The sequence below is a fragment of the Triticum urartu genome, chromosome 3A (genome assembly GCF_056163025.1).
Source record: "Triticum urartu cultivar PI428250 chromosome 3A, HENAU_Tu73, whole genome shotgun sequence".
In the NCBI taxonomy this organism is placed as follows: domain Eukaryota; kingdom Viridiplantae; phylum Streptophyta; class Magnoliopsida; order Poales; family Poaceae; genus Triticum; species Triticum urartu.
In genome coordinates, this window is record NC_141875.1 from 722,841,894 (window position 1) to 722,913,982 (window position 72,089).

Sequence of the window (72,089 nt, forward strand, 5' to 3'; positions counted from 1 at the left end):
AGGTATCCATGGTTCTAAAAGACATATCTGATGGTCTTAAGTGTGTGCTTTATTCACACGAAACCATTGGTCATTATCCTGACATCGATTTTAAGAAAATTGAATGGATAACATTGCAGAATTCTCCTTGAGGGCCATCTCTATGGCTTTTGGATTGAAATTTAGCAATGTGTCCTAATGTCTAGACTCAAAATGGTTTGGTAGAATCATATCCAAAGAGTTAAGCTCATTGCATTATCTTTACTTTGGAATTGCAACTTACCAACTTTACGTTGGAGTCATGCAGTTTTACACGCTCATGACAGAACTGCATAATGTTAGTCCACACTATCTTTGATATGTGGATATCTACCAAGTATTTCCTATCTGCGGTAATTCGGTTGCATACCGATATCACCACCCGGCATACGTCATTGGCCCCTCAACATATAGTTGGGATCTATGTGAGGAATAACTGTATTTCCGTCAATACCTCAAGCCCCTCACATGTGAAGTTATTCAAGGCCAGTATGCTGATTCAATGAGGAACATTTCCAGGCATTAGGGGGAGATTTCAAGTACCATAAAGAATGCCAGGAAATTAGTGGAATGTTCAACACATTTTCTGCCTCAAATCCACATACTCAAAGATCTGAACCATGCGTTCAGAAGATTTGCATCACATTGCAAATAACATGCCAGATTCATTTACTGACTATAAAGGTGTCACACAATCCTACAATCCTACAAAAGTACGCCTGAAAGAGTGGAGGTACCAGCAAAATCCACTCCACTCTCCGTTCAACGTAACAGGGGGAGATGTATGGCAGAAATACATCAGGATTCAGCTTCTCGCAAGCAAGGATATCAAGGCCTGTGAATCAGTAAATGCAAGTCAACTTCACGTTGACAGACACCTAATGGATAGTATACACCCAGTGGACGAGAAACCTCCACCAACCAAGGTCATAGTGCACACAATGACCGGGTCATTGGAATACCCGACTCAGACACATTGGGAAATCGCGAGCAGACACCATGGGTGACGATATTGAAGGAAATATGCCCTAGAGGCAATAATAAAGTTATTATTTATTTCCTTATTTCATGATAAATGTTTATTATTCATGCTAGAATTGTATTAACCGGAAACATAATACATGTGTGAATACATAGACAAAAAGAGTGTCACTAGTATGCCTCTACTTGACTAGCTCGTTAATCAAAGATGGTTATGTTTCCTAACCATAGACAAAGAGTTGTCATTTGATTAACGGGATCACATCATTAGTTGAATGATCTGATTGACATGACCCATTTCATTAGCTTAGCACCCGATCGTTTAGTATGTTGCTATTGCTTTCTTCATGACTTATACATGTTCCTATGACTATGAGATTATGTAACTCCCGTGTGCCGGAGGAACACTTTGTGTGCTACCAAACGTCACAACGTAACTGGGTGATTATAAAGGTGCTCTACAGGTGTCTCCAAAGGTACATGTTGGGTTGACGTATTTCGAGATTAGGATTTGTCACTCCGATCGTCGGAGAGGTATCTCTGGGCCCTCTCGGTAATGCACATCACTTAAGCCTTGCAAGCATTGCAACTAATGAGTTAGTTGCGGGATGATGTATTACGGAACGAGTAAAGAGACTTGCCGGTAACGAGATTGAACTAGGTATTGGATGCCGACGATCGAATCTCGGGCAAGTAACATACCGATGACAAAGGGAACAACGTATGTTGTTATGCGGCCTGACCGATAAAGATCTTCATAGAATATGTAGGAGCCAATATGGGCATCCAGGTCCCGCTATTGGTTATTGACCGGAGACGTGTCTCGGTCATGTCTACATTGTTCTCGAACCCGTAGGGTCCACACGCTTAAGGTTTCAATGACAGTTATATTATGAGTTTATACGTTTTGATGTACCGAAGGTTGTTCGGAGTCCCGGATGTGATCACGGACATGACGAGGAGTCTCGAAATAGTCGAGACATAAAGATTGATATATTGGAAGCCTATGTCTGGATATCGGAAGTGTTCCGGGTGAAATCGGGATTTTACCAGAGTACCGGGAGGTTACCGGAACCCCCCGGGAGATATATGGGCCTTAGTGGGCCTTAGTGGAAAAGAGAAGAGGCAGCCAGAGATGGGCCGCGCGCCCCTCCTCTCCCTTGGTCCGGATAGGACAAGGAGAGGGGGCCGGCCCCCCTTCCTCTTTTCCCCCCTCCGCGAATCCTATTCCAACTAGGATTGGGGGGGGGGGAATCCTACTCCCAGAGGGAGTAGGACTCCTCCTGGCGCGCCTCTCATAGGCCGGCCGCACCCCCCCCCTTGAGCCTTTATATACGGAGGCAGGGGCACCCCAGAGGAACACAAGTTGATCCACGTGATCATATTCTTAGCCGTGTGCGGCGCCCCCTGCCACCATAGTCCTTGATAATATTGTAGCGGTGCTTAGGCGAAGCCCTGCGACAGTAGTACATCAAGATCGTCACCACGCCGTTGTGCTGACGGAACTCTTCGCCGACACTTTGCTGGATCGGAGTCCGAGGATCGTCATCGAGCTGAACGTGTGCTAGAACTCAGAGGTGCCGTAGTTTCAGTGCTTGATCGGTCGGGCCGTGGAGATGTACGACTGCATCAACCAAACGCTTCCGTTGTCGATCTACAAGGGTACGTAGATCACACTCTCCCCTCTCGTTGCTATGCATCACCATGATCTTGCGTGTGCGTAGGAATTTTTTTAAAATTACTACGTTCCCCAACAGTGGCATCCAAGCCTAGGTTTTATGTGTTGATGTTATATGCACGAGTAGAACACAAGTGAGTTGTGGGCGATATAAGTCATACTACTTACCAGCATGTCATACTTTGGTTCGGCGGTATTGTTGGATGAAGCGGACCGGACCGACATTACGCGTACGCTTACGCGAGACCGGTTCTCCCGACGTGCTTTGCACATAGGTGGCTTGCGGGTGACAGTTTCTCCAACTTTAGTTGAACCGAGTGTGGCTACGCCCGGTCCTTGCAAAGGTTAAAACAGCACCAACTTGACAAACTATCGTTGTGGTTTTGATGCGTAGGTAAGATTGGTTCTTGCTTAAGCCCGTAGCAGCCATGTAAAACTTGCAACAACAAAGTAGAGGACGTCTAACTTGTTTTTGCAGGGCATGTTGTGATGTGATATGGTCAAGACATGATGCTAAATTTTATTGTATGAGATGATCATGTTGTGTAACCGAGTTATCGGCAACTGGCAGGAGCCATATGGTTGTCGCTTTATTGTATGCAATGCAATCGCACTGTAATGCTTTACTTTATCACTAAGCGGTAGCGATAGTCGTGGAAGCATAAGATTGGCGAGACGACAACGATGCTATGATGGAGATCAAGGTGTCGCGCCGGTGACGATGGTGATCATGACGGTGCTTCGGAGATGGAGATCACAAGCACAAGATGATGATGGCCATATCATATCACTTATATTGATTGCATGCGATGTTTATCTTTTATGCATCTTATCTTGCTTTGATTGACGGTAGAATTATAAGATGATCTCTCACTAAATTATCAAGATAAAAGTGTTCTCCCTGAGTATGCACTGTTGCCAAAGTTCGTCGTGCCCAGACACCACGTGACGATCAGGTGTGATAAGCTCTACGTCCATCTACAACGGGTGCAAGCCAGTTTTGCACACGCAGAATACTCAGGTTAAACTTGACGAGCCTAGCATATGCAGATATGGCCTCGGAACACTGAGATCGAAAGATCGAGCGTGAATCATATAGTAGATATGATCAACATAGCGATGTTCACCATTGAAAACTACTCCATTTCACGTGATGATCGGTTATGGTTTAGTTGATTTGGATCACGTGATCACTTAGAGGATTAGAGGGATGTCTATCTAAGTGGGAGTTCTTTAAGTAATTTGATTAATTGAACTTAAATTTATTATGAACTTAGTCCTGGTAGTATTTTGCAAATTATGTTGTAGATCAATAGCTCGCGTTGTTGCTTCCCTGTGTTTATTTTGATATGTTCCTAGAGAAAATTGTGTTGAAAGATGTTAGTAGCAATGATGCGGATTGGATCCATGATCTGAGGTTTATCCTCATTGCTGCACAGAAGAATTATGTCCTTGATGCACCGCTAGGTGACAGACCTATTGCAGGAGCAGATGCAGACGTTATGAACGTTTGGCTAGCTCAATATGATGACTACTTGATAGTTTAGTGCACCATGCTTAATGGCTTAGAATCGGGACTTCAAAGATGTTTTGAACGTCATGGACCATATGAGATGTTCCAGGACTTGAAGTTAATATTTCAAGCAAATACCCGAGTTGAGAGATATGAAGTCTCCAACAAGTTCTATAGCTAAAAGATGGAGGAGAATCGCTCAACTAGTGAGCATGTGCTCAGATTGTCTGGGTACTACAATCACTTGAATCAAGTGGGAGTTAATCTTCCAGATAAGATAGTGATTGACAGAATTCTCTAGTCACCAACACCAAGTTAGTAGAACTTCGTGATGAACTATAATATGCAAGGGATAACGGAAACAACTCCCAAGCTCTTCATGATGCTGAAATCAACGAAGGTAGAAATCAAGAAAAACATCAAGTGTTGATGGTTGACAAGACCACTAGTTTCAAGAAAAAGGGCAAAGGGAAGAAGGGGAACTTAAAGAAGAACGGCAAGCAAGTTGCTGCTCAAGTGAAGAAGCCCAAGTCTGATCCTAAGCCTGGGACTAAGTGCTTCTACTGCAAAAGAACTGGTCACTGGAAGCGGAACTACCCCAAGTATTTGGCGGATAAGAAGGATGGCAAAGTAAACAAAGGTATATTTGATATACACATTATTGATGTGTATTTTACTAGTGTTCATAGCAGCCCCTCGGTATTTGATACTGGTTCAGTTGCTAAGAGTAATAACCCAAAACGGGAGTTGCAGAATGAACAGATACTAGTTAAGGGAGAAGTGACGATGTGTGTTGGAAATAATTCCAAGATTGATATGATCATCATCGCACACTCCCTATACTTTCGGGATTAGTGTTGAACCTAAATAAGTGTTATTTGGTTTTTGCGTTGAGCATGAATATGATTTGATCATGTTTATTGCAATACGGTTATTCATTAAAGTCAGAGAATAATTATTGTTCTGTTTACATGAATCAAACCTTCGATGGTCATACACCCAATGAAACAAGTTCATTGGATCTCGATCGTAGTGATACACATATTCATAATATTGAAACCAAAAGATGCAAAGTTAATAATGATAGTGCAACTTATCTGTGGCACTGCCGTTTAATTCATATTGGTGTAAAGCACATGAAGAAACTCCATGCTGATGGGCTTTTGGAATCACTTGATTATGAATCACTTGGTACTTGCGAACCGTGCCTCATGGGCAAGATGACTAAAACACTGTTCTCCGGTACTATGGAGAGAGCAACAGATTTGTTGGAAATCATACATACATATGTATGTGGTCCGATGAATATTGAGGCTCGTGGCGGATATCATTATTTTCTGACCTTCACAGATGATTTGAGCAGATATGGGGATATCTACTTGATGAAACATAAGTCTGAAACATTTTGAACAGTTCAAAGAATTTCAGAATGAAGTGGAAAATCATCGTGACAAGAAAATAAAAGTTTCTACGATATGATCGCAGAGGTAAAATATTTGAGTTACGAGTTTGGCCTTCAATTAAAACAATGTGAAATGGTTTCACTACTCACGCCACCTGGAACACCATAGTGTAATGGTGTGTCCGAACGTCATAACCGTACTTTATTAGATATAGTGCGATCTATGATGTCTCTTACCGATCTACCACTATCGTTTTTGGATTATGCATTAGAGACAGCTGCATTCACGTTAAATAGGGCACCATCTAAATCCGTTGAGACGACACCGTGTGAACTATGGTTTAGCAAGAAACCTAAGCTGTCGTTTCTTAAAGTTTGGAGTTGCGATGCTTATGTGAAAAAGTTTCATCTCAATAAGCTCAAACTTAAATCGGAGAAATATGTCTTCATAGGATACCCAAAGGGGACAGTTGGGTACACCTTCTATCACAGATCCGAAGGCAAGACATTCGTCGCTAAGAATGGATCCTTTCTAGAGAAGGAGTTTCTCTCGAAAGAAGTGAGTGGGAGGAAAGTAGAACTTGATGAGGTAACTGTACCTGCTCCCTTGTTGGAAAGTAGTACATCACAGAAACCAGTTTCTGTGACACCTACACCAATTAGTGAGGAAGCTAATTGTTGGGGAACGTAGTAATTTCAAAAAATTTCCTACGCACACGCAAGATCATGGTGATGCATAGCAACGAGAGGGGAGAGTATGATCTACGTACCCTTGTAGATCGCAACGGAAGCGTTGACACAACGTAGTGGAAGTAGTCGTACGTCTTCTTCCCGATCCGACCGATCCAAGCACCGTTACTCTGGCACCTCCGAGTTCTTAGCACACGTACAGCTCGATGACGTTCCCCGGGCTCCGATCCAGCAAAGCTTCGGGGATGAGTTCCGTCAGCACAACGGCGTGGTGACGATGATGATGTTCTACCGACGCAGGGCTTCGCCTAAGCACTACAACGATATGACCGAGGTGGAATATGGTGGCAGGGGGCACTGCACACGGCTAAGGAACGATCACGAGGATCAATTGTGTGCCCTAGGGTGCTCCCTTGCCTCCATATATAAAGGAGCCTAGGGGGAGGGGGTCGGCCGGCCAAGGAGGGCGCGCCAAGGGAGTCCTACTCCCTCTGGGAGTAGGATCCCCCCCAATCCTAGTTGGAATAGGATTCCTTGAGGGGGGAAGAGAGAGGGGGGACCGGCCACCTCTCCTAGTCCTAATAGGACTAGGAGAGGGGGGAGGCGCGCGGCCAACCTTGGGCTGCCCCTTTCTCCTTTCCACTAAAGCCCACTAAGGCCCATATAGCTCCCGGGGGGTTCCGGTAACCTCCCGGTACTCCGGTAAAATCCCGATTTCACCCGGAACACTTCCGATATCCAAACATAGGCTTCCAATATATCAATCTTTATGTCTCGACCATTTCGAGACTCCTCGTCATGTCCATGATCACATCCGGGACTCTGAACTAACTTCGATACATCAAAATGCATAAACTCATAATAACTGTCATCGTAACGTTAAGCGTGCGGACCCTACGGTTCGAGAACAATGTAGACATGACCGAGACATGTCTCCGGTCAATAACCAATAGCGGGACCTGGATTCCCATATTGGCTCCCACATATTCTACGAAGATCTTTATCGGTCAGACCGCATAACAACATACGTTGTTCCCTTTGTCATCGGTATGTTACTTGCCCGAGATTCGATCGTCGGTATCCAATACCTAGTTCAATCTCGTTACCGGCAAGTCTCTTTACTCGTTCCGTAATGCATCATCTCACAACTAACATTTTAGTTGTAATGCTTGCAAGGCTTATGTGATGTGCATTACCGAGAGGGCCCAGAGATACCTCTCCGACAATCGGAGTGACAAATCCTAATCTCGAAATACGCCAACCCAACATGTACCTTTGGAGACACCTGTAATGCTCCTTTATAATCACCCAGTTACGTTGTGACGTTTGGTAGCACCCAAAGTGTTCCTCTGGCAAACGGGAGTTGCATAATCTCATAGTCATAGGAACATGTATAAGTCATGAAGAAAGCAATAGCAACATACTAAACGATCGGGTGCTAAGCTAATGGAATGGGTCATGTCAATCAGATCATTCAACTAATGATGTGATCCCGTTAATTAAATAACAACTCTTTGTTCATGGTCAGGAAACATAACCATCTTTGATTAACGAGCTAGTCAAGTAGAGGCATACTAGTGACACTCTGTTTGTCTATGTATTCACACATGTATTATGTTTCCGGTTAATACAATTTTAGCATGAATAATAAACATTTATCATGAAATAAGGAAATAAATAATAACTTTATTATTGCCTCTAGGGCATATTTCCTTCAGCCTCCCACTTGCACTAGAGTCAATAATCTAGATTACACAGTAATGATTCTTACACCCATGGAGTCTTGGTGCTGATCATGTTTTGCTCGTGGAAGAGGCTTAGTCAACGGGTCTGCAACATTCAGATCCATATGTATATTGCAAATCTCTATGTCTCCCACCTGGACTAGATCCCGGATGGAATTGAAGCGTCTCTTGATGTGCTTGGTTCTCTTGTGAAATCTAGATTCCTTTGCCAAGGCAATTGCACCAGTATTGTCACAAAAGATTTTCATTGGACCCGATGCACCAGGTATGACACCTAGATCGGATATGAACTCCTTCATCCAGACTCCTTCATTTGCTGCTTCTGAAGCAGCTATGTACTCCGCTTCACATGTAGATCCCGCTACGACGCTTTGTTTAGAACTGCACCAACTGACAGCTCCACCGTTTAATGTAAACACGTATCCGGTTTGCGATTTAGAATCGTCCGGATCAGTGTCAAAGCTTGCATCAACGTAACCATTTACGATGAGCTCTTTGTCACCTCCATATACGAGAAACATATCCTTAGTCCTTTTCAGGTATTTCAGGATGTTCTTGACCGCTGTCCAGTGATCCACTCCTGGATTACTTTGGTACCTCCCTGCTAAGCTTATAGCAAGGCACACATCAGGTCTGGTACACAGCATTGCATACATGATAGAGCCTATGGCTGAAGCATAGGGAACATCTTTCATTTTCTCTCTATCTTCTGCAGTGGTCGGGATTTGAGTCTTACTCAATTTCACACCTTGTAACACAGGCAAGAACCCTTTCTTTGCTTGATCCATTTTGAACTTTTTCAAAACTTTGTCAAGGTATGTGCTTTGTGAAAGTCCAATTAGGCGTCTTGATCTATCTCTATAGATCTTAATGCCTAATATGTAAGCAGCTTCACCGAGGTCTTTCATTGAAAAACTCTTATTCAAGTATCCCTTTATGCTATCCAGAAATTCTATATCATTTCCAATCAGTAATATGTCATCTACATATAATATCAGAAATGCTACAGAGCTCCCACTCACTTTCTTGTAAATACAGGCTTCTCCAAAAGTCTGTATAAAACCAAATGCTTTGATCACACTATCAAAGCGTTTATTCCAACTCCGAGAGGCTTGCACCAGTCCATAAATGGATCGCTGGAGCTTGCACACTTTGTTAGCTCCCTTTGGATCGACAAAACCTTCCGGTTGCATCATATACAACTCTTCTTCCAGAAATCCATTCAGGAATGCAGTTTTGACATCCATCTGCCAAATTTCATAATCATAAAATGCGGCAATTGCTAACATGATTCGGACAGACTTAAGCATCGCTACGGGTGAGAAGGTCTCATCATAGTCAACCCCTTGAACTTGTCGAAAACCTTTTGCGACAAGTCGAGCTTTGTAGACAGTAATATTACCATCAGCGTCAGTCTTCTTCTTGAAGATCCATTTATTCTCAATTGCTTGCCGATCATCGGGTAAGTCAACCAAAGTCCATACTTTGTTCTCATACATGGATCCCATCTCAGATTTCATGGCTTCAAGCCATTTTGCGGAATCTGGGCTCACCATCGCTTCTTCATAGTTCGTAGGTTCATCATGATCTAGTAGCATGACTTCCAGAACAGGATTACCGTACCACTCTGGCATGGATATCACTCTGGTTGATCTACGAGGTTCAGTAGTATCTTGATCTAAAGTTTCATGATCATCATCATTAGCTTCCTCACTAACTGGTGTAGGTGTCACTGAAACAATTTTCTATGATGTACTACTTTCCAATAAGGGAGTAGGTACAGTTACCTCGTCAAGTTCTACTTTCCTCCCACTCACTTCTTTCGAGAGAAACTCCTTCTCTAGGAATGATCCATTCTTAGAAACAAATGTCTTGCCTTCGGATCTGTGATAGAAGGTGTACCCAACAGTTTCCTTTGGGTATCCTATGAAGACACATTTTTCCGAATTGGGTTCGAGCTTATCAGGTTGAAGCTTTTTCACATAAGCATCGCAGCCCCAAACTTTAAGAAACGACAACTTTGGTTTCTTGCCAAACCACAGTTCATAAGGCGTCGTCTCAACGGATTTTGATGGTGCCCTATTTAATGTGAATGCGGCTGTCTCCAGAGCATAACCCCAAAACGATAGCGGTAAATCTTTAAGAGACATCATAGATCGCACCATAACTAATAAAGTACGATTACGACGTTCGGACACACCATTACGCTGTGGTGTTCCGGCTGGCGTGAGTTGCGAAACTATTCCACAATTTTTCAAATGTACACCAAACTCGTAACTCAAATATTCTCCTCCACGATCAGATCGTAGAAACTTTATTTTCTTGTTACGATGATTTTCAACTTCACTCTGAAATTCTTTGAACTTTTCAAATGTTTCAGACTTATGTTTCATTAAGTAGATATACCCATATCTGCTCAAATCATCTGTGAAGGTGAGAAAATAACGATATCCGCCACGAGCCTCAATATTCATTGGACCACATACATCTGTATGTATGATTTCCAACAAATCTGTTGCTCTCTCCATAGTGCCGGAGAACGGTGTTTTAGTCATCTTGCCCATGAGGCACGGTTCGCAAGTACCAAGTGATTCATAATCAAGTGGTTCGAAAAGCCCATCAGTATGGAGTTTCTTCATGCGCTTTACACTGATATGACCTAAACGGCAGTGCCACAAATAAGTTGCACTATTATTATCAACTCTGCATCTTTTGGCTTCAACATTATGAATATGTGTATCACTACTATCGAGATTCATCAAAAATAGACCACTCTTCAAAGGTGCATGACCATAAAAGATATTACTCATATAAATAGAACAACCATTATTCTCTGATTTAAATGAATAACCTTCTCGCATTAAACAAGATCCAGATATAATGTTCATGCTCAACGCTGGCACCAAATAACAATTATTTAGGTCTAATATTAATCCCGAAGGTAGATGTAGAGGTAGTGTGCCGACCGCGATCACATCGACTTTGGAACCGTTTCCCACGCGCATCGTCACCTCGTCCTTTGCCAGTGTTCGCTTAATCCGTAGTCCCTGTTTTGAGTTGCAAATATTAGCAACAGAACCAGTATCAAATACCCAGGTGCTACTGCGAGCTCTAGTAAGGTACACATCAATAACATGTATATCACATATACCTTTGTTCACCTTGCCATCCTTCTTATCCGCCAAATACTTGGGGCAGTTCCGCTTCCAGTGACCAGTCTGCTTGCAGTAGAAGCACTCAGTTTCAGGCTTAGGTCCAGACTTGGGTTTCTTCTCTTGAGCAGCAACTTGCTTGCTGTTCTTCTTGAAGTTCCCCTTCTTCTTCCCTTTGCCCTTCTTGAAACTAGTGGTCTTGTTGACCATCAACACTTGATGCTCCTTCTTGATTTCTACCTCCGCAGCTTTTAGCATTGCGAAGAGCTCGGGAATAGTCTTGTTCATCCCTTGCATATTATAGTTCATCACGAAGCTTTTGTAGCTTTGTGGCAGTGATTAGAGAATTCTGTCAATGACGCAATCATCTGGAAGATTAACTCCCAATTGAATCAAGTGATTATTATACCCAGACATTTTGAGTATATGCTCACTGACAGAACTGTTCTCCTCCATCTTGCAGCTATAGAACTTATTGGAGACTTCATATCTCTCAATCCGGGTATTTGCTTGAAATATTAACTTCAACTCCTGGAACATCTCATATGCTCCATGACGTTCAAAACGTCGTTGAAGTCCCGATTCTAAGACGTAAAGCATGGCACACTAAACTATCGAGTAGTCATCAGCTTTGCTCTGCCAGACGTTCATAACATCTGGTGTTGCTCCAGCAGCAGGCCTGGCACCCAGCGGTGCTTCCAGGACGTAATTCTTCTGTGCAGCAATGAGGATAATCCTCAAGTTACGGACCCAGTCCGTGTAATTACTACCATCATCTTTCAACTTTGCTTTCTCAAGGAACGCATTAAAATTCAACGGAACAATAGCACGAGCCATCTATCTACAATCAACATAAACAAGCAAGATACTATCAGGGACTAAGTTCATGATAAATTTAAGTTCAATTAATCATATTACTTAGGAACTCCCACTTAGATAGACATCCCTCTAATCTTCTAAGTGATCACGTGATCCAAATCAACTAAACCATAACCGATCATCACGTGAGATGGAGTAGTTTTCAATGGTGAACATCGTTATGTTGATCATATCTACTATATGATTCACGCTCGACCTTTCGGTCTTCGTGTTTCGAGGCCATATCTGCATATGCCAGGCTCGTCAAGTTTAACCTGAGTATTCTGCGTGTGCAAAAACTGGCTTGCACCCGTTGTAGATGGACGTAGAGCTTATCACACCCGATCATCACGTGGTGTCTGGGCACGACGAACTTTGGCAACGGTGCATACTCAGGGAGAACACTTCCTGATAATTTAGTGAGAGATCATCTTATAATGCTACAGTCAATCAAAGAAAGATAAGATGCATAAAAGATAAACATCACATGCAATTAATATAAGTGATATGATATGGCCATCATCATCTTGTGCCTGTGATCTCCATCTCCGAAGCACCGTCATGATCACCATCGTCACCGGCGCGACACCTTGATCTCCATCGTAGCATCGTTGTCGTCTCGCCAATCTTATGCTTCCACGACTATCACTACCGCTTAGTAATAAAGTAAAGCATTACATCGCGATTGCATTGCATACAATAAAGCAACAACCATATGGCTCCTGCCAGTTGCCGATAACTCGGTTACAAAACATGATCATCTCATACAACAAAATTTAGCATCATGTCTTGACCATATCACATCACAACATGCCCTGCAAAAACAAGTTAGACGTCCTCTACTTTGTTGTTGCAAGTTTTACGTGGCTGCTACGGGCTTAAGCAAGAACCAATCTCACCTACGCATCAAAACCACAATGATAGTTTGTCAATTTGACTCTGTTTTAACCTTCGCAAGGACCGGGCGTAGCCACACTTGGTTCAACTAAAGTTGGAGAGACTGTCGCCCGCAAGCCACCTATGTGCAAAGCACGTCGGGGGAACTGGTCTCGCGTAAGCGTACGCGTAATGTTGGTCCGGGTCGTCTCGTCCAACAATACCGCCGAACCAAAGTATGACATGCTGGTAGGCAGTATGACTTATATCGCCCACAACTCACTTGTGTTCTACTCGTGCAAATAACATCAAACCATAAAACCTAGGCTCTGATACCACTCTTGGGGAACGTAGTAATTTCAAAAAATTTCCTACGCACACGCAAGATCATGGTGATGCATAGAAACGAGAGGGGAGAGTATGATCTACGTACCCTTGTAGATCGCAACGGAAGCGTTGACACAACGTAGTGGAAGTAGTCGTACGTCTTCTTCCCGATCTGACCGATCCAAGCACCGTTACTCTGGCACCTCCGAGTTCTTAGCACACGTACAGCTCGATGACGTTCCCCGGGCTCCGATCCAGCAAAGCTTCGGGGATGAGTTCCGCCAGCACAACGGCGTGGTGACGATGATGATGTTCTACCGACGCAGGGCTTCGCCTAAGCACTACAACGATATGACCGAGGTGGAATATGGTGGCAGGGGGCACTGCACACGGCTAAGGAACGATCACGAGGATCAATTGTGTGCCCTAGGGTGCTCCCTTGCCTCCATATATAAAGGAGCCTAGGGGGAGGGGGTCGGCCGGCCAAGGAGGGCGCGCCAAGGGAGTCCTACTCCCTCTGGGAGTAGGATCCCCCCCAATCCTAGTTGGAATAGGATTCCTTGAGGGGGGAAGAGAGAGGGGGGACCGGCCACCTCTCCTAGTCCTAATAGGACTAGGAGAGGGGGGAGGCGCGCGGCCAACCTTGGGCTGCCCCTTTCTCCTTTCCACTAAAGCCCACTAAGGCCCATATAGCTCCCGGGGGGTTCCGGTAACCTCCCGGTACTCCGGTAAAATCCCGATTTCACCCGGAACACTTCCGATATCCAAACATAGGCTTCCAATATATCAATCTTTATGTCTCGACCATTTCGAGACTCCTCGTCATGTCCATGATCACATCCGGGACTCTGAACTAACTTCGATACATCAAAATGCATAAACTCATAATAACTGTCATCGTAACGTTAAGCGTGCGGACCCTACGGTTCGAGAACAATGTAGACATGACCGAGACATGTCTCCGGTCAATAACCAATAGCGGGACCTGGATTCCCATATTGGCTCCCACATATTCTACGAAGATCTTTATCGGTCAGACCGCATAACAACATACGTTGTTCCCTTTGTCATCGGTATGTTACTTGCCCGAGATTCGATCGTCGGTATCCAATACCTAGTTCAATCTCGTTACCGGCAAGTCTCTTTACTCGTTCCGTAATGCATCATCTCACAACTAACATTTTAGTTGTAATGCTTGCAAGGCTTATGTGATGTGCATTACCGAGAGGGCCCAGAGATACCTCTCCGACAATCGGAGTGACAAATCCTAATCTCGAAATACGCCAACCCAACATGTACCTTTGGAGACACCTGTAATGCTCCTTTATAATCACCCAGTTACGTTGTGACGTTTGGTAGCACCCAAAGTGTTCCTCTGGCAAACGGGAGTTGCATAATCTCATAGTCATAGGAACATGTATAAGTCATGAAGAAAGCAATAGCAACATACTAAACGATCGGGTGCTAAGCTAATGGAATGGGTCATGTCAATCAGATCATTCAACTAATGATGTGATCCCGTTAATTAAATAACAACTCTTTGTTCATGGTCAGGAAACATAACCATCTTTGATTAACGAGCTAGTCAAGTAGAGGCATACTAGTGACACTCTGTTTGTCTATGTATTCACACATGTATTATGTTTCCGGTTAATACAATTTTAGCATGAATAATAAACATTTATCATGAAATAAGGAAATAAATAATAACTTTATTATTGCCTCTAGGGCATATTTCCTTCACTAATGATGATGATCATGTAACTTCAGATCAAGTTACTACCGAATCTCGTAGGTAAACCAGAGTGAGATCCGCACCAGAGTAGTACGGTAATCCTGTTCTGGAGGTCATGTTACTTGACCATGACGAACCTATGAACTATGAGGAAGCGATGATGAGCCCAGATTCCGCGAAATGGTTTGAGGCCATGAAATCTGAGATATGATCCATGTATGAGAACAAAGTATGGACTTTGATGGATTTGCCCGATGATCGGCAAGCCATAGAAAATAAATGGATCTTCAAGAGGAAGACAGACGCTGATAGTAGTGTTACTATCTACAAAGCTAGAATTGTCGCACAAGGTTTTCGACAAGTTCAAGGTGTTGACTACGATGAGAGTTTCTCACTCGTATCTATGCTTAAGTCTGTCCGAATCATGTTAGCAATTGCCGCATTTTATGAAATCCGGCAAATGGATAAACAAAACTGCATTCCTTAATGGATTTATTAGAGAAGAGTTGTATATGATGCGACTAGAAAGTTTTGTCGATCCTAAAGGTGTTAAGAAAATATGCAAGCTCCAGCGATCCATCTATGGACTGGTGCAAGCATCTCAGAGTTGGAATATACGCTTTGATAAGTTGATCAAAGCATATGGTTTTATACAGACTTGCGAAGAAGCCTGTATTTACAAGAAAGTGAGTGGGAGCACTACAGCATTTCTGATAAGTATATGTAAATGACATATTGTTGATCGGAAATAATGTAGAATTATTCTGCAAAGCATAAAGGAGTATTTGAAAGGAGTTTTTTCGAAGAAAGACTTCGGTGAAGCTGCTTACATATTGAGCTTCAAGATCTATAGAGATAGATCAAGACGCTTGATAAGTTTTTTCAATGAGTACATACCTTGACAAGATTTTGAAGTAGTTCAAAATGGAGCAGTCAAAGAAAGAGTTCTTGCCTGTATTACAAGGTGTGAAGTTGAGTAAGACTCAAAGCCCGACCACGGCAGAAGATAGAAAGAGAATGAAAGTCATTCCCTATGCCTTGGCCATAGGTTCTATAAAGTATGTCATGCTGTGTACCAGATCTATTGTATACCCTGCACTGATTTGGCAAGGGAGTACAATAGTGATCTGGGAGTAGATCACTGGACAGCGGTCAGAATTATCCTTAGTGAAATAAGGATATGTTTCTCGATTATGGACGTGACAAAAAGGTTCGTCGTAAAGGGTTACGTCGATGCAAGTTTTTGACACTGATCCAGATGATTCTAAGTCTCAATCTGGATACATATTGAAAGTGGGAGCAATTAGCTAGAGCAGCTCCGTGCAGAGCATTGTAGACATAGAATTTTGCAAAATACATACAGATCTGAATTTGGCAGGCCCGTTGACTAAACTTCTCTCACAAGCAAAACATGATCACTTTTTGGGTCTTAATCACATAGCGATGTGAACTAGATTACTGAATCTAGTAAACCCTTTGGGTGTTAGTCACATGGAGATGTGAACCAATCACATAAAGATGTGAACTATTGATGTTAAATCACATGGCGATGTGATCTAGATTATTGACTCTAGTGCAAGTGGGAGACTGAAGGAAATATGCCATAGAAGCAATAATAAAGTTATTATTTATTTCCTTATATCATGATAAATGTTTATTATTCATGCTAGAATTATATTAACCGGAAACATAATACATGTGTGAATACATAGACAAACAGAGTGTCACTAGTATGCCTCTACTTGACTAGCTCGTTAATCAAAGATGGTTATGTTTCCTAACCATGGACAAACAGTTGTCATTTGATTAACGGGATCACATCATTAGTTGAATGATCTGATTGACATGACCCATTCCATTAGCTTAGCACCCGATCGTTTAGTATGTTGCTATTGCTTTCTTCATGACTTATACATGTTCCTATGACTATGAGATTATGTAACTCCCGTGTGCCGGAGGAACACTTTGTGTGCTACCAAACGTCACAGCGTAACTGGGTGATTATAAAGGTGCTCTACAGGTGTCTCCAAAGGTACATGTTGGGTTGACGTATTTCGAGATTAGGATTTGTCACTCCGATCGTCGGAGAGGTATCTCTGGGCCCTCTCGGTAATGCACATCACTTAAGCCTTGCAAGCATTGCAACTAATGAGTTAGTTGTGGGATGATGTATTACGGAACGAGTAAAGAGACTTGCCGGTAACGAGATTGAACTAGGTATTGGTATACCGACGATCGAATCTCGAGCAAGTAACATACCGATGACAAAGGGAACAACGTATGTTGTTATGCGGTCTGACCGGGACTAAAGGAAATTTTATGATTTTTTTTTGAAATTTTTTTTTGAAATTTTTTTTGAAATTTTTTATTTTCAAATGTCTGAATTATTTTAACCTCTAGTCTGTAATCACCACTGAAGGAAATATGCCCTAGAGGCAATAATAAAGTTATTATTTATTTCCTTATTTCATGATGAATGTTTATTATTCATGCTAGAATTGTATTAACTGGAAACATAATACATGTGTGAATACATAGACAACCAGAGTGTCACTAGTATGCCTCTACTAGACTAGCTCGTTAATCAAAGATGGTTATGTTTCCTAACCATGAACAAAGTGTTGTTATTTGATTAACGAGGTCACATCATTAGTTGAATGATCTGATTGACATGACCCATTCCATTAGCTTAGCACCCGATCGTTTAGTATGTTGCTATTGCTTTCTTCATGACTTATACATGTTCCTATGACTATGAGATTATGCAACTCCCGTTTGCCGGAGGAACACTTTGGGTGCTACCAAACGTCACAACGTAACTGGGTGATTATAAAGGAGCATTACAGGTGTCTCCAAAGGTAGATGTTGGGTTGGCGTATTTCGAGATTAGGATTTGTCACTCCGATTGTCGGAGAGGTATCTCTGGGCCCTTTCGGTAATACACATCAATTAAAGCCTTGCAAGCATTGCAACTAAATGAGTTAGTTGCGGGATGATGTATTACAGAACGAGTAAAGAGACTTGCCGGTAACGAGATTGAACTAGGTATTGGTATACCGACGATCGAATCTCGGGCAAGTAACATACCGATGACAAAGGGAACAACGTATGTTGTTATGCGGTCTGACCGATAGAGATCTTCGTAGAATATGTAGGAGCCAATATGGGCATCCAGGTCCCGCTATTGGTTATTGACCGAAGACGTGTCTTGGTCATGTCTACATTGTTCTCGAACCCGTAGGGTCCGCACGCTTAAGGTTTCGATGACAATTATATTATGAGTGTATACGTTTTGATGTACCGAAGGTTGTTCGGAGTCCCGGATGTGATCACGGACATGACGAGGAGTCTCAAAATGGTCGAGACATAAAGATTGATATATTGGAAGCCTATGTTTGGATATCGAAAGTGTTCCGGGTGAAATCGGGATTTTACCAGAGTACCGGGAGGTTACCGGAACCCCCCGGGAGATATATGGGCCTTAGTGGGCCTTAGTGGAAAAGAGAAGAGGCAGCCAGAGATGGGCCACGCGCCCCTCCCCTCCCTTGGTCCGAATAGGACAAGGAGAGGGGGCCGGCCCCCCTTCCTCTTTGCCCCCTCCGTGAATCCTATTCCAATTAGGATTGGGGGGGGGGATCCTACTCCCGGAGGGAGTAGGACTCCTCCTGGCGCGCCTCTCCAAGGACGGCCGCACCCCTCCCCTTGAGCCTTTATATACGGAGGCAGGGGCACCCCAGAGGAACACAAGTTGATCCACGTGATCATATTCTTAGCCGTGTGCGGCGCCCCCTGCCACCATAGTCCTCGATAATATTGTAACGCTACTTAGGCGAAGCCCTGCGACAGTAGTACATCAAGATCGTCACCACGCCGTCGTGCTGACGGAACTCTTCCCCGACACTTTGCTGGATCGGAGTCCGGGGATCGTCATCGAGCTGAACGTGTGCTAGAACTCGGAGGTGCCGTAGTTTCGATGGTTGATCGGTCGGGCCGTTGAGACGTACGACTGCATCAACCAAACGCTTCCGTTGTCGATCTACAAGGGTACGTAGATCACACTCTCCCCTCTCGTTGCTATGCGTCACCATGATCTTGCGTGTGCGTAGGAATTTTTTTGAAATTACTACGTTCCCCAACAGATATTTCCATCAACTCTATATTGATATATAGATTCTGGAGAAACATATAACCAAAAGTCTACGATTGTTGACATACATTTCTCAACTAGATTGCAAAACCTTTCGAATGATTTAGATCCAAAGACCATGGCCATGGCAAAGTGTGAACAACACTCAAACTGAACTCAAGCAAAGGTTATAATCTAGATAGAAATGATCTTGCTCAATAATTGGAAGGTATTCATAAGCAATACCTACACTAGTTTTCTTCTGGAAACAGAATTGAGAACAACGAGGTGGTGAAACAAAGAGCAAGTATTGTAGCACAAGGGTTCACGCAGATACCCAACTATTCTTCAGAGGTGGAATCTCATTCCGATAACTTATATCATTGGCAGTACAAAATCATCTATCTCACCAATTGATAGATGTAGTGATTACATATCCATGTGGATCACTAGATTCAGACATATATGATTGATTCCTGATGGAACCTCAATTCTGAATCGAAATACAAAATGCAACATACATTGTGTAAAACTAGTAAGTCATCATACGACTTATTGTGGTCGGTACATATGGTACAACCACATAGTGAGTTCCTACTAGGTGTGGTAGCATTCTCATGAAGAGTCTTCAAAACAGACACCATGGCTACATTCACCAACCATTATCTCAACGATAATGTTTCTTGTGTTGCCCAGATGGAAATAGGTTACATAATAAGCAATATCACTATATTGCATATCTTGCAAGTCAAATCATGCGACTGATTTGTTCAGCGGGTCTCAACCAACTTCTATGTTTTGGTATGTGATGGCTTCGAATTTTGCAAGAATCAGGGGGAGTATCTTCCTGAATTGTTCCTGTTCAATGCATCATATTATACTCTTTTTCCTTCATCATGAGTTTACTTTACAGGTACTCATAAAGGTTTTTAATGAGGTAATATCAACATGAGATCATATGTTATACTTTCTGTTTTCCCCACCGGGGTTTTTGGGAAAGTATATATGACATATTTATTGTCCTCTAAACTCTGTGAGTTTTCTCGTATTGAGTTAAAAGAGACAATGATCATTATATGCTGTACCATTTTCTCCTTATTTTTTCCACTGGGTTTGAAGGAGTTTTAGCAACATATCAAACACCTATCTCCTCATATTTTTTCCCACAGGGTTTTTGGAGGAGCTTTTTCAAGATGATGATACTTACACTAACAAGCATGAATTAGGGGGAGTGTTAGGATTTAATTAATCCTATTAATCCCTGCTTTTCCTTATCGAGACGGTTGTCTCGTGTCCCTTCGGACGGACCCTTTCCGGGGCTATATATATGTGTAATCCCATCATCAATGAGAACAACGATTCACTTTTACTTCTCTGTCTCCCTCTCTCTCGTTTCTTTTCAACACGCTTTCCCTTTCACCGTGTGGTTTCACGCATACTACGACGACCGCTAGCTCGCTCATACAACACCAGCATACGTCCTGGTTTTCTTGAATGCACGTACATGCATGGCCCCTTGGCTAAGGCGTCATGCTGTCATGCTACTAAGCATGATGCCCTGGTCCGGGGCATATATTGGTCAGACGTGATATTGTCAACTCTGCTGCATGACGTCTTTGACAAGGGCATCGTCCTATCTGGCATGACTCCCGGGTCCGGGCCTCATGAAAATAGATCAATTTTTGAAAAAAAAATCAAACCAGGTTAATTTTATGTTTAAGTATTTTGAAAAGGGTTTTGTAGTTTTTCACGCAACACAAGAGCTTTTCTAGGGACTTCCAATATACACGAGTTATGGTGGTGCTTGAGATATTCTCATTTAGTTCCCGCGAGGTTGAAATCCAGACGAGGCGTCGAGGTGGCCAGTGGTGCAGTGCACCGGAACCAGCCTTGGTGCAGAACACGTCCCTTGAGCCCCGACGCCGGTCGCCTGCTACTACCCCGTGCAAGAGGAGGACAACCTGCATGCAAAATGACGCGCAGCTGCACCTTTTATGCATTCCGGCATGGCTTTTTTTCTTCTTGTGTTCCTGAGCAACCCGCTGCCCTTCACCCAGCCGCGGCAGTGAGACCGGGTATTCCGCCGCAAATTCTATCTCTACGGTACTCTCATTCGATCGTGTATAATTTACAGGCATGTTGGGTAGTATGGGACTTTGCTCAATTGCTCGGGCTTCTTTCAGTATATGTGCTTAGATAAGATGCTAAGTACATGAAATGGCTTAGCAACTAACTCTCCAACGCACCTTGAAAAAAACTAACTACCCAATGAATAGGTGCTTTTTTTTGCTAAGCTTTTTTGCATTTAATTAATGGTTAGACCGTAAATTATGTTTCTACCTAGCTACACACGCCTAGCATCGTTTTCTTGTGGCATCACAAAACTCCTCTCTCTCTCTCTCTCTCTCTCTCTCTCTCTCTCTCTCTCCCATCTAAATTACGTTGGCACATCAGATTTTTTTGCCTACTTGATACTCTTAGCACATGTACAAGGTGGAGGATTGGAAAGGACCTCAACATGCTAGTGTGGACTGCTTCGAGATTGTTTGTCTTTAAAAGGCGGCCTTCATACGCTTCGTCCTTCAGCTCGCCGCGTCTCGCTGTTGCCTCGTGCATCAACTCGGCATCAACAAAAACTTTTTTGTACGAGTGCCTCGCTGAGCAGGTCCTGAAGACATCTGCCTCCTTGCCCACTCTTTGTAAATTAGGAAAGCTGCAAGGGCATGAAGGTGAGTACATTTGTTTGCGGTCTGCTGCCACGTGGCATTCCCTGTAGGCGGGAAGCCAGCGTGAGTTACAAATGGTGATGTGAGGGCACTCACAATGCATTATGTTTTAAGTAATGCCATATACATTAAATGTGCAATTAGATATAACTCCTTCAATCCAGAAATAAGCATAGCAGGAGATCATAAGCGTTCTCAGAGCTCAGCGACTCTTGGCCGTTGGATCAGTTTTTTGATGTGTTATGGACCGTTCGATCTCGCTCCTGGTGGATATCAGCCGTTGGATCAAACTGTGACACTGCTACAATGAACAGTCTGCGTTTCCCTCCTTTTTTTACCGTTTTTCCTCACGCTGCGAGATGGCCCGTGTCTCGCTGCTGGGTGGCCCTCTCTCCGGTGTATATAGTATCTTACTACTAATTGCACAATATATAGTATCTTACTACTAATTGCGGCCATCCCCCTCCTACCATCGCCGCCGTCACCGCATTGCCGCTGCCGTTGTCGCATTGCCGCCGCCGTCACCCCCATCCCCCGGCCTCAGTAAGCCTCCTCCTCCTCCTCCTCCTCTTCCTCCCTCCTCTAGCCGTCCCTCCTCCCTCCTCTAGCCGCCTCTCCTCCTCCCTCATCCCTCCCACTGCTCCTCTCTCCTCTAGCCGCCCCTCCTCCCTCTCCCTCCTACATCCACAGCCCATCCTCCCTAGTCCCTCCCCTCCTCCATCCACACAACCCCTCCTCCATGCACAACTCGTCCTACACTTTGATCTAGTTAATAGTTTTTAGGGTTTAGAGTGATTTAGCAAAAAATTAGACTTAGTTAATAGATTTAGTTGATATGTAACACTTGATTTAGTATGCTTCTAGGGTTCAGTTGATCGCTTGTAGTGTTTAGAGTGAATTAGTAAAAATTCAAACGTAGTTAATAGATTTAGTTGATATGTAACACTTTGATTTAGTATGCTTCTAAGGTTTTTTTGTAATGCTTGGATAGGTAGATGGATAGACAGATGTATAAAACTAGGTTTTTTTAGTAATGCTTTGGATAGATAGATGGATGGATGGATAGCTGTTTGGGTTAGTAATACAATTTTTTAGTTAAAAAAACTAGTTTTAATTTTTTTAGTAAATGTAGGTCATTTGATTCAGCATAATAATGTTTAGTTGATAGCTTATAGGGTTTCACTAAAGGAAGCGGATTAGGAGCACTCGGGTGCTCCATCCCCCTATATTCAAAAATAATTTAATAATTAAAAAAGTCAAAAAAATCCTGGACATATTTTTGAACCAAATATGAGTAGGTATTGTACTCATATAAAAAGTTTGGCCAAGGAATAATTCTCGTTGACTTCAGGGCAAAAAAACACAAATTTATGACGACAATATAACATGAATAGTACTTGTATCTAGCATTTTTTGGGAAATCTTTAACCCCGGATACAATAAAAGTCGTTTCCTATTTAATCTTTTTATACGAGTGCAATACTTGGTCATGTTTGATTCCATAAAAAGTTCTGTGACTTTTTGACTTTTTTGAATTACTACAATATTTTTGAATATAGGGGGGCGTAGCACCCGAGAGTTCCTATGCATTTTCGGTTTCACTAAGTCCTAAAATCAGGATAATAATATTATTGTTTACATTTTGTTTTTGCAGAAATCAAGGAGCCCCTGCATCATGGTTTATTTTTTTTTTGTTTATATGTTGATATGCTTCCACTTCTACCTCTATGTGAGTTTCTCAAACATATTTATTAAGTAATTTATATGGTTTATTTGAAAATAGTTAACATCTTATTTCCATTGACAGCTTATTTCCATTCTTCAAAACATGTACAGAAACTAGTAGACAAAACCTACTACAGTCATGGGTCTGAGCTAACTTGTGAGGATATAAATCATTTTGTTTCATGGATTAATGATGTTGAGACTTTTAAGATGAATTATCATATCCCTCCAAGTTATTCTCAATGTGTGCCACTAGTCCACGTGTTGAACTACGGTAACATCCATCGAGATATCATGGTAAGATTTTTCCTATTATGTCATGAGTGCATTTTTTGCATATATTCTTCGTAAGCTAAACTACATTTTTGCTAATTAAGCATGTTATTATGATGTTCTTCAACAGAAACTCCCAGTGGATTGTATACCTAGTCTTATGCAAATGAAAGGTGACATGAGAGTTGTTAGCTTATGGCCAAGTTGGCCACGATTCACCGCAGTGCATACACGATTCATCGAACGGATGTCATCCTCACAATCAAAGACTGGAGAAAAGGTCTGAATGATCGCAGAGAACTACTTGGGGGCAAGATCAAGCGTAGCCCACAAATGGGAGACAGGTTCATATGTATTACCCATAATGGAGAATCAGGGGTTTACCTGTTTTATGCTATTTTACCTTCGAGATAGTAGCAGGTCTTAGGTACTTATGTGCTACATTGTGCTAGAATGATGAGCTAGTTCTCATATGACTATGATGATGAGTTGTTATCATGATGATGATGAGTTATGTGCTACATTGTGCTAGAATGGTGAGATAGTTCCTATATGATTATGATGATGAGTTGTTATTATAATGATGATGATGTATGAGTTCTTATATGAATATCATGATGAGTTATTACGATTATGTTGAGTTATTATATCATTAGGTGGAATAAACAAGATTAGATTCATGTGACCAAAAGTTTGATTAGTCGTCCTACTAATCCAACTTTTGGTCACATGAATCTAATCCATGTTTCTTCCACCTAATGATAGCTACTAGTCCAATTTTTGGTCACATGAATCTAATCTGTGTTTCTTCCACCTAATGATATAATAACTCAACATGATCAAAATGATATAACAATCCCTTAATTACTAATATATCAAAATTTGTATAATTTGTACAAATACAAAGAAAATATGCAGCAAAAAAATTTCAGAAACTAATAGCAGTAGCGAGGGGCGTGACTTTAGCAGCAGCGAGCAATTACCAGCAGCCACGCTACTTCTACCTACAAATATCAGTAGCGCGGGCCAAAACGCGCTACTGCTAAAAATTAGCTGTAGCGCCGTAGCAGTAGCGCGGCATCCCGTACTACTGATAGCCCTTAGACCCGCGCTACTGCTAGGCTTTTCCCTAGTAGTGAGATTGTCAAATACTTTCCCAAGAGACCGAAATGAAAGGTACATGCCACCTCCCAAGAAAACCGTTCGGTAAGTGTTTAGAAGGGTGAACTTCCTAAAGTTCACATGCGAAAATAATCAGGTAAAAGGGGTTGAGCTTAGCAACCTAGTAAGAACCAACACTAAACTGTGAGGCGACCCATCACTTCAAACTTTAGTATTAAGTTTTGCTTTGATTTTTCATAACAAAGGGTTTCTAGACTTTGGACTGAGGCATGAGTAGGATCGAATAGTTGTAATCTTTTTAAAATGCATTAACATTGTTGGAAAAAGGTATGAATGTTTTTAAAATCACACAAATATTTTATTAAACACACATGCATTGGTTATTTTTTTCAAAAAGTAATTTAGTTACAAGGACACTTTAAAAAATACAAGAAGTTTTTTAGTTGCATTATTATTTTTATATGTGTTTTGTTTGCTACAAAAAATACAATATTTTGACATTTTCTTTTAACGGTATGTACTCCATCCATTTTTATTTACTCTACTAATTAACTTTATCTTAAGTTAAAAAATTTAAACTTTGACTAAAATTATGAAAATAATATTAACATCTAAAATATCAAATCAATATCATAGATATATCATTAAATATATTTTTAATACATTATATATATTTTATTATAAATTTTCATTTAACTTTGAATAAACATTGTCAAACTTTATAAATTTAAATTGATAAAGATATAGTAAGTAGTAGTAAATAAAAACAGAGGGAGTATTTTTAACTAGTGAAATTAAAATATCATTTTAATTTTACTTCAGGGGAAACCATAATTTTATCTTTTTTGAGAGAAACATAATTTTAACCGTTCGCTTTTCTTTCTATTTACGGATTATGGAGGAGCCAGCTTTTATTTATTTTTGAGTAAATCGGAGGAACCGGCTAGTGGGTCGGTTCTATGGTAGGCCCATAAAAGAAGCGCAGACCATGGCCCTGGAGTATTTAACTTTTTAGACAACGCGACCCCAATCCGGTCTAGGGTTCTTACCGTTTTTTGCGATACTAAAAATTCAGATTGCGGACGGCGGTGGCGAGGTTAGATCGGTTGTTCGGAAGAGGAGATGGAGGTGATGGATGTGGGCATTGGGATGGAGCGCGGGAAGAGGCATAGGAAAGCGAGTGGAAAAGCTGCCGAAGCAGAGGCGGCGGCGGCGGCGGCTGCGGAAGCTGCTAGGGCGGCGGCGGAAGAAGAAGCTGCTGGGTGGGAGGAGTTCGAGAAACGGATGGCAAACCCTCCGACGGCCGAGGAGCTGCGCGCGAGCGAGGAGAGCTGGGAGAAGTTCTGCAGCGAATCGTGGGAGAGGTTCCGCGATAGATGGATCGATGTCTGGTCGCACGGCATGATCCCCTTCGACGCCGTCAGTAAGCGGCCAGTGCTGCCAATATCTTTCAGTTTCCTTCTTACCAGGATCCTTGGTTGCTCTCGTAATATACGTATAATTGTTGGGTGCAGCGCAAATCCCCTGCATGCGTTTCACAGACGCCGACTTGAGGCACCCTGATTTCCGGAACATCCTCTATCCGGAGGACACACTACAGATCGTCTCCGTCCAAGTCAAGGACCTTACTGGTGGCTTGCAGTGGCCCCTCGATGTCTACGGCGTCGTCGCCGTACGCGATGGGGTGGATCGCTTGCGAAATGTGGTTTTCAGCCGTGAAAGGGACGACTGCCAAAGTATCAATGAGCAGGTTCGTGAAAACTGTACTTTCCCACTATAGGACATGGATTAGAATAGAGAAGTAGCAATGGGAACAGAATTCACTAAATAAACTTGTATAATCTCAAAGCCATACATGGATAAGTAGGCAAAGTTCCAGAGGGAATTTTTTCACATGATGCATATGTCCAGTTTTTGCAAAAAAATTAAATAAAAAAATCCATGTAATGGCTCTGTTTGCAGCGCATTTGCAGATCTTTAAATTAAACGTCCTTTCCTGTGCTTGAGTATACATATTTCGTATTATTATTCTTCTTATTATGTATAATCGATCATAGTTTGATTAATTGAATATATTTCTCTGCGGTCTTATTGTTGATGAACATAACTTTTTGTTATTTTTACTTGTAATTAGTTAATAGATGAATTATGTTCCAGTGAATACAATCTCACTTTTTACCAACATTGGATGGGTTGAATATATTCCACTAGAGCCTTAATTATTACTGAAAGACAAATACATTACATCGTTTACTTAATTAGTTAATTGATGCATGCAGGATTCATACCTAACACTGACAGGCCCTAGTCGCGGTGTTGTCATGTCGCATGATAACTCACATTTGGAGGTAATGCTCAAAGTGAAGGGTACTACGGAATCTGAAGATAAAGATTTAAACAAATTTGTGGACTCATACAGGCTGGGCTGCTTCCTTCCTATTGAGTACACTAGCAAGCTTTGCACAGTGGAGATGCAATACTACACTGCTTTTAGGTCCGTGGAGGCCACGATTTTTGTTCGAGTGTTTAAAGGGCGATGGCCACAAGGTTTTCGAGGTGTACTAACTGCTAGTACCTTGGAGAAAAGAGACGTCCAAATCTCACTGCTGGAACTTAATGATGATGAATTGTCGGTTGATGCTGATGGCTTTGTCAAGCTATCAAGAGGTGTTATTTGTGTTGAAAAGGATGGGAAGCTGGGGCTGTCTATCTTCCAACGGGGTGCTGGTGGGGAAGAAGGCCGAGCGATAGCTGGTATTTGGATTGCAGCTGAAGATGCCGGAGAAGCTACTCATTACATGCCTGTGGAGGCGCTCGACTGCTGGATGGAAGTTACAGTTGCCTGGTCTCTTTTCAGACTTTGATCTTATCCTCGTGACAAGTTAAATTTATGTTTGCTTTTGTTGCTAGACTGGTTTATGTAACTGTAGACAAGTGGCTTGACAATTAGTGTGAACTGGTGCGTGCTTTGTGTAGTAACTAGCTAGTGACTGGAGATTGGTGCTTTTGTATGGGCAAATTTGGATACCACTTTAAGTGTTCTTGGATTCTCTTTCTAATTCTGCTAAGTAAGGTGAAACGCCTCTTGTTCTGATTTTAGTCTTTTAGAAGCTCACAGAGATTATATTATCTATAATTGGAATGTTCTCTCTGAGAGAGACAAGCTGTTGTTAATCAGCACACATTGTATTTTGGGGCTAAAATGAAATTGTCCTTAAACTTGTTATTTGGGTTCAAAGCCATCAGAATCACTGATCTGTTTTTGTGAAAATATGAGGCCAGTTAGATCTTTCGTTTAGTACCTTGTACCGCCATATTCAGCACTTGTGCTAACCATGGCAAGCTGATGTAGTTGACTTAGCGAATTTCAATTTTTTTAAAACAAGACAAGATTTGTGATTTTCATTGATTAAGAGAGTTTTAGACATAATCCCATAAGGTGGGTAAAAAGAAGATTACTCTTGTGGCATTACATTACTCGCGCTTGGCATTCACGATCTCCCAAAGCAAAGCTTCATCCTAGTCCCCCGCGTAGTGTGGCGACATAGGCGGAAGACCCAAACCGCGCCGCCGGCTACCCTCCTCGTCGCTCTCCCTCCCCTTGCCGTCGCTGGAGGACGCTGCCGATCTAAGCTCGCGCGGCGGACGGCGCCGGCGGGGCCCTGTTCTCGCCTGGCGGTGGCAGATCTCGGTGGGGGAGGCTCTGTCCACCTCGGCTACAGTACGCAGTTGTTCCCACGACTTCGCGCAGCGGCGCTCATATCCGGCGATTCAAAGGGGTTGGCCTTTTTTCTCTGCGGTGCAACAGCTGGCTCGCGAATCTGACCTTCGACGACGGCTCCTCTTCGGCGGCCAGGGTGGGGTGGCAGCCCCCCTTCTGCAGTGCTCGTCTCCACGCGGATCTACACCAGGCCGGCTTCTGGAGGCTTTCTCGGCAGTGCTGTGACGGTGGCTCATCGATCTGGGCGACGGGTTGCGTTGGTTTGGCTCGGCAGCTCGTTCCGGTGAGTTCGGGGTGGGGTGGCAGCCCTCCCTCTCGGCTTGGCATCTCCAACATGTTTGGGCAGGGTGGCGGCCCCCCTTCTTGGTCCTTGGTGCTGGGCGTGCTGGTCTTTGGTTTGTTCTACTGCGGTGTGGCAATGGCGGGTTGCCTGATCTGGCCTGCGGTTGGGTCTGCCTCGCTAGCGCTTGTTGCCGGCGAGGTTGGTGGCTCCTGCGTGGTGGTGACGACGTCATCGCATAGGAGGTGTGTGGGCTAGTGGGATTGCGGGCCGACAGCACTTTGTCGTCGGTGGCGTGGGGATGTGTTTGTCATGTATGATCCGAGCAAAAGTTTGCCCGGCTCTCGCCGGCCGGCGGTGGCGGCGTCTACGGGCGTCGTTTTCGTTCTTGAAGGTGCCGCCGCGGAGTTTCTTCGACACGCTTCATTCCCAGATCTGGTTCTTCAGGTGAAATCCTAGACCCATCTGGGTCCGGCAATAACGTCGTCCCCGCGGCGTTTCCCCTTTTGGGGCGTTGCTTTGGAGACCGGTGATCCTTCTCTGCCCTGCCCTTGGGCTGGACGCGCACGGCATCACGGTTGGTAGGTTCCCAACAGGTGATGCGAGTGGTTGGCGTCGCGACTGTGCGGCGATGATGGTGGTGGTGTGTGGAGCTGGGTCACGGCTCGTCCTTCTGATGTCGACGGTTTCATTTGCCAATGTGTGTGCCTATGTTTGTTTTTCGTTGTAATAGAGAAGTCGGAGCTGCGTGTGGCGGGGCCTATGTGGCAACGATGAATCCATGAAGGCGGTTTCAGCGGACGGCGCTCTTCGGAGGTTGCACTGGACCAAGTTGATGCAAGGCTAGCAACTTTCTCCAGTGAAGCGCATGAGCAAAATCGGAGCTGCCTATCCTCGACGTATGCGGTCGATTGTTTGGCTATGGTTGATGTGGTACCCATGTGTCGTTCATTCGTAGGGGTCTTGATGGGTCGTCAGTGGTGAAGTCGGAATCGCCTGCTCGGGGATAGGTGATGATGATGACACTGCAGGCTACCTCGACGGTGTCCTTTTCTCGGCGGTGTGTGTGGTCTTGTTGGTGTCAGGTCGGCCACTTGCCCTTCTGTGTGGGCGTGTTGTAACGGTTTTCGTCTGGGTTTCCGTTAATTAACCGGGAAACTTTATTTTACATTTTTTAATGAATCAGGCCCTAAATAACCGTGTTTCATAAAAAAGCTTCATCCTAATTTTTTTTTTTTGCATCAGCACCATCGTTAGCGTAGCAAGATTGCCGAAATAAAACACCAAAACAATGAGCGCCACGAGGGAGGGAAGCACCTTCCCAGCATGGCTCTTTCTGTAGACCATGTCGGTCAAGATCTTTGACCGTAGCCACCATGCTCCAATCCCTCAGCGAACTGTAAAAGCCAATCCAATCCTAAAAAGTAAAAATCCATTAAATTCTAACCGTGAAGCAGCCTCGATAAAGGAGGCGCGCTGCAGACTATTGGACTTGCTTGCAAAGACATACTGCAATTTGGCCATCCAAGCGCTCTAGTCTATCCGCGGGCCAAATCCTATTATGGATGACCAACCAAGCGAATAACTTGCATTTTTGAGGGCCCCATAGTTTACAAACGATTGTTCTTATGGTGGTGCTGGTGATCCCCTCGAGTTGTGCCTTATAAGAGCATCTCCAGCAGTTGGCCCCCAGGGGGCTCAAAAAATCGCCGCCTGGAGATGACCTGGCGATAACATCGGTTTGGGGCCGAACTGGTTCCCAGCCGCCGGCCCCAGGGTCGCCCCAGAAGGCTTTTTAATTTTTTTAAAAGACATTCGGCTATTATTCGGCAAACTGGCACAAACTTCGGCGACTTAAACAGTTTTTATATAGCGAATTTAAAATTTGCTAAAAAACAAAGGCCTAGACTACAGGAAGAACACGCTTAGCGCGGCGAAGTTGCCGCCGTCGCCGCCATCGCCGTTGTCCTCGTCGTCTTTCTCCTCCTTAACGCGGCCGCCCCTGCTGGACCCTTGCCCGGGGTCGCCCTGGCGGACCGGTGGCGGCGCGTCGTCGTCGCTGTCGTCGTCGAGAACGACGACGCCTCCCTCGTCGCGGCCGCGGCGACGAGCGGCGAACTGCTCTAGGGCGCGGCACTGGCGCTCCAGCTCCATGCGCACCCAGTCTTCGCGCGCCCACTTCAAGGCCGCCTCGTCAGAGAGCCCCGGCTCCGTCTTCACGGTGGCGAGGCCTGGCTCCATCTTCACGGCGGCGAGCCTGGGCTCCGTCTTCACCGCGGCGAGCCCCGGCTCCGTCTTCGGCTTGACGAAGCAGGGAGCAGCCGAGGAGGAGGCGAGCCAGCCCTCGTTGATGGCGATGCCGGCGCTACGGGTGCGCCGGCTGAGCGGCGTCTCCGCGGGCTCGGCCTTGACGCTGAACAACGCCGATGACTCGGAGGAGGAGCGGGAGGAGGAGGTAGAAGAGGACGCCGTCCTCCTCGGCATCTATTGGCCGCTGCTCCGGGCCGGGGCGGCAGGGTACGTCAAGGGCGGGTCGTTGCCGCCCTGGAGGTACCAGAGAATGGACTGAAGCGAGCGGTCGAGGGTGCCCCACCACAGGCGGCGCCCCTCGCTGTTCTTGGTGCCCCGCACCACCGGCGCCCCGTTGGTGGAGGCCAGACGCTGTGCCTGCCGGTGCTGGAAGTACGCCGCCCATGCCTCGTGGTTGTCAGCGACGTACTGCAGGAGGGCGCGCTGCTCCTCCGTCAGCGACGCCCGCACACTAGTGCAGAACCGGGCTATAGCATCGGTTTGTAAGGGCCTTTAGTGCCGGTTCTGTAACCGGCACTAAAGGGTGGGGACTAAAGGTCCCCCATTTAGTACCGGTTCTGCACGGATCGCCGCTAAAGGGCCACCACGTGGCACGAGCCAGCGCCAGGGGTGGGGAGCACTTTATTACCGGTTGGTAACACCAACCGGTACTAAAATGTGTGTGTGGGGGGGGGGGGGTTGGATTCATGATTTATTTTTCTTTAATTTTGTGTTTTCCATTTAATTCTTTTTCGTCTGCGGTCAACCTCGTCGGCGAAGTAGTCGGCGCGCGTGTTGACGTCGGGCAACGGGGGAGTAGGGACACCACCGGCGTTGAGCCTCCACCCGCCCGGCCCTGCGCGCATGCCGGGAGGCGCCAGGATGTTGGCCTCGAAGAGCAAGTATGCCTCCCACTCGTGCAGCGAGCAGCGGCTGAAGCCGTTGGCCGTCGCCCAATCGCCGGGGAATCGCTCGCCCATCGTCGCGGCTGGGCTTGGGGAGAGAGGGGTGGATCGTCGGCGGTGGCTCCGCACGGGAAGAGAGGCAGAGCATGGCGGGGTGTGGCCAGAGGCGAGGGGGATGCCTTGCTTTTATAGCGGCCGGGCACCGTGTGTACGCTTGGCGGGAGGGAGGGTGTCACCGCGCCGCCTCGTGAGGAAGCGCCGCCTATGAGGAATCAATGGAAGGCTGACATGCGGCAGCTTTGGCATTGATTCCCCATGGGAAACCGAGACGTTGCGAGGACGACGAGGCGATTGTCGTTGACTCGGCGGGCCCGCAGTTAGTTCGCGCTAAAATCACTTGCCCCGGCGCCCCGGGCGCCCCCAGCGCGCCGGATTCGGCCTGGGTCTGTCGGCGCCAATTTCGGCCCAAACCGGCGAAAAACGGGCTCCTGGGGCGATTTTTTGGCGCCGGCGCAAAAAAATCGCTGGAGGGGGGGGAGGGGGGGCGGAGGGGGGAGGGGGCGTGTTGGGGGCGCGGCTGGAGATGCTATAAGCCAAGGATATTGTCCAGTGTCCTGTGTTGAAGGTTGACGTTAGCTGGATAGCTTGCCCCAAAGGTCGACAACTTATTGTCAAGCATAATACCAACTTGAAGCCTAATGTTGCCCATCCAAGTATCATCTTGCAAAGCCATTCTGATGGTGCATCATTTTCTTTGGGAATTATGAAATATCATGGACGCAATGTCTCTCGGTCTAATGCCATTGAGCCAAGGAGAGTTCCAAAGGTTATCTTTATAGCCATCTTCAATGTTAACATGAGTTGCCGCCAAGAAAAGGTCAAGATCATGATCATTGCACGATGTTCCCATGCTAATTCAAGGTTTGGAGGGGGCAGTCCATTCAAACCAAAGCCAACGGAGCCGAACTATGGTCCGAATTCCTCAAGATTTAGGAGCCCCAAACCACTACATGGATGACTTTGGTTTATAAACATGGTCCCAACTGATCTTGCGATGATAGATGGCAATGTCTGTGAACATCAATTTTTTTTATTTAAGAAAAGGAGGATGACCCCCGGCCTCTGCATCTGGGAGATGCATGCGGCCACTTTGTTGATTATTCTTGAGGACCTTACAAAGTATTACAACAATATGACTGAATCCGCCATCTTGCCAACATATGCCACTACTCCTATCAATATGATGAAGGGGTGCTAGCTGGGCCAAATACCCAGACCACTCACCTAATCCTATCATTAAAAGCCAGAAGTCTCAGCCGAGCCACATACCGGGTTTGCGGCATAAACTGGTCTGACGGATTCACATGCGTCGCGGTCGTCATCTTCCATAGGTCCGTCTTCAGAGCAGATATTGAGGCTTCTACCTTGTCAGGTCACTCTGCCATCGACGCCACCATGACGCCAGACAACTACCTCCTCCTGCGCGAGTCCATCACCATGCATCGGGCGCCGAGTCTCCACTGCGCCATGCCGCCGAGATCCGCCGTCATCAATATGTAGGATGAAGCACTGCTCCACCAAAAAAGCCACCCACTGGTCCCTCGATCCCGTGTACGCCTCCAAGAATGACGCCCCCAAGGAGGAAACGACACCAACGCGCCGCCGTCATCCGATCTACTGATCTAGGGTTTCCCCCGGAGGTAGCGGATAGAGGTCTGGAGCTTCTCCATGGCAATGCCTTCAAGAAGGTAATGACACAAAAGAGTGCCGCCAATGCCGGTCTTGGCATCAAGCCGAGAACGAAGTTTTCACCCGGATCCGCTCGAAGAACCTCCATCAAGCATCGTGTGCACGGGTCGCCGCCGATCCAACCACCAGGCCCTCCATGCCGCCACCGCCGATCCGAGGTCAGATGGTCTGTCGCCGCAGACCCGGCTACCGCCGCCGAACGCAGCCAAGGCCGCTGCACCCGCCACCATCGCCGCCCTAGGCCGAGGCGGCCGCCGGTCTAGGCAGGCCTGCCATGCCACCAAGGCCAGATCGGCCGTGCCACCACAGGCCGCGGGGCTCCGCACCGCCCCCATGGCGCAGGAGAGAGGGAAGGCCCCCGCCACCGCCGTCAGCCCCGGGCTATAGGCCGGCGGCGTCCTTCGGCGGCGACGGAGGGAGGGATGGAAGGACGGGGAGCCCCCGACGGCTAGGGTTGCGATCTCGCCCGAGTCGCCTGAGCGGGGGTGACGCGGGCGGAGCGGGGGGAGACTCAGGAGCTGCTCTTAAAATGGGGGGGGGGAGCTGTGAACACCAATTTGACAAGCACAATCATAGTTTTAAATAGCCGGCTATAGCCCCGCTATAGCTTTGGTATAGCCTTTTCAGCACGGTGCCACTAAATGGTTTTATGTACAAACATCCCGCTATAGCCTGCTATAGCCCGCTATAGCTCCGCTATAGCTGATTTTGAGGTCCGCCGCTATTTGGCATTGAGCACAATGCGACCCTCCAAGGCGCAAGCTTCACGGGGACCTTATCCTCCAAATGTTGCAATGGATTCTCTTGAGGTGTGTGATCGAGGGCGATAAACCAAGGTCCCGCATTGGGAACAAGATGCGGCTTGCCAGGAAGGACTGCAATATGTCATTAAGGTAAATGTTGGCACACTAGATAGGGGTAAAAAGGCTTTTGGTGTAGTTAATGACAAGGCCAGTGACCTCGCTGAAGGAGGTAGGCATCAACGCAAGGAATTAAATATCATCTTTGATGGGCGCAACGAAGATTGCAGCATTGTGAGCACACAAGGAAGCCCGGATGGTGGGAGTTCTCTGTCCTAGAGGATGAAGCTTCCCTTGGGACACTGCCTTGCTCAATATGTGGTGGAGGGGGTGGATGGCGAGCACGAAGAGGAGAGAGGAAATAGGATCCACCTGTCGAAGGGCACGACCGTGCCTAATGGGGCAATAGGCCACCCCATTGAGTAACACCGTAGAAGAGACCAAGGATAAGTGGGCCGAGACCCAGTCATGAAAGTGGCTTGGGAAACCATTGTGTCGAAACAAGTCCATAAAAAAATCCCAATGCATGAAGTCAAAGGCCTTCTTGATATCAAGCTTTCGAAGGAGGGTCAGAGTTTTGTTATGGTGAGGGCTCCGGCGAGGCGGCTTGTTTTTAACCGAGGGATTTGGCTTTGGCGGCAAGGGCGACTTAGCATTGGGAGGCCGTAAACCATTCCCAGAGTGCCTTTGCATTCTTCCGACTCATTGATATTCAACGACTGTCGAAGAAGAGCACATACCACTTCCTCATCATTGTTGGAGGACACCATGATTACCAGGGAGGAGTTGAACGTGTCGCTGCTACTGCCCCAATGTCGGGGTGCAGGGGATGTGGTGTGGTGGATGAGCAACTAGTGCTAGGGATGGCCCGCTGCTGCTATACCCGCACCAGGGTGGTCGGGACAGAGCGCATCTGCTCAACCTATGCTGGGGATGGCACGCGCCCTTCAGGGTCCACCATTGACCGATGAAGGGAGAGACACCCTCGACCGTACTCCGCCTCCAGGAGCTCCCAATTGACGCCATCTGACGACCCCTCCGGTGATGACAAATCAAACCAGTCCATGGCAACGATGGGTGGTGGGCAGATCAAGGCTGGGGATTAGGGATAGAGCGGAGAGGAAAGCATAGATTGCTGGAGGCGGACTTTGTTGGATTAGGGTTGACCGTGCACGTTCGGGCCATTATGTCAGACTAACCTATTTCTCTCCAGATATCAAGGACAGTTTAAAATTTGACCCTGCTCCAGGGGAGCCCGTTGGGAGGTGGGTTTTGTGTCTGTCCGGACATATGAGGGAGAAATGAATTTCCTCGGAGATGCTCTGATGAAGGATAGAACGTCACATATGCTGTCCATGAAGAATTGAAAAAGAGAAAAAAAAAACCGAAAAAGTAAATACACCAAAACGCGGAGCATATCAATAACATTCAATCAAGCACCATAACATGGAACAATATATGCACTCAAGCCGCCCGGGTAACACCTACAACAAGGATAGGAGTCGGATGAGCTTACCCTGGATCTGCGAGGGGAGAAGAACACACGAGTTAGAGAAAATGGAAATGTAGCTAGCCTCCAATGGTAACCTTAACTTTGAAAGAAAATTTTCCTATGATAGAACATTGCCTCAGATATATTCAATGGAAATTGGAAATATGGTCAAAAGATATATGAAGAAATGAAGCAGAAATCACAAAAAGTAGATATAAAAGCAGTTCGATGATTTGCATGCTGTACTAAACAGATGCGCTAGCCAAGTTTCTTAAAAGTCCGAACTGATGGAAAGGACTAGGCAACGTATTTTAATACTCCCAATCACGTCTAGGCTATTTTTATATTAAATAGTGCGTTGGTCCGGATTTGATCCCGAACCTTGTGGCCCTGATTGCACATTGAACAGATGCGCTAGCTAAGTTTTTCAAAAGTCTGAACTGATGAAAAAAAACTAGACAACGTATTTTAATATGGTGGTAGGAGCAAGTGGTAGTGGCTCAAGTCTCTGAGTTCGGGTAATATCATGAAGCCTTACCATGCTCTATGGTCACCGGTGCATTGTCACAAGTGATCTATGTCACACACATCTTCTCGTAGCATATGACTGATACATGCACCTGGAAACATATCGGTGTTTGAAGTGTACCCAATGAAAGATAGTGATGCAGTACCACCGACTTGTATGAAAAAAAATGCAGTGTTTCATCAAGACTACTGTCTGTCTACTTTGTTTTAATGAACTACATACCATTGAGTCAGTCATCATGTAAGAAACCATGCACCCCTCTAGTTGAACAATCTGGATAAACATTCCTGTTTTAATCCAACTATCATTTTTCTTTAGAAAGGACAGTAGGTTCCCTAGTCTGTACTGCATAATTTTTCATTAGGGCGGAGGCACATGCCCGGCCTTAAATTAAGGCCCTTACAAACGAGTTCGAAGACGAAATGTGGTTGCGGACAAGATGAAAGTACAGACAGAAAAGTTACGGATGATACATGACCCAATAGGGCCTGAATACATGACGCAGCGTGTAAGAACTCCACATGACTAGGTCAGATGGGCGAGCGGACGGGTCCCAACCCTGTGATGTCCCTCCTTCCCGCATGTCAAAGCTTACAACACCTTGCGCGAAGGCTGCTTGCGAGGTGGTCCAGCCTTCCACGCTCCATTGGTCTTGCCAGAAGCTTCCATAGTTGCAAAAGAATCACGAGTTTGTATATCACATCAGCCGGGTGTTTGAAACTTATCCCTCTATCAATGCTTTATTACGAGTAGTCCACAACGTCCACGCAAGCGCCGCAAACCTCACCCACACTAGTCTACGGTTCGTGCCATGTGAAGCATTGATCAATCTAAAGACCTCCGTGAAGGATCCCAGGTTCCATGAAGACCCCGTAGCCACATGCAACACACTCCACGCAAACCGTGCGACGACGCACCAGAAAATGATATGATACATGTTTCGTCATCCCCACACCACACACATTTACCGTCACCCGGTCCGTTTTGTTTTTGCACTTATCCCCACTTGGGATCCCATTCCTCGCCACTTGCCAGAGGAAGATTTTTATCTTAGTTGGAATTCTAGCCTTCCAGATCCCACTCAGATAACAAGGCGGCGCTGAGCGGAAGATTTCTTTGTATAAGGATTTCTTTGGAATATGAAATTGGGAACATTACTGAACATAACCATCATGTTTCATGAAAAAGATTATTAGCTAACTAATGCCTCAAAATAGGCTTTCTCTCCGCTTTATAAATAAAGCAACCACACAACAGAGTACACGGCCGAACGATACAGAGTGATGGGTAACCCTCATACAATGCCGATCCTAAGATGGTCAGGGGCCCCACACACGAGATGCAGCCGAAAAGCAGTATAGGATGAGCTGAAAACACCGCCGCACTACACCCTACCCACCTACACTCCACAACACCGCCCCCAAGAGGGAGAACGACGCGAAGCGACGCCGATGTCGAGCCCAACCGGACAGAGGTTTTCACCTGGAGCCGGACACGGACAGAAGCCCCACAACAACGTCTTCAGGCGTCGCTGTCGTTGGCGACCAAGTGCAGAGCTTTCGCTCGGCAACCCACCCGTGCCACCATGAGGTCTCGAGGGATAGAGTGAGGGGATCAGATCCCCGGGTCCAGATCAGGGAGCCATCGTCGCCAGAAGCAGGGAGCGCCCGAGTCACCTTCCGCCATAGCCCTCACCGCCCACATGTCCAAGAGACATAGCCACCACTGCCAAGATGGTTCCCGCCGAAGAGCCAACCATGCAGACTACCTTCCGGGGCCGCCGCCCTGGCATCCCTGTCGCAAGATACCGACGGACGCGCACCTCACGCCACACACAACCACGGTAGGAAGAGCGAGCCCAGTCCGTCAACTCCTAGCCCGACATCAGTCCCCGAGTATGGGTAGGCGCCTCCACCGTAGGAGGCACCCCACACCTGCATCCCCCGCCAATACCCATTGGATGGGGGGACACGACTCTGAGACTATCGACGGCCGTCGGCAAGCCTGCCCCGAGCACATGGCCAGGCGGGCTCACACGACGCCATGTCCGTGGTCACCGGCCGTCGCCGATCCATGCACCGACGCACCGGTAACACGACCACCACCATCTAGCACCGTACCTGCGAAGGGAGCATGCACATCCCCGCGAGCACAACCCAGGCCATACCCAACCTCGCCTACCCGAAGCAAGAGCTCCAATCCGCCCCGGGCCCAGACCCCGCCCGAGCACGAACCCTAGATTTGGACCATCCATGAGCCACGTGCGGCCGGCACCACAAGTGCCCGCCCAGCCCCGCACACCGAGAAGGGGGCCGACACTGCCGCGCGCCCCGTGCCCCCGGAAGGGACCTAGCCGTCGCGCCAACATAGCCCCTCCAAGCTCGCACCACCGCCCTGCCTAGGAGCCGCCCCGGACGAGCACGCACGCAGGGCATGGCACCAGCACCGCTCACGTCCACTGCCACCGGAAGGGGAGCAGAGGCCACCGGCCAGCACCGCCGCGGACGGCGTCGCCTGCCGGCCCAATCGGCCGCCGCTACGAGGCACGCTCCTCCGCCCGCAGCCATCCACGCCATGCCACGCCCACCAGGAGGCTCCGCACCGCCACGCCGCGGCGCCCCCCGCCCGCACCCGACAGAGAGGCCTGCGCCGCTCCACCGCGCCGGAGGAAAGAAGCCCTGGTGGCGGCGAGGAAGGGGGGAGGAGGAGGGAAGGGGGAGTCTGCAGCGGGATCTGGGAGCCCTCCCCGGCCGCCTCGTGGGTGGCGGCGCGGGAGAGGGTAGGGTTGGGGAGCTTAGCTTCAAGTGACAATACAGTCTTTGAAATGAAGTTAGATAACTCATGCATTTTGCCTTTTAATCATTTGGCACCCGAATTTGAAATTAAGGCCACCCTGCCTACCCCCTAGCAAGATAAGGGTATTAAATCCGGCTCTCCATGTCCATGCTAATCAACATAAACATCACCACAGTTGGGAATCATGGATAGAAAATAACAGATTCTAAAATCAACCGCAGATTATCTTATAGGCTATCTACGGTAGGTGGCAACCTGCAATATTCATGTTATGTTCAAAATGGACCAAGGAAGTGTAGGCGATCATACTGTTGGAATATATATAGAAACAAAAAACAAGTACTGAAGACAATACCCAGGGCAGCAAAAAACAGGAAGCCCAGGGCATCGACAGTTTCTCCGTGACTGGGTGCCCGCAGCAATAATAATAAGCGATAAAAATAAGGAATAATCAACATCCCAGCTCAATCAAGGACCAGATCAACCTTACAACCACCTTGCAACAAAGAGAATGCAAACATTAAAAACAGGAAAACATGTTCTGAAGAAACTTCACAGGGCTTCCTATAACGCGCTCCTGATAATGATCGATCAGTTGCTATCACAGTACCATTCTGGTTCGGCTAGCAAACCAAAAATAAGTAGGATAGAAGCATGCGCCAATCTCATGGTAAGGCTGAATTCTTTTCAGAGGGACATACAAAACACATAAACAGGAACACATTATCGAAACCATCTATCTTGTTGGCTTCACTGTTATACAAAAGCAAAAGAAGAGCAATGCAATACAATACAGAAATAACCAAGTGCATCACATAACGATACGTTCTCGAGTACACACAAGGAAGAAAACAACATAATTGTTTCCATAAGGATAATAGTGAAGCTTGCAACTTTAGAGTTCAACACTAACTAAGACGAAATTAAACTTGCGACTTGACGGTTGACACACGGCGATAGATCAGACTGAAGCCCATCTCGCAATTCTTGGCCATCTTCTTTCTTCTCCCTTCCTCCTCCTTGGGCACGCAGCAGCAGCAAGCTAGCTGGGCAAAATATAGAAACAGATAATGTGTGAGAAACTGAGGTTCGCATGTACAGAATCAGGTTGTACTAGTAAGTAAGAAGCAAGCAAAATCAGTATCCCTTTGATTTGATTAACATGTGGGTAATCGAAGAGCAAACCTGGTCACTCATCCTCAGGTAATTCGGGATCATCCGGGAATCCTGGGTCAACGACTTTAAGTCCAGGATTATTCACCTTCTTCCTCAACCCTGTGAGCACCCACCCACCCTCCGGAGCTGCTATATCCTCCACGCGCATCAACAGGCTCAGGTGTCCAGATTCTTCATCTTGTGAGATAAGTTGCCCAAACGTCTTGACAGGTACCACAGTTTGCGAGAATTTTTCACCGGTACGTGGAGTATATTCTCCCTTGAACGCAGAACGTAATACCTGTTTACAGTCCATGCTCCAGTTTCCAATTGAGGTCCAAGCCAATCCAGTGGGGAGTTCCTTTCCAGGGACCTTACAGTCAAGATCTGATGGTGCTTCATTTCTTCGGATCCGATTCTTCACTTCCCTAAATACCCAAATGATGCGCCTTGCCTCTGACAGAACCACCACAGCGGAAAGAAACGCTGCTGTTATTTCCGTCGTGTTTCTCACTTCCGGGTATTGTGCAAATTGATCAAAGATATTCATAAATGTTTTAGCTCCACCAATAAGAGGCCTACATGATGTTTAAAGTGGGAGCAATGGTTAGTTAAGCACAACAAAGACACAATTGAACTGATGAGATAAGGACAATGTTGAAGAATTTACTCACTTAATGACATAGTCTTCTCGGAATGGTAGCTTTATCGCGCCTTCTTGAATAAAGAAAGGGATGGGGAACTCCTTGTTGCTGCAGTAGTACCAGTTGGTCCAGAGTCCATCCCTACGCCTCCTAAACCCCAGCATATAACCATCATAGTCCCTAGAGATGATCTGGATCCTCAATCCACGATATGGATGTTGACATTTGCGGTGGAACCTCATCTCAACGGTATAGTAGCTGTGTCCCCACTTGGTTCGATCATCATAGTTATAGGGCTTTGGACAGTTTTGTGGATTTTGGATGGGTGTTATTGGTTTGTTCATGTACAGCCCAGGGGCTATTTTGCTAGCTCTCTTGTTAATCTCTTTGATGACCCTATTGTATTCAACTTCCAAATCCTCTGCTCCCAAGTTAAATTTGAGTACGGGGACATCCTATAATGCAAGAAACAAATTCAGCATTATATATTAATCATATTAGTTGGCTGCTACTATACTGCCAGGAAAGAAATAATAATGATACAAACAAAAATATAAAATTTTCATGCTCCAAACAATGATGTAAAGATGATTAGCAACAAAAGTAGAACTGATACCTCACTACTCTTACCCGTCTATGAAAATTTCAAACTGGCCCAAACATATGGCTAGGAAACATATGTGTCTATATGGCTAGGAAACATATGGTCAAACCAAGGTAAACTGCTAAAGGAAACAATATGGCTAGGAAAACGCCATTACGCGTCCATGAAAATTTTCAAACCGATGTGTGCTTACATATGTCACTAAGTGCCTGTGGCCCGTGGCATACACTCATCAAACAACTGATACTTAGTAGCACTAGGTCTTAAAGTAGCAATCTTGTGAGGTAAATGTAAGCTAGCAGAAAAAAACATTATTACAAGAAATTGATGCGGACAGGTTGTTAGTGTCATGCCACGGCCAAGCGTGCAGGCAGAACAGCATAAGCTGAAGTAAACTGTCGAAACTGAACCAGCGCAACTGCAGGACAACATTCAGACTGAAGCTACTGGCGTCGAAAGTCGAAACTGAACCAGTGCAAGTGCAGAGCAACATTCAGTTCAGACTAAGCTACCATTTGTTCACCTGGCTGGTGGTACCTGCAAGTCAGTTCGACCAAAGACAAGTGGGTCCTACGTTAGCAGTGTGGTGCGCCCAGTTTACAGGGTTGCCACGAAGAACCTTGATAAGGGCGGCTCTCTTTGAGTGAGAGAGATCCCTATTGCTGTTGCTGTTGCTAGGAGGATGCTAACAGTTTGAATAAGGGTGTTCCTTTCCCGGACGAGGCATTCCCATCCCATGGTCGAGAAGCACAAACGCCGGTACTCAAATCACGCACGCCCAAACCAGTAAATTATCTAGCCTAAGCCATGAACGCACGGGGCAATAACCAATAACCAGTAAATTATCTGGCATTATGGCAGCTTCCTCCTGCTCATGGAGTCATGGTTCGGGGTTTTGCTGGCTGGATCACAACAGGTAGGATGAGAGAGCCGTTGGAGCCAGGGTCTGGCGAACGGGCGAGCGAGGAGTGCGCGACGGCGGGGCCGGCGTCTGCGACCGGCTGGCAGCTGGTTCGTAGGGGCGCGGTGAGCTCGCCGGGGCGCGGCCCGCCGTCCCCGGCCCCGGGGACGCCAGCGGGCGTGGCGGCGTGGCCGGGGGGCAGTCGCTTTTGGGCACTCGCGGGGTCGGACACTACAAAAAATCTGTTAATCCATGACGGATTTGTGGTGACATTCTTGGAATCCGTCACAGAGACCGTCACAGATTAGCAAGATGAGAATGCCCCCCAAAAACGTCGGCCCCTTTATGACGGGCACAGAGTAACCGTCACGGAAACCATCACATATCGAGTATTTGTTTTTCTTTATACAACATCTGGTCGGATGGCTCATTCTTTGAACCGGAGACGTCCTGTTAATTGACCTTACGACCTAGCCAACCAATCAAATCATTCATTCTGTTCAAGTATGAGCTATAAACCTATATAGACCAATTCTACCTTCATCATGGCCCACCTTGAAGAGTTAAATATTTAGTTGTTTCTCAATTTACGTAAGTGTACTAAAATTATTGTTCAAATTTTTTATCTTCATTCAGGACCAAAATCACACAATTATTGTGGATTGTTCAACCTGTATTAAAAACTATTGCGTAATAATAATAAATTTTATAAATGTATTAAAAATGTTAAACATGTTCATAGAAATGTAAGATTAATTGTACAATATATCTTTATAATACAATTTGAACATTTTCTAAAAACACGTTGAACATTTTGAGATACACATTGTCTATTTTTTAATGCATGATGACACTTTTCAAAAACATGTTGACAATTTTTAAATAAATGTGAAACATTTCCCAAATATATGTTGAACTTTTTGTTCAAATGTATTACTACTTTAAATAAGTTTTTCCACAATTTTTTTTTAAATAATGATGCTGGGACCTAGATCTCTGAGGCCTGCGGGACCCAATTGTATAACCGAGACAAAGACACGTAAGTGCAGATTAATTAAAAATAGTGGGCATGGGCGGCGGGAGCTCCTGTACGGCGCACAACGCGCTAGGAAAAAAAAGCGAGCGCCCCCCCCCCCCCCCCCCCCCCCCCCCCCCGCTCCCCCCTTGGGACCCAATTGTATAACAGAGACAAGTACACATATATTCATAGAAATGTAAGATTAATTGTACAATATATCTTTTCTTTCTTCTTCTTTTTGCTTTTTCCTTTTTTCAATAATTCAGAATATAAAAAAAGTTGCTAATTTTAATAAAACTATCATGATTTCAAAACAAATCTTCATAATTACAGAAAAATGCTCTAGAATTTTAAAAATGTTCACGAATTCGTAATAAAATGTTCACAAAACAAAAAATGTTCATAATTTTTAAAACAATTAAAGATTCATAAAAATGTTCGCTAATGCGAAAAATGTGTAGGAATTTATAAAAAATGTTTATGATTGAAAAAAATGTTCGCTAATTCAAAAAAAGTTCACGAATTTGGAAAAAACGTCCACGATTCAAAAAAAATGTTTGCTAAATGTAAAAATGTTCACGAATTTGAAAAAAAGTTCATGCTTTTGAAAAAACAGTCTTTATTTCAAAATGTTCAATATTTCAAAAAAATGCTCATGAGTTGAAAAACATGTTCATGACTTAAGAGAATGTCCATAAACTTCTAAAAAAATGTTCAGAAATTTAAGAAAATGGTCACGATTCCGTAAAAATGTTCGTGAGTTTTAAAAAAAGTTCACAGTTTCAAAAAAATGTTCATGATTTAAGAGTAACGAAGTAGTAAAAATAAAACCACGATTTTGGAAAAAAATGTTCATCATTAAAAAAATGATTTTTAAAAAAAATCCAGAATTAACAGATTTTTCCGAAATGCAAAAAACAGAATAGAAATGAAAACATAAAAGTAAAGAACAAAATGAAAATAAACAGAAAAATAAAAAACGAAAAAAGAGAAAAAAAGAAAATCAGAAAAACCCGGTTCAGGGAAGGTTCTAGAACCTTCCCAAAACCGGTTGGGGTGAAACCCCGAAATGGGCCGGCCCATAGAAACAACAGCGAGCGAGGGGGGGGGGGGGGGGGGGGTACGCGCTACCTCGCTCGTCGGCGTGGTACACGCTATATAGGAACCCGCATGGGTGGTATTAGATTAGATCCTAGGACCTCTCTGCATAAACGGCACCTCCTTGCCACTAGTACAACTCTGCGGTTTGTACTCTGTATCTTGCTTCCAAATTGGTATCAAAGGTATTTTCAGTTCAAATATAAATGTTTTAAGTTGCACAAGTTTAAATTTTGTGCGTAAATATGCAAATTTTCCAAAGAAAACTTTTGTAATTTCCATACATTTTTGGTATATTGGAACGTGCCAGGTTTGAATGCAAAAGCGATCACTGCTTCATCTATTGGCCATGAAAAAAATCTATGCTCAACATACACCATTACATGATCAATGTAAAAATGCGACATTTTTCGATGTCCGTTTGTTATATATAAGCATTCAATGAATATAGTTCAATTCCTGAACTGCAAATACATATATTTTTAGCAAAGCTGGTTTGCTAAATAATATTTGTGTGAATGAGTCTATGTTTAGGTCTTATACAATAAAAGTAAAGTAATTTCAATGATGAGAGTTTTACGGCTTGACCTTGAACATTGGGTTACTGATTTTTTTAATTCCAAAATATACAAACAAAGTCTGAAAAACATAAAACTTGGCACGATGCCCTCATATGACTGCTAGAGGTTGTGGTAAAATTTTGAGAAGGTTTCACAATAGTTGTGACATACGCTGCTTAGAAACCAGGTCATCTTTGAGGAAGAATCTAGGTTTTAAGAGGGAACGGACCAGGTTTGAATACAAAGTGACCACTACTTCATCCAATGGCCTTGAATTTTTTTTTCTACACTCAACGTAAACAAGTACAAGATCCATGTCAAAATTTGGCATTTTTCGGGATCTGTTTGCTATATATAGGTCATTTAGTGCATTTCTGTAGTCTATTTTTACTCTTATTTGAGAAAATGAAAGGAATTCTAAGCACGAGGGTGCCAAGACTCTACCCTGAAACACTGGAGATTTTTCAAACAACTAATACGTCAATGTCTTCCTTTTTAGTGTATACAAATAGTTTAAGTTGGAATTGCTTTCAATAAGCACGTCAAAATGTGTTCACTGTAGAAAATATTAAATAAATTAAAAAAGTTGAAACTCTTGCGAAATATCATATACATGTACTATATTAAATAAGAAATGTATTGAGGGTATATAATTTGTTTTTGTTGTTACCGCTCCTTGCCCTAGCTCTCTCTCTCTCTCTCACGGTAGCACTCTCTCTCTCTCTCCCTCTGCTGTACTCGAATGACACAAGGAAGAAGAAGACCGGAGGAGGAGGAAGGACACAGGGGACACAGGTGTTTTTCCGGCGCAACAACGCCAATTCCACGAGCTCATACTTGACACCACGACCATTACAAACAACCTCCACTCGGGCTTTATACCAGGTCGGCGCTGGGGCACGATCCCCTCGCCTCCTACCCATCTGCACGCACGCCCACGAGTCACACCGAGCCCACCACGATCTCCACGCGCACCCGGACCAGGTCACCAACGGCCTATCCCTACAACGGGGCGTCGCATGCACACACACGCGCGCACCCAACACAACACAACACACACACACACACACACACACACACACACACATCACGGACCCGGCGCAACTCCGACCACGCCCGACACACCCCGTGCGGGCGCACACACGCACTGACCCGCCCACTGTGGCTTATTGGCCAACAGTCTTGCAGGTTACAAGTGTGTCTCCATTAGTTCTCTTTTTTTAGAACACCTTCATTAATTATCTGAAAAAACTGAATTCTGGACGGACTCACTCAGTGTTCGGCTGAAATCAACAAATGTAAGTTTTATTTTCCAAGTTACAAGTGTGCCTTAATCAATTATCCTTTTATAGAATACCATTAATTAGTTATATGAAAAAGAGAATTCTGGGCGGCCTCACTCGGTGCTGTACTGAAGACAACAAAAGCCCATTACGGTTCCAGTCAACGAGGTATCCCATGTGAGGGAAACGAGCGCCCTGATTGGTCGATGGCACCCTCCCACGGATCGCCATCTCAGCCGTCTGCTCCCCACCGATCCAACGGTGGTGCACCTGCCCCTCTCTCTCTTATCTGTCTCCCCTACGCCCCAGCCGCCGGCTGTCCCAGGTCATTCGTTCCAGATCCGTCGTCCTTTTCCCACCGCCGACTCTCCACATCTGTGTTTTCTTCTATCCCAACCCCTTCCTTCCTCTATCTCCTAAACGAGGCAAGCAGAGTTCGACCACTGGGGGGCGTCATCGACTCGCCGCCAAGGAGTTGCGCCATGGCGTCCGCTGCACCCCAAAGCCAACGGTGCGATGGCGTCTACTTCCCGAGCGAATGCGACCAGGCGCTAAGGGCTCCACTTTCCGAGCGGCAGCGGCGGGCGGGGACTACGACCTCCACTTCCTTGGGCGTTGATGGGTAGTCTCTTTTGCCTCGCTTCCGATTTGACTGGCTGCTTTAGCGTCGGCTGGTATTCTTCACCCAAATCAGTGTCAACGGGCTAACTGACCTTTTGTTGCTGATTCCCTTTTGGTGCTTCTTTGGGCTGGTGGCGACATCAACGAGCTTGACTTTGGTCATCGGGAGATCTAGGTAGATGATTCAGCGGCTTCTCCGCCGAGCTCCGAGCTCTTCCAGTTTGCAGGTGGCGCGACGGTGGCGAGGTGGATTGCAACGCACTGGTTACTCTGTACAGATCTGAGGGACCAGTTTGTCATTTTCTTTATTTCCAAGATTTTCTTTGTAATATGGAGCAATTGTAATTTGTGTGTGTGTGTTTCATTTTCCTTTTACTTGTGGTTGTAATTTGTGTTTCTGTAAATTTTTTGTTAAGTGATACAAGCAAAAATCTTAGAAAACATATGTGCTTGAAATGTTATCTTTTCTATTTGAGGGAAGCTTGAAATGTCAATTGATAAAAATAAATGGGTATTGATCTATACTATAATTAGTGTGCTAAAGTTTTTCTAATGTAAACTAGTGGGGTTAAAGGCTAATTGGACCATGGCTGTAATAAGTGGGCCGAGAATCTAATTGGGCTGATGATCATATGGGCCGGAACTTAATAAGTGGGCCCAGAATCTAATTGGGCTGATGATCATATGGGCCGGAACTGAAAATAGTGGATGATGACGTGGCATGAGCATTAACGCCACCGTTAGCGCATCAGTTAAGTGCCACCCATGACGGCCAAGTTTCGTCATGAAGTGCATAGTGGTTAATTATGATGCAATATACATGACGGATTTCAAATCCGTCATGGACGTGCCTTCTTGACAGTGTTTTGCTGACCTGTGACGGATTGAAGTCGTCATGGATTAACATAATTCTTGTAGTGGGAGTCGGAGGCGGAGTCGGAGTGCGAGGCCGAAGAAGGCGAAGCGGAGGACCGAAGGGCGGCGCCGGCGGGACCAACGATTGGCGACTTTGTGGCGTTTGCTGCGAGGGAGTAGTCCGGGTCGGCGCAGCGGCGGCGTAGGTTCGCGCCGGGAGGCAGGGGCCACCGGGCGTTGGCTGCGCGTGTATGGAAACCGGCGACGCCGAACAGTGGGAACGCTGCGGCGGTGGCGGCCGGGGCCATTCGGTCCAAGGTGGCGGGGTTGCTGGTTGGCGCAGGAGAGTCGCCGGCGGAGGCGGCGGGCGATCTGGAGTGGCCGTGTCTGGCCCGCCCCCCACCCCCTGCCGCGCGGTGGCGGCGGCGGGGCTCGGGGCAGGAGCACCTCTGGTTCGGGAGCCTAGGGTTGCGGGTGCCGGGCTTCGGGCCGGAGTGGGCCTAGGTGGTGCGGGGCCCGCTACGACAAGTGCGGGGTCGCCCACTCTGGAAGTGGCCTTGGTGGGCGGCTTGTCGCGGCCCGAGGAGGGGCGAGAGAGGCCCAGCCCATCTGGCCCGCCCACTAGACCGGCGCTTGGGTATAAATGGGTAGCGAAGGGCAGTCGGGAGCCCTGGTTAGGGTTTCCCACAGCCAAAAGAGAAGTGCGGCGCTGGGCTCACTTGGCTCGGCGCATCAAGCTTGCTCCTCCACTCTCTCCCCTTCGCAGATCCTTTGCGGAGGCAGTGATGGGGGACCGGCGGGCGGAGAAGAGGCCGATGGAGGCGGCGGATCTGGAGACGGAGCGCAGGCGAGAGCGGGAGCTGCGAGAGAAGGCGAAGCGGGCAAGGCGCGGCAGGGGAGACTACAGAGGCGAGAGGGAGTCGCGTGCAGCTCGGGAGGAGCGCGGCGCGCAGGCGGAGCCACATGGACGCGAGGGGGATTGGGGTCCTCCTCCTCCATGGTGGATTCAGCAACAGCAAGAAAAGAAGAAGAGGAAGAAGGCCGCGCAACGGCGTCGGGAACTGGAACGCAAGGCGGTGGAGCACCCCTACTGCGGCGGGGGACATGGGGATCCCCTGGCACAGCAGCAGCGGGCGCCCGCAGAGTCGCACGGGGGGCGCCGCTCCTGACAGCGAAGGGAACGGCGGGGGAGCCCATCCCGGTGGAAGATGTGCCGGAGGTCGAGTGCTTCAAGTGCGGCAGACTTGGGCACTACCAATTCAAGTGCACTTTCAAACCATTGTGTGTGCTGTGCAAGGAGGAGGGCCACGCCTCCGCTGATTGCCCCTCGTGCGGCACGGCGGCCAAGCTGCAGATCATGGGGAGTGCAATTTCGGGAGAGGGTTTCTTCTGTCTCGAATTTGCCGAAGATGCGGAGGAGGATCGGCCGGTCGACCAGAAGGTGGAAAACGCGGCGATCCTCTCGGCGGATCCGGGCAAGCACAATCTGAAGATTCTGAAACAAAAACTCAAGAACATCATCACAAGCGATTGGGACTGGCAGGTTACGCAAGTGGGCGACGATGACTTCCTGGTGGTGTTTCCCTCAGCAGATCTTCTGCACATGGCCAAGTCAAGTGGAAAACTTTTCCTACCTTCCCACGACATCACCGCAAGGGTGCGGGACAGGCTTCATGAGGTGATCCAACCGATGAGCATGTCGGAAGTGTGGGTTAAGCTCCATGGCATCCCACAAAAGCACCGCAGGGAGGAGAGGGTCAAGGAAGGCTTTAAGATGTTGGGGCGTCCAATTGTGGTGGATGAATTGTCTCTTATTCGATTGGGGCCGGTGAGGATGAAACTTGCTTGTAAGGCACCAGAGAAGCTGAACGGCACGGTGGAAGTGTGGTTTAACCATGAAGGGTATCAGATCAAGGTTGAGGTGGAGCGGCCGAGCCAGCGCAGGGGCGTGGTTGGAGCGGGGTCAGGGGTTGGGGGATCGGGAGCGTCCCAACCTCCCCCTCCGTCCAAAGACGGGGACCCAGCTCCGGGGGCTCCTAGTGCTGACAAAGACAGGCCGGAGGCTGGGCAGAGTGCAGGACAACAGTGTAAGGACGTGGTTATGGGAGGGCAAGAAGAGGATCTTGAAGACAGCATGCAAGACATTTCCATTGACACAGAGACGTGGGACAAGCTTGGCGCGATGGAAGGGCGGGCGATGGTGGTGGCGACCCAGGATACTGCCGTTAGCGGTCCGAACCTGGCGCGCGACTTGGCAGGAGCCTTTGATGAGTATGGATCCAACTTGGCGCAGCAGTTCCCTACGCCTCGCCCTTCACTGGCGTTGGTATCCGGGGCTGATGATGGTGCGGGGCTGGCGGGGGGGAGGACCTCAATCCCCTCCTCTCCGATGGTTGCGCAGGCCGGGGTTGCTGATCTAACCAAGGAAGGTGCTACTCCTGCCTCGGGCAAGCGGGGCTCAGGGGGAGCGGGCAGGCCGCCCAAGAAGACGGCGGGTAGGAAGCCGGGACCCAAGACCGTGGCCCAGCCCGCTCCAAGCATGGCGGCGTCTCTGTGTGGCGAGCTGGGGTCGGAGTTGGCGGCGGGGGATGTGGGCTTCAAGGCCAAGCGCTCCAAGGCCACGCCAGTGGCGACGCGGGAGCCGAGCACCAGGGCGAAGGCCAAGTTGGGAGATCTTTCATCCATGGAGAGCGCAAAACTGTGTGCGGCAGACAAGAACTTGGACGTGTCAGGTAACCCCCTCCCCTCTTTTAAAATTCTCAGCGCGTTCTCGGACGAACATCTTGCTTCGATTTTACATGATAGTGGGGTGGAGCTGGGGTCTAGCTCTGCTGATATTATCCCGTTAGTGCGCGCGCGCGAGGAGGCACAAGCTGCCTTGGTCGAGGCGGCAGCGCGTTGCCAGGCCTCGGATGCACAGAAAACCTGCCCAGGGGGTCAGTTGGTTGTGGTGGTGCCCGAAGGGGAAGTAGAGCCGAGGGAAGGCTCTGACATCCCCTCTTCCAGCCGTGCGCCGGCTAGGAAGAGAGTGCAAAAGGCGGTGAGCTCGCGAGGAGTTCGCCTTCGTAATCGGGTGTTGTAATGCGGGTTCTCTTCTGGAATATTCGGGGTTGTGGGCACGTAGGGCGTCGCACGCAGCTCAGGGAATACATGGCCAAGGAGCGTATCGATATTGTTGCGTTACAGGAAACCATCAAGGCCGACTTTTCTCCTCGTGATTTACTTGCGATCGATCCTTTACAGCGATTTAATTGGCGTTGGGTTCCTTCTTCGGGCCATTCGGGTGGCCTTCTCATGGGTTGTAATAATGATGTTTGTGATGTCTTGGGGTGGGAATTTGGTGTATTTTGCATTATGGCCACGGTTAGGCACCTGGCTTCGAATCTGGTTTGGGTAGTCATGGGTGTCTATGGGCCTGCCGATCACTCGAAGTCGGCAGGCTTTTTAGATGAGGTTTCAGCGATGGTAGGGGCCAAACGGACAGCTAACCTCCCGGTCATTGTAGGATGCGACTTTAACTTGATCCGATCGGGTTCGGATAAGAACAATGGCATTGTGGACTGGGCTAGGGTGTCCCTTTTCAACAACGCAATTGCGGCAGCCTCGTTACGGGAGGCTGCTCGGACCGGGGCGAGATTTACGTGGACCAACAAACAGCTCCGTCCGGTTAGGTCAGTTCTTGATCGTGTCTTCTTCACCCCGGAGTGGGAAGCTCTTTTCCCGATGTGCTCGTTAGTGGCAGAAACTAGGATCGGATCTGATCACATCCATCTGGTCTTCTCCTCAGGGGAGGAGCAGATTCGCCGTAGTAGCAGATTCTTTTTTGAAACTGCCTGGTTTGAAGCAGAGGGCTTCGAGACCATGGTGCGTGAGAGGTGGGATGCTATTGTGTCTCAGTTGGGCCCCCAAAGGGGCCCGACCGAGTTTTGGTCGGTAGCTGCGGCTAGGCTGCGTACGTTCCTCAGGGGTTGGGGAGCGAATTTTGGTAGCGAATCCAAAAAGAAGCATGCAAGCTTGTGGCACAAATCACAACGCTTGATGCGGAAGCGGATGTTCGAGCCTTTTCCGAGCAGGAGTGGGCTCAGAGATATGCGCTGGAAGATCAAGTACTCTCCATTCTGAGAGCTGAAGAGGAGTACTGGCGCCGTAGGGGGGGGATCAAGTGGGTGACCAAAGGCGACGCAAATACAAGTTACTTCCACGCGTTCGCCAACGGGAGAAAACGTAAAGGTGCTATACTTTGCCTTAATCATGGGGATAGGGTTTTGGTCACCCAGGCGGAGATTTGTAAGCATATATATGACTTCTTCATTGGCCTGTTGGGGACGGCTGAGGAGAAGCAACTTTGCCTTCGGGAGGATTTTTGGGGTCCAACAGAGCGGGTCTCACAGGAAGAAAACGCAGGACTTGTCCTGTCTTTTCTACCGGAGGAGATTGATCGTGCGCTGGCCTCCATGAAAACGGGCACGGCCCCGGGTTCTGATGGGTGGCCGGTAGAGTTTTTCAAAAAATTATGGCCCAGCTTGAAACATGTGTTTCACGCAATCGTTAATGGCTTTGCGTTGGGCCAAGTGGACCTGGCCCGTCTAAATTTTGGGGTGATTAGTCTCATCCCCAAAGTTAAGGGCGCGGACAGCATCAAGTTATTTAGGCCTATCACGCTTATTAATGTACCGTTCAAGCTATGCGCCAAAGCCTACGCTGTCCGGCTGACACCTATTGCTCAAAGGGTGATCAGTAGGTGTCAGACTGGGTTCATCAAGGGGCGCAATATTTTGGAGGGACCAGTTGCGCTAGCGGAGATCGTGCATGAGCTAAAACGAACGAAAGGACAAGGGGTGCTGCTCAAGCTCGACTTCGAGAAAGCCTATGACCGCGTGAACTGGGAGTTCGTATGGGAGGTGCTGCTCAAAAAGGGTTTTGACGCAGGCTTTGTTCATAGGATTATGCACCTGATTAGCTGTGGGTAAACAGCAGTGTCAATTAATGGGGAGAAGGGCAAATTCTTCCGAAACAAAAGGGGTCTTCGGCAGGGAGACCCTAGCTCCCCTTTGATTTTTAATTTTGTGGAAGACGCGCTTGCTGCAATGGTGGCAAGGGCCCGAGGGGCGGGTCATGTGAAAGGCGTAGTGCCACAACTCATCCCAGGGGGTGACGCATCTGCAATACGCTGATGATACGATGCTGTTGTTCCAACCTGATGAACACAGCATTGCTACTATCAAGCTGCTCCTCCTAGCATTTGAAATGCTATCGGGGCTCAAGATTAATTTCCTCAAGAGTGAGGTTATTATAATGGGAATGGACCAGCAGAAGCGTGTCAGGATTGCTAACCTCCTTAATTGTAAACTAGGGAGTTTTCCAATTAAGTACCTCGGATTACCGATCTCGCATAAAAAGCTTGCCATCTCCGAATGGGAACCGTTGTATGGTAAAGTCGCCAATAGGGTTAGTCCATCGCGGGGACGTTTTATGTCTTCGGCGGCTCGATTGATTCTCACCAATTCGAGCCTGTCATCCCTTCCTCTGTTTACGATGGGTATGTTCTTATTGGCAGACGGGGTGCACGGGAAGTTAGATACGCCGCGCTCCAAATTCTTTTGGGAGGGAGCGGGACTTAAAAAGAAATACCATATGTTAAAATGGGCGGCAGTCTGCCGCCCTAAGAAGTATGGTGGGTTAGGGATTACTAACTCCAAACTTATGAATGTGGCGTTGCTTTCCAAATGGTGGTGGAAGTTAGCTTCTAAGGAAGGGGGTCTATGGGCGGACCTCCTGCGGGCAAAATAGTTCCCGGACGGCGATGTATTTTCTGCCAAGGCTTCGGGCTCGCCGTTTTGGAATGGGCTCCAGGCGGTTAGGCCAGCCTTCTCGTTAGGGGCGAGATTTGAGGTGAATAGCGGCAGATCGACTAGGTTCTGGTTGGATTGTTGGTTGGGCGACAGGCCGCTGTGGCAAGAGTTTCCGCAGCTATACCAGGTGACGGCGGACCTGCTAATCCTGGTAGGAGAGGCTTTACGCTCGACGCCGCCTGTGATTAACTTTTTGAGACAGTTGAATGCGGCAGAAATAGCAAGTTGGGACTCGCTTCTGGCGCGGCTGGGACACATTACTATGAACCTAGATGAGGATGTTGTCTCTTGGGACCTGTCGGCGTCTTGTAAATTCACGGTGAAGTCCCTTTACAATAAGCTGACGGAGGGCCCTGCGTTAGATATTGCCAGGAACCTTTGGAAGGCTAGGTGCCGCTAAAGATTAAGATTTTTCTGTGGCAATTATTCCGCAATAGGTTACCGATGGCTGAGAACGTGGCTAAACGCAACGGGCCCTCGGACGGGACGTGTGTGGTATGTGAGTCGCTAGAGGATGCGAACCATGCCATGTTCCAATGCGCACTGGCTCGCTTTGCCTGGAGCGCGGTGCGACAGGTTTTCCAACAGAATTGGAATCCTAGTACTGGGACCGAGTTGTTAGCTATATTACAGGCGCAGAGGGGCGCCAAGGCCAGGATTCTGTGGATTTGCGTGGGAGCATTGCTTTGGTCTCTTTGGACTGTGCGTAACAAAATGACTATGGAAGACAAGTTTCCGTCCAATCCGACTGATGTTATTTTCAAATGTCATTTATTTTTACAAAGCTGGGCACTGTTGGGGAAGCAATGTGATGTCGACTATATGAAAAGCACTGTGGAGCAGATCGCTACATGTATCCCAAGTCTGCGGCAAGCGAATTGAAGCGTCTTCTGTTCCCTTTTGGGTCTAGTTTGTGAGCTAGAGTGGGTCGGGTCCCCCCTGAGACTCTTATATTCGATGTGATGTGCGTGGCTGATGTAGCCTCTTGAGACTGTTATGTTATGCTATATGTTGTCTGTGTTGTGCAAACCTTAGATGCTGCCTGTGTGGCTTTATTAATTTAAAGCCGGACGCGTCTAGCGTCTACGTTCCAAAATGGAGTCATGGTTCTTGAACAAACAAACTTTGCCAAGAAGACAAGAAAAAGGTGAGAGGACCGCCGAGCGTAGCTGCGTGCTATGGCGCCAAGTTTTGGATCGGCCGAGGCCGAATCCGGCGGTGGAGAGAACCTGGAGATTGTGCGACAAGGCAAAAGAAGTACTCACACTAAGTTTTTGCTGCAGAGTCGCGCAAATGGGCCTGTTTTGCTCGAACACGAGCTCCGTGGTCACCTCCTCGACGCCTACGCCGTCGCCCGGCGGATCCGCCCCGGCTCTTCCCCTTCCCCGCCCCCTCCCCCTCCCCCTCCGATTCCGACCCAGCATCTCGGTCAGCACGGCAGCGACAAGGGGTTTCTTGGTGGATGAATGGGAGGAAGACGGAGGCGACGAGGTGGGATGGAGTGAGCGGAGTAGTGGTGTGTGTAGAGGAGGGGTGGGGAAAGCCTGCTACCAAGCAGTCAAGCACACAGCGGAGAGAGAGAGAGAGAGAGAGAGAGAGAGCAAGTAATTGATGATGGGGAGGAGCTGATAAAGCCTGCTGCCACCTTTGGCAAGAGAGAGAGAGAGGTGCAACGGGAAACCAGGGAGGGAGGGAGGGTAGGGAGGGACTAGGAGGAGTCACTCTAGTATTCTGCCATGCCCATGCATGTGATCATGGCTGATCAAAAGAAAGATTCTTTCCTGCTGCTGCTGCTGCTTTGCTGCCCATTTATGATTTATGATCCATTCCTCCTCCTCCCACGGTACTCTCCCAGTGCTGCTGTCCATTGTCAGTGAGAGGGCGCGAGAGAGATGGACGCACGATGAGAGAGAGAGATTGGGCGTTCTCAGTGGACAACCATTTCTTTACGTGCGTCACATAAAAGAAGATAATTCTTGTCTTGAGGGAAAGGCAGGAGAGATAAATGATTCTGGCCGTGATCGTGGGCAATCGTGGCTGTATACCTTCTTTCCCCTCTCCGCCGCTACTGGCCAGGGCTAGGTGTCGTCGCCGATGCCGGGAAAAAGATCTTGTCATCACTCACACTTCTAATCGTGCCAGTGCTCTGATCTTGTATCGGAGTATGTTGTATGCACGGAGATTTTTGAATGTTTCGCAAACGCAGTGGCCGCTTGGTTGGGCTCCTTCATCTCTATCTGATGATAGCATGGGGTAGGTGTCGAGGAAGCAAAAGTCATGCCCGGTTGTGGCATCAACGATCTGGTCGATCCGTGGTAGCAGGAACGGATCATTTGGCAGGCCTTGTTGACGTCTTTAAAGTCAACGCAAAGGCGCCATGAGTTATCCCTTTTTGGCAACTTGAACAAATTTGCCAGCCACTCTGAGTGTTTGATTTCTTGGATGATTCCGCCTTCTAGCAACTTGGCCAGTTCTCCTCCCATTGTTTGTCATTTGGTTCCGAGATCCTCCGAAGCGTCTGCTTAACAGGTTTGAATCCCTCGATTATATTGACGTTGTGCTCTGCAAGGTTTCTTGGTACTCCTGGCATGTTTGATAGATGCCAGATGAAAATTTCCCAATTTTCCGAGAGGAAATTGTGCAGTGCTTCATCGAGCTCCGCGTCCAGTCGAGTTCTGATGGAGGCCGTATTAGATGCACTACTAGGGAAAACCCTAGAAGTAGCGCGGGTATTTTGCCTATCAGTAGCGCGGGAGGACGCGCTACTGATAAGGCGCTACAGCCTATTCCTTAGCAGTAGTGCGTGCAATGCGCGGTGCTGCTAAGACATATAGCAGCAACGTTTGTCCATTCCAGCGCTATTGCTAATATAGCTAGTTATAGCGTGTTTACTCTCCATCGCTACTAGTATTATTTTTCTCATTTTTTTAATTTTTAGTGTATTTATACGCCGTTATACGAATTTTGGTACAATACCAATTATGAGGTTGTTATATCAATACGTCCATAACAGTGTGTCAAATGAAGGTGGATTAGATTCACAAGTGGAGGCAACATGTGGTGCATGTCAAAAGTATACTACTAGCACAAGCTATTTAATCATCATCATAGTCATTACCACCAACAGTAGCTATTTAATCATCATAATCATAGTGTAGCACACATCATCATCTTCAAACTCATTCTAGCTAGCTAATCACCACCAACACTAGCTGCGGTAGCTATCTAATCATCACCAACACTAGCTAATAATAATCATCATAGTCATTACGACCAACACTAGCTATTTAATCATCATAACTCATTTCTAGCTAGCTAATCACTCCTGCTGCTCTCTCTCAGGTAAAATAGCATAAAACATGTGTAGCACTCCTGCTTCATCAAGTTAGAGCATGCAGATGAACCTGTCTCCTAGTCGTGGGCTGCGCTTCTGATTACTACCCCCTAGTACTTCTCTGCGATCGTTTACAATTTTGCTCTAGTCTTTCACTATTAAGCATTCCTCGCTATTAGAAATCCTATATGCACTAAAGTGCATTGTAGGATATCTTGGCCGTAAGCTAACAATTCTCATGCGACCTTTAGTCTCGATCCAATGAGGCACAACAGAGTCCCAACATCATATAGTAACATACCCAGCAATGAAGTTTAGTTTAAAAAATAATGTATGCAAAAGATGCACTGAGGACAAATAGTAAAAATCTTACCATCTTTCCTAAATAGATGTTACCGTAGTTCAGTACGAACACTATTGGTCGCACGTTTTGAGTACTAAGATTTTTAAGTCCAGAAAAATAATTTGTCTTAACAGTATGAAGATCCTCAAGCCATGAAACATAATGACCTATCTTTAGCACAAGGTTTGGCAATTCCAACAGTTTCATCACGGAAATGAATAACATGCCCATCAATATTATCAGACAAAAGATCTTTAACAATAACAATATTAGGTTCAACTTTAACTTGCTCAGGAGGTGTATAGGTTCTAATATTGCTTTTACGAACCACAGTTGAAGCTTTAGCATGATCCTTTATCCTAACAGGGAAAGGTGGTTTCTCAACATATAAGAAGTATGAACAATAGAATCATTATAAGTGATAGTCTTTTCTTCAACTTTAATAGGTGTAGCTACTTTTACTTCTATTGGAGGATGATATTTAAACCACTTCTCCTTAGGGAGATCAACATAAGCAGCAAAAGATTCACAGAAAGAAGCTCCTATCTCAGAGTCAAGTCCATATTTAGTGCTAAATTTACGGAAAACATCGGTATCCATAAAAGATTTAACACAATAATCAAACTTAGGTGTCATACCTGACTCCTTACCTTCGTCGAGATCCCAATCTTCAGAGTTGCGTTTAATTCTCTCCAATAAATCCCATTTGAATTCAATAGTCTTCATCGCAAAAGAGCCAACACAAGAAGTATCGAGCATGGTGCGATTGTTATCAGAAAGTCGAGCATAAAATTTTTGAATAATCATTTCTCTTGAGAGTTCATGATTGGGGCATGAATATAACATTGATTTAAGCCTCCCCCAAGCTTGAGCGATGCTTTCTCCTTCGCGAGACCAAAAACTATATATATAATTGCGATCACGATGAACAAGATGCATAGGATAAAACTCCTGATGAAATTCCAATTTCAATCATTTGTAGTTCCATGATCCTGTATCATCACATAGCATATACCATGTCAATGCATCTCCCTTCAAAGATAAAGGGAAGACCATCTTCTTAATAACATCATCGGGTATACCTGCAAGATTAAATAATCCACAAACTTCATCTACATAGATTAGGTGCTCATCAGGATGCTTTGTTCCATCTCCTGCAAAAGGATTAGCTAGCAGTTTTTCTAATATACCCGAAGGAATTTCAAAGTAGACATTTTCATTTTCAGTAGTTTCAGTAGGTTGAGGAGCAACTCTTTGCTCTAATGGTCGGGGTGAAAATACCCCAAACAAGCCCCTCAGAGGATTACTTTCCATAGTGACAAGTGACAGTAAATTTCAGCATACTATATAAATTTTTCCTTACCAAATTCCACCTACCAAAGGCGCTTCACTCCCCGGCAACGGCGCCAGAAAAGAGTCTTGATGACCCACAAGTATAGGGGATCTATCGTAGTCCTTTCGATAAGTAAGAGTGTCGAACCCAACGAGGAGCAGAAGGAAATGATAAGAGGTTTTCAGCAAGGTATTCTCTGCAAGCACTGAAATAGTAGGTAACAAATAGTTTCGTGATAGGATAATTTGTAACGAGCAACAAGTAACAAAAATAAATAAAGTGCAGCAAGGTGGCCCAATCCTTTTTGTAGCAAAGGACAATCCTGGACAAACTCTTATATAGAGAAAAGCGCTCCCGAGGACACATGGGAATTATCGTCAAGCTAGTTTTCATCACGTTCATATGATTCACGTTCGGTACTTTGATAATTTGATATGTGGGTGGACCGGTGCTTGGGTACTGCCCTTACTTGGACAAGCATCCCACTTATGATTAACCCCTATTGCAAGCATCCGCAACTACAAAAGAAGTATTAAGGTAAACCTAACCATAGCATGAAACATGTGGATCCAAATCAGCCCCTTATGAAGTAACACATAAACTAGGGTTTAACCTTCTGTCACTCTAGCAACCCATCATCTACTTATTACTTCCCAGTGCCTTCCTCTAGGCCCAAATAATGGTGAAGTGTCATGTAGTCGACGTTCACATAACACCACTAGAGGAGAGACAACATACATCTCATCAAAATATCGAACGAATACCAAATTCACATGACTACTAATAGCAAGACTTCTCCCATGTCCTCAGGAACAAACGTAACTACTCACAAAGCATATTCATGTTCATAATCATAGGAGTATTAATATGCATAAAGGATCTGAACATATGATCTTCCACCAAATAAACCAACTAGCATCAATTACAAGGAGTAATCAACACTACTAGCAACCTACAGGTACCAATCCCAGACTTAGAGACAAGAATTGGATACAAGAGATGAACTAGGGTTTGAGAGGAGATGGTGCTGGTGAAGATGTTGATGGAGATTGACCTCTCCTGATGAGAGGAGCGTTGGTGATGACGATGGCGATGATTTCCCCCTCCCGGAGGGAAGTGTCCCCGGCAGAACAGCTCTGCCGGAGCCCTAGATTGGTTCTGCCAAGGTTCCGCCTCGTGGCGTCGGAGTCTCGTCCCGAAAGCTTGCTTATGATTTTTCTTCGGACGAAAGACTTCATATAGCAGAAGATGAGCACCGGAGGGCCAACAGGGGGCCCACGAGGCAGGGGGCACGCCCAGGGGGGTAGGGCGCGCCCCCACCCTTGTGGAAAGGTGGAGCCCCCCCTGACGTATTTCTTCCGCTCAGTATTTTTTACTATTTCCAAAAATAACTTTTGTGGAGTTTCAGGACTTTTGGAGTTGTGCAGAATAGGTCTCTAATATTTGCTCCTTTTCCAGCCCAGAATTCCAGCTGCCGACATTCGCCCTCCTTATGTAAACCTTGTAAAATAAGAGAGAATATGCATAAGTATTGTGACATAATGTGTAATAACAGCCCATAATGCAATAAATATCGATATAAAAGCATGATGCAAAATGGACGTATTAGCGCATGACGGGTATCGGCGCGGGCGGTGGACACCCACAGAGAATGAACCATCACAGGATCATAGCTCCAGTGAGATCCCTGGAGAACCTGCCAGGTATTGGAGAACATGTGCTCCAACGCAAACAAGTAGCGACGGACATGCGCGTCCTCCTCACTGACACGGTGACGCACCACCTCCGCGGGGTCCTCCAGCCTCTGGACCGTCACTGGCCCATGCGACCGCCGCCAAAGAAGGTTCGGGTCAACGACGGGCTGACTCCTCACCAACCTGCGCCCCTCGGTAGGTAGCGCCTCCTAGTACCACCCCGGCGGAGCCCAGTCCTGGACATGGCACATCTGGTGACGCCGGTGTCCTCCGCCGACTCGACGACGAGGATGCGGTATAGGCATCGTCGACGTCGATGCGGGAATAATTGCTTTAACTAAAAAAATAGCAACAAATGTGACATGTTCAACTAGTTCTTACGATTAAATCTAGTCAATTAATTCTATACCTAATAAAATGAATAATGACATAGAAAAGGCCTATGCTTTGCAGGAATGTTGACTCCTTCCCGGTGCGGCAAATCTCGGGCACTCGATATGTCCTAGTTTGTAGCACAAGTCATGCCGAAATTCACGGAAAATTTCGGCATGACTTTTACTAAAAAGTGGACAAATCAAGAACCTGAAATTTGCCGGAACGGAAATGAATCAACATTCCGGCAAAACATAGGCCACTCGACTTCATTCCCTGGAAACAACAAAGCCACTTGAGCACAATGAACCACTTCAATAATGGAATATGCAAATGAACATCAATGACATATATCATATAACAAAAATCTTGTTTTTTGTTTACATAGCAAAAATTAGTTTAACCAAGTTTTTGAAAAAAAACAATTCTGTTTTTTGTTTTTTGAATGAAATTACTGTTTAGGCATTTTCATAAAAATTTGCCCTAGCTAATTTCCTAAAAAAATTGCTAATCATTTTTCCTAAATGCTAAAAAATGCCTACTGCCCTAAACAAATCTAGGGTTCATATGAACATCAACACGACATCAACACATATATGAATTGCCCTAGCAGAGAGAGAGAGAGAGAGAGGATGGTAGGGGAGAGGAGAGGCAGAGCCTTACGGTGACTGCGGCGAGGGAGGGGCAGGCGGCGTCGAGGTCGGGGTCGGGGCTCGGGTGCGCGGCGGAGGGCGGTGTCGAGGTTGGGTTCGGGGGCGGCGTCGAGGTCGAGGGCGGGGGCGGCGTCGAGGGTGTGCGGCGGGCGGCGGCTGTGGTGAGGTTGAGGGCGGCGGCGGCGGTGAGGTCGAGAGCGGCAGGGCGACGGCGGCGATGGAGCAGTTGGGGGAGAGGGGGAAGAGGAGGGGATGGACTTAGCAAAATTTTGAGCCCGCGCGGCCGGGGGTTAAGTCAAACTAGCAGCATCGCGTTTGGCCGGAACGCGCTACAGCTAAGTTAGCTATAGTGTGTTAAGCGAAACGCGCTACAGCTATTCCTTTCTGTTTTGTAATATCAGTAGCGCTTTGCCATGAAAAAAACGCTACTGCTAAGTCTAAGCATGTAAAAACTTCAAATATATACATTGGTCATCATTGATCTTTTTGTCTAGAATCTAAATAGTCAACATAAATCCTCACAATACCTGTATAGGCACAGGTAAAGATTCATATTGCAGCCACAAATCCTACACATATAGTTCAACGAAGACCAAGTGCTCGAGATAGTTTGAGAAGTAACATATTTAAGGTGGTAAATACATTGTTCGCTTAGCAGTACGGGACTAAACTTAATTAGGTGCAATACTTAGCAGCAGCGTGTTTTGAAGAAAAACGTTGCTACTAAGTACTTTAGCAGTAGCGCATCCTTGGAAGGGCGCTACTACTATATCTAGCCTGGGGGCAACGCTGTGGCAATTATAGTAGTAGCGCTTGTTTCACCTAGACCGCTACTGCTACCGTGCTATTAGTAGCGCGGTTTCCTGAAGCTCGCTATTGCTAATTAGCAGTAGCGCCCGTTTTTAAACCGCGCTGCTGCTAAGATTCTGTGTATAAGGTTTTCCCTAGTAGTGATGGGTCATCGGGGTGAACTTGAAATTTGACTATTTCGTCGGCTGGTTTGAATGACGTGGATTTAGATCTTTTGTCGAGGATGATGTCATCTTTGTTGACGGGCGCACGTAGTGCTGTTAATTCGTCGGTCGCAAGGGCCTCGCTTTATGCCTAAAGGGTGAGTGATTTGCTCTCGGCTTTAAGCGATCTAGCGCGTTGCTTTGGATTGTGATTACTCCGTTTGGCCCTGGCATCTTGAGCTTCATGTAAGCATAATGTGGGACGGCGTGGAACTTGGCGGACGTGCCTCGTTCGAGGAGCGCATGGTAACCACTTCGTAAAGGTATGATGTTGAAGGTTAACTCCTCGGTTCGGTAATTTTTTTGGTGTTCCAATATCGCGTCTAACATGACCCTGCCGGTGCGTCGTGCTTCTCTTCCTTGGATTATTCCTTTGAAGGTAATCCGACTTGGCTCAATTCGCGACTTGTCAAACTACATCTATTCAAAGGTGTCCTCGTAATTGAGGTTTAAGCTACTAGTTCCGTCCATTAGGACTTCGGTTAATCGATAGCAGTCGATGATAGGGTCGAGGACCAAGCCTCGACTTCTCGGCCGTGGCTTGATACTGGTTGGTTTTCTTGCCCAAAGGTGATCGGCTTGTCCGACCATCTTCTGTCCAAGATACCACGTAATTAATGCAGTTGATCTCTCGAAGAGCTCTCTTGTGTTGGTTTCGTGAGGTGAGGGGTTAGTTTCATAGAGCATTAGCACCTCATCGTCGTCAGATGACTGCTCCTCCCAGCTTGGTGCTCTTCCTCGGCTTTTCTGAGTACCGAGGTTATCCAGGATGTTTATTCCTTGTTTTGCCACCTGTCTAACGACCCAACATGCTCGACGCTTGTGGGTTGGATTTGTATTCGATGAGACAGAGTGATTGCACATGGTTCATCCAAGATTGCGTCCAGTGCGGACTTGGGTCCCTTGCCCGGCTTCTTCTTCTTACGTTTCGGCTGATCGACTGTTTTGTCAACTCTAGAGCACTTTTGGCGCCGGCTGAGACGCGGGCGCCTGTCATCGCCAGAATCTAATAGATACTGAATGAAATTCTTTTCTTGTTTGTCCTCTAGCCAGGCGTCTTCCATGACGTAGTGTCTTGTTGCGATGTACGATAGCTCGGGGAACGTTCTAGCGCGTCTTCGTGCCACAGTGTTTGTGATTCCTGCGTCTTGGCCATTGAATCAGAATGCTGCTAAAGCCTCCGCATCGCAGCAGTCCAGGATTTTGTTCTGTACGAACAGGAATCTCATCCAGAACTGTTTCTTTCGGTTTTTGTGTAACGTAAGCCAAATCCCTGACATCCGTCGGCCCTGAGTTATCAGGGCAATACGCCACGTGGGGGGTGGGTGGGACAGCAAATTTCATCCCGTACCGATCAAACGTTGGTTTCCCGGAGAGGTCTTCCCGAGGCGGGCTTAATGTCGGCCTTGTGACGGACTGCACGGCCACGTCGACCTGGTTGCAGTGACGAGTATTTGGGTGTGAGCTCCAGACTAGGCCCGATAAGGTCAGACGGTTATGCATTGGCAGGTGCAAAACTAGGTCCCGGTTGGCGACCGTTTGAGGATCCTCGGCCAAATCCAAAGATACAGCATGGATCCGATTGCCAGATTTGAAACGTCGGGATTCATATCTAGACGATTAGTAGGAGTGTCGAAATGTTCCTGTGTCTTGGTTGAGCTGAGGTTTTGATGTTCCGACGTGCAGATTACACCAATGTGGGTATGATCATTAACTGATACCTCCATCGAGCCTCCGTGACCACACAATGGTACCTGTATAGGCCAACAATGTTGGAGCTAAATCAGGCAGATCTCGGTTATGGGTCCCAATCTGGAGGTCTCGGTTTGATGGTACAAGGAAGTAGAGAGATACAATATTCGGGCCTCTTTGAAGAGGTAATACAGGTATCATGCTTGTATCGCAGTGATATTGGATGGGGTACAAAGCACAGGGTGATCTACCTCGATATCGTATGAATGAATCTAACTCACCTCTATTGACCTAAACCCTTGGCTTATATAGGGGCCGAGGGGTACCTAGGATTACACATGGTTGGTTGCATCTAGAGATAAACATGCCGAATATTTGAATATGACTTGAAGTATACGCCAAGTCTTGGGACGATTCCATCTTGAGTACGCCGAGGGCCATAGCTTATGTGCTCATTCTTCGGTTGTTGGTGGCCCTCGGCTTGGGCCATGAATGATAGGCCGACGTGGTGAGTACACCCCAATCCAGGACACCGTCACCACCACCCGCGGCCGGCGGCGCTCATTCGACGGCCTACCCCCCCCCCCCCCCCTCCGAACCTCCGCCGCCGGCCATCCCTCTAGCCCCGGCAATGACGGTTTTTTCTCCGACGAACTTGCACCACCGTCACCATGCTGCCGCCCCCACCACCAGATGATAGGGTAGCCTTCCAGCGAATTCATTCCTTCGCTCCGGCGGCTTCTTCGTTCCCTCAGGCGCCTGCTTCCTTGTAGCGAAAATCGACTAACCCAAATAGGATTTTCAGGCGACTGAGGTTTAGCTATTGCGCTCTCTCTCTCTCTCACTCACACACACACAAACACACACACACACACACACACACACACACAAAGTAGGAAGGACAGTAGTACACACGTAACAGTAGTGCAGCACATCTGCCCTGGTCTAGTACATTCACTGTTACTACTACAATGTACTCCCTCATTTCTAAATACAAGTCTTTGTAGAAATTCCCACAAAGGACTACATACGAAACAAAATAAGTGAATCTACACTCTAAACTATGTTTACATATATCTATTTCATTTGAAACTTCTAAAAAAATTTATATTTAGGAACGGAGGGAGTAGAATTCTTGACTATTTTACTAGTCCAGTAGTAGCAGACGCGTTTACTGTATTGCGGTAGAAGTGACATCACCGAAACGGAAGAAAAAAGACATGCATGTGTTGGGTATATATATATGCCACGCGCGGCAATGAGTTTTTAGCTCATCGGATTCTTCCACTTAATTAACGTACGCGTGAACCTAAAAAAAAATTAACGTACGTGTGACGTGTCCGAGGGACCGCCTTTTCTATCCACCATCACAAATTCACAATCACACCCTCTAGCTAACCAACATGTTGTGCATGCAGTACGGTCGATCACTCGCAGACGCCGACAAGCGTGATTAAGCCGGTGCCGTGGCCTCGTCGTGCTCGACCCGACGCCGGCATCAAAGGCCCCCTGAATCCTCATGCCATGCACCACATGCATGCATGCATGCGGACGGACTCGGACTGGGGCCGGGCCAAACCAAACGTACATGCATGCGTCAGTTTGCATGCACGGGGCTGGGGTCGGGCCCCTACACACAACACACGGGAGAGCAAGTCGATCGATCGGTGCCGCTCAAGCAACGTGCTCCTAGGACTATTACATGCGAGGGAAGCTCCAAAACCCAGCAAACAGAGAAGTGGATCCCTCCGGAGACAGCCAATGATAAGATAAACGTAGATGGAGCTTTCTCCCCGAATGGCAGGAGAGGTGCCGCCGCTGCTATTTGTAGAACGAAGGAGGAGAGTATGTTGGACCATCAGCAATCGTGGCAGAAAACATAGACGGTACTTCTTGTCTAGAAGCATTGGCCTGCCGCGAGGGTCTTGCACTGGCTGAAGATCTTTCTCTCTCAAATTTTCTTGTTGCATCTGATTGCCAAGTCGTGGTGAAGGACATCGAGCAAGGTTCATCACCGGGGGCGTATGGTGCTATTATCAGAGAATTTAAGGACTGTAGAATTAGATGTAGTTTAGTTTATGAGAGAAGAAACTTTAATTTTGAGGCTCATGCTCTTGCAAAGCAAGCTGTTAATCTAGGAGTTGGTTGACATATTTGGTTGTGGATTTCGTATGACCCAGCAAATAAATCGTGTATAAGTAAATCGTGTATTCTTTCTGTTGATGTATCCATTGTTCATGAGCTATATATAAGTAAATCGTGTTTTTTCCTCGAAAATAATCCATGCACCTTGGACTGGTTCGCGTGCACTATTGGATGCTCTGCCCAGCTCCACACGTCGTCTTTATTTCAACCTCCCGGGAAGAAGAAAATCAAAAATGCTGCACATACGGGCAATATACAGATGAATCTTACGGACTGCTCCCCACTAACCAGTTCCACTCCCCCGCGCTGATTTCAAGGGTGGGTCTCGCTGCCCCCAGTTTCCATTTAAAGGCTCCTTTGATTGAAAGGAATCCTATAGAATTTCTGGAGGATTGAAATCCTTAAGAATTTTTCCTATGTTGGTCCTTTGATTCATAGGATTGGATCCCATAGGAATTTTTCCTACGAAATCTTTTGTACTACATTTTATAGGAAATCTAACATCCACTCCAACCTCTTTTTACAATTCATTTGCTTTTCTTGTGCCATCAAACACTCCATGCTAATCCTGTAGGATTCATGTGTGCATGCCACTCCAACCCTATATTTTTCCTATTCCTACGATTTGAAAATCCTGCGAATCAAAGAGGGCCTAAACATTGCCAGCTCAGTCCGTAACTTACTTCCCGTGCCTTCTGTCCATAACTCTAGCAAAGTCGGAACTCGGAAGAAAATATCACGAGAGACCACCACCGTAGTACTCCATATTTCTTTACAGAGGGAGTACTATATTGCAATCGTCCCTAGAGAAACTCCTGTCTCTCATGTATTGCAATGACCGTAGTATACATGTCGGTCCATAGGGATAGTGCCCTTGTAGAACCCGCTAGCAGAAAATTGCCGCAGGCTTTGAGCACGCGGGGTCAGAGCACATCTCTCTCTCTCTCTCCCCTTGCCAAGCTCTCTCCCGGCTTCCCGTTGCAGCTCTCTCTCTCTCTCCACTCTTGCCAAAGGTGGCAGCAGGCTTTCTCAGCTCCTCCCATCGTCCATTTACTTGCTCTCTCTCTAGCTCTCTCTCTCTCTCAAAAAGTAGGAACGACCGTAGTATGCAGGCCAAATTCACTGACCCTTTTTGTCAAACTTTAGCACGATTTGACCCTATTCTAAACAATTTCTCGGATCTGACCCTTTTTACTACCGCCATTGTCCGTGACGGTAGGTTTTCACTGCCTACCGCCAAGATGAATGGCGGTAGGCTTTGGTCAACGTCCAAACGGGGTCTGCTGACTGCGCGAAGCCTACCGCCATAGCGAGTGGCGGTAGCTCGTTGTAGCCTACCGCCGGTGACAGTGGCGGTAAGCTTCCATCGATCGCAAGTGTGTGTGTCGTTGCATGCATGCATGCATGCTGACACAGAGCACTCCATCATGCTTGCTGTTGATATGAATGTATGCTCGTATGCACGCATGTAGCAGCACTGATGCATGCGCAGGCTACCTATCTAAATACGTACACCGGCCGGCCAGACATGCATACGTACTCGAATACTCGCATATTCACATACGTACTGTAACAACAGATTAATTAACTAGCTACATTGTATATTTTTGTCTCCTCTATACACGGGCATTCGGAACGTATGCGTGTGTGGCCAGCCGGTGCGGGTATTCAGTTATGTATTTGTATTTGTTGTAGATTTGGCCTTCAAAAATTGCAAGTACTTGTATGTAAGAGCATCTACAGCTACATATGGCAAATCCGCCTCTTCAAACGCCCGTGGACGCGCCCGGGCATCCGACAATGATGCGGGCGGCGCGCAACTTTCCTCGCCCGGATCTGCTACTGGATCTCGTAGCGGCGCTCCGGCGTCAGCATGGCATGGTCGGTGATCTTGCTCCGGACCATGGCGGAGTGCCGGAGCGGGAGAGGGAGGAGGTGGATGGACTCGGACTGGCGGCGCGGAGAGGGGGGAGGGGGATGAGTTAGGGTTGCGGTATGCCGGCCGGCTTAAATAGCCCGATTTCGTCTTGGGCGACAAGCCGGAGCGGCGCTACACGACGTTCACACCGCGGCGACGGATGCGACATCCGTCGGACCGCCGGGTTTTCGGGCGCTTCTGTGTGGGGCCTGTTCATCAGGCCGACGTGGCGGGCGTGCCTGGGTGCCCCAATATCTGCCCCCATATTTGGGCTGGATATGCAGGGTGCGGTTAGCCCGACGTTTGAGGGTCATTTGAGAGGCTCATCTGGGTCAAAAAATCGTGACCGAGCAGCGACCGGGCGGCCTATCCGGTAATTTGAGACGGGTTGGAGGGGTCCGGTTGTAGATGCTCTAATTCTGCAAAAAACGTTTACTAATAAACACCTTTGACACATGTGTTAAGCAACTCAAATTTGAGAAAAAAAATAAACACCTTTAACATGCATGTACATGCATGGAAGCTAATCAATAAATCAACTAGTGCAGGCATGTAGTATTGCATATACTTCCATGGTTAAAATATAAATGTTTATATATAAGAGCATCTACAACTGCGAACATCAAATCTGGCCTCACAAACGCTCGCGGATGCGACCGTGCGCGTCCGCAGGCAGTGTCCTCCTCCTCCTCCTCCTCCTCCTCTGGATCCACCGCGTCCAGAGGTAGGCCTGCGACAATTTGGGCTTCACACCTTATCCGAATCCGCTCAAGGAGCTGCGGCGAGTGCTCTGGTGTTAGATAAGGGCAGCTCCTGACCCGTCGGCGTGGTGGCATGACTACTTGATTGTGGTGGCCCTCGGCGAGCGGTCAGCGAGTGAAATGTGGAGGTGGACGAAGATTGAAAAGTAGCAGCGGCGGGCAGGAGGGGAGCAAATGTGGATGGGTAGGGTTTTGGTGCCGACGTCCGCCTTAAATGGATGGGCTAGGGGCCTATCCGGCGCACCGGAGCGCCGACACGCAGCGCAATCGCTTCGTCGGAGGAGACGTCCGTCGAATCATTGAGTTTGAGGCGTCCGGCTGTAGATGCTCTAACCTGCATTTAAAGCTCATCAAAGATCCAGAATAAATTAAGTGAGTTCCGTAAAAATAGGAATAGTTCAAAGTAACTCATCCAACAACTTGATAGCCTTCTTCACATAGTATTTCTCTTACATAGAAAATGGAAAAAAATGATTAGGATGGGAATATTCTTCTATACTTTATGCATGAAAGCTAAGTAGACAAGTGACTAGTACAGTGATAGTCAAAAGTAATGCGTGCAACAAAATTATCATAAATCTCAAATTAAATTAACTTGTATCTCAAAATAAATTATCCTCATTTATCTCAAATTAGATTATCCAAATGACTATTCTTGTGATAACCCAGATAGTGAGATTACTAATTATTTTTGAGATAAACGATGATTTATGAAATAAGAACATGCAAGCTAATATATGATAAGTACGCTTAGTTTAAAGTTTAAACTCAAATCTATCTCTAGTACTTATCTCTTTTTTTTGCATCGATATCTAGTACTTATCTTCTTTTTTTGCTCCATAGCAACACGGGTATTCGGATGCGTATGCATGTGCGGCCAGTCTGTGTACGTATTCAAATACATAGTCTATGCAAGCATTAGTGCTTGCGTACTGGGGCTACTTACGCGCGTGCCTATGAACATGCATTCACATCAACAACAAATGGTGTGAGTGAGAATGGTCTCCGTATGAACATACTATGAAAGAATGATTTGATCAAAGTGTCTTATTTCATTGATGATCACACATTTATAGAAGGGAAACCGACGTTTATGAGAAGATGCGCCTGTTCGAGGGGATGCGAGGAGCGGATGCGACGGTTGCCTGGAGAGGTTCCCGCACGAACGAGGCGGCGGTGGCCTCGAGAGGATCCCGCGCATGCTGTTATTTACAACAAGGATTATCTCTAATAATTAAATCCTAACACTCCCCCTAATTCTTGCTTGTCCTTGTGACTGATCATCCTTTGGAATCATCTCCTCCAAAAACCCTGCAGGAAAAATTGAGGAGAAATATACAATATGCCATGAAAAACTCCTTCTAAAACCCAGTGGGAAAATAAGGAGAAAACGACATATATCGTCCATGCTTGCATTGATATTGTCTCATTAAAAACCTTACATGAGAAACCATTTGGAAAAACTCATAAAGGAAAAGAGTGCAATATTAATGATCTTATGATCTTAACAGGTTATATCTTAGGAGATTTCTCCCCCTGAATTTTGCAAGTCTCAAAGTCGTTGCATACCAATTCCAGTTAGATGTTTATGAAACAAAGAACTTGGTAAGGACTTAGTAAACAGATCAGCAAGATTGTCGCATGACTTCGTCTGCAAAATACTTATCTCCCCCTTTTCTTGCTGATCATGGGGATAAAATAATTTAGGAGAAATATGCTTCGTAATATTGCTCTTAATATAACCTGTTTGCATTTGTGCAATACAAGCAGCATTATCTTCATAGATAATGGTGGGTGATTTTAACGAACCAATCCCACTTGAACTTTGGAATAAGTTCATCATTCTGCGAAGCCATACACATTCCTGTGTTGCTTCGAACAAAGTAATTATCTCAGAATGATTGGTGGACGTTGCCACTAAGGTTTGCTTTGTTGACTTCCAAGAGAAGGCCGTACCTCCATGTAAGAAGACAAAACCAGTCTGGGATTTGGCATCATGGGGATCTGATAAGTATCCAGCATCGCAATACCCCACCATGGTTCTCTCTTGATTTTTCTGATAGAATAAACCAAGATCTTTGGTGCCCTGAAGATATCTGAAAATATTCTTCACACCAACCCAATGCCGTTTTGTTGGTGATGCGCTGTATCTAACCAGTAAATTAACTGCAAATGCTATGTCAGGCCTGGTGCAGTTCGCTAGATACATTAGTGCTCCAATAGCACTGAGGTAAGGAAACTCAGGTCCTAATACCTCTTCATCATCACCCTTAGGTCTGAATGGGTCTTTATCTCTTTCAAGAGATCTGACGACCATAGGTGTTTTTGACGGGTATGCTTTATCCATATTGAACTTTTTCAATATCTTTTGGATATAAGCAGACTGATGAACAAGTATTCCTGAACAAAAATGTTCAAGTTGCAAACCAAGACAAAATTTGGTTTTACCCAAATCTTTCATCTCGAATTCCGTCTTCAAATGATTACACGCCTCATGTATTTCTCGTGTAGTCCCAATGATGTTCAAGTCATCAACATACACAGAAATTATGCAAAATCCATCAGTGGATTTCTTGATAAACACACATGGGCAATTATTGTTGTTTGAGTAACCCTTCTTCAGAAGGAACTCACTTAGTTGGTTATACCACATTCTGCCCGACTGTCTCAAGCCGTATAACGACTTCAGTAGCTTTACGCAATACATGTTGCGATTAGCTTTTGGATCCGGA

At 46.5% G+C, this 72,089-nt stretch overlaps 2 protein-coding genes across 2 annotated transcripts; one reads left to right on the top strand and one right to left on the bottom strand.

Annotated features, from left to right (window-relative positions):
- Positions 1-26,069: 26,069 nt before the first annotated feature.
- LOC147982198 (uncharacterized) lies at positions 26,070-27,811 on the top strand. Its single transcript, XM_087517288.1, has 3 exons — positions 26,070-26,370; positions 26,462-26,697; positions 27,227-27,811. Exons 1-3 carry the CDS (start codon positions 26,070-26,072, stop codon positions 27,809-27,811), a joined length of 1,122 nt encoding a protein of 373 aa, XP_087373414.1.
- Positions 27,812-40,697: 12,886 nt separating this feature from the next.
- On the bottom strand, positions 40,698-55,523 carry LOC147982199 (uncharacterized). Its single transcript, XM_087517289.1, has 3 exons — positions 55,365-55,523; positions 41,338-41,762; positions 40,698-41,241 (listed from the first exon to the last, which is right to left on the bottom strand). Exons 1-3 carry the CDS (start codon positions 55,521-55,523, stop codon positions 40,698-40,700), a joined length of 1,128 nt encoding a protein of 375 aa, XP_087373415.1.
- Between the last annotated feature and the right edge of the window lie 16,566 nt (positions 55,524-72,089).

Coding starts and splice junctions, on each gene's coding strand:
- LOC147982199 (XM_087517289.1), bottom strand. CDS start 55,523: ATGCTGGGTCGGAATCGGAGGGGGAGGGGGAGGGGGCGGGGAAGGGGA. Junction 41,763..55,364: donor CTCTGCAGCAAAAACTTAGT/GTGAGTACTTCT, acceptor CTTGCATTATAG/GATGTCCCCGTACTCAAATT. Junction 41,242..41,337: donor CGAGAAGACTATGTCATTAA/GTGAGTAAATTC, acceptor AACATCATGTAG/GCCTCTTATTGGTGGAGCTA.
- LOC147982198 (XM_087517288.1), top strand. CDS start 26,070: ATGGAGGTGATGGATGTGGGCATTGGGATGGAGCGCGGGAAGAGGCAT. Junction 26,371..26,461: donor GATCCCCTTCGACGCCGTCA/GTAAGCGGCCAG, acceptor TGTTGGGTGCAG/CGCAAATCCCCTGCATGCGT. Junction 26,698..27,226: donor GCCAAAGTATCAATGAGCAG/GTTCGTGAAAAC, acceptor TGATGCATGCAG/GATTCATACCTAACACTGAC.